This window comes from Protopterus annectens, chromosome 11.part0 (assembly GCF_019279795.1).
Source record: "Protopterus annectens isolate FY-2018-M chromosome 11.part0, PAN1.0, whole genome shotgun sequence".
Lineage (NCBI taxonomy): Eukaryota > Metazoa > Chordata > Ceratodontiformes > Protopteridae > Protopterus > Protopterus annectens.
Window position 1 is genome coordinate 710,805,014 of NC_056745.1, and position 72,089 is coordinate 710,877,102.

Consider the following 72,089-nt stretch of genomic DNA (forward strand, 5'->3'; position numbering starts at 1 on the left):
AGTTCCTTTTTCCTACTCCCAGGGCATATCCTGCAGTAACATCCTTATCAAAATCAGCTTCTACAAAGTGCCTTTCTGATGCCAACCTTACCCCTTATGACAAACTGGGAAAGGTTTTGGTTATGTTTGGTAAAAAAAAAACATTTATTCTTCTTCCACATTAATCATTAGAATTGTGAATTATAAAGTGCACATTTCATAAGTTTTTGCTGGCTTCCTATGATAATTTAAGGAATTTAATGGCTGTTCTGTCTCCTGATTCTAAAACATATATGTTTTCCATAGTATCTCCTATGGCTCAGGTAATTAAACATCCTTTGAAATGTGCTTATGATGCTGTCAGCACTGTTTTGAGAACATCTGCTTGATTATATTCTCAAAATATGCCTGAGGGTATTAAATCATAAGTTTGGAATGCTCTTCTGGATAAAGAGGTGATATTTGGTCCTTCCTCTACGGAAATCCTTTAAGTGTTTGATGCAAGAGGAAAGTTAATTCAGAGGGTTACCAAGATTTTTCAATGTTCCTTTCCAAACAAATGAACAGACATTTTTTTCTTCCAGTTCATTCTTTTCTCTCAGAAAGCAGAAGAAGGGTACTCTGAAACGTCCAGGCAGTTTCAAAAAGAAGTGACACAGAGGGTCAGAAAGTGACACTGAGGATCAGAAAGGAAAAGGGGATCCTTCCAGAACCAGGGCAGCCTAAAAAGTCAGGTTAACTACATGACCCTTCTGGATTCCCTCTCCCCACCATGGCAACCCCATGAATCTATCCCAGTGTTTAGAAGTTCATTATTCCTTGTGGAACCAGATAACCTCAGACATTTGGGTGCTGAGAATAATTCTAAAAGGTTACAAGTTGCAGTGGGACACCCTTCCTCAGTTTCAAGGGATTCCTCCACATACTCCCAAGAAAACTGTCCTGTTCCCTGCTGTTCTAAATCAGATGCTGTCTTAGAGGGTGATATAACTTGTTCCCTTAGATGAAGCAGGGAAAGGATTTTGTTTAAGAATCATTCTGGTGCCAAATAAAGAAAATTCTTTGAGATATATCCTAGACCTTTCCACTGTATACCTTCACCTCATAGTTCAAAGTTCAAAATGCGTTCTCTACACTCCTTGGTACCCCTCATTCCTCTGAGTTTTTTTTTTGTAACTTTGGATTTAAAAGATGCTAACCATCAAATCAACAACAATTTCAGGTGCTTTTTGCACTTCTCTATATCTGGTTTGTATTTTCAGTTTGTTATATTATCCTTTGGGTTTTCTATAGCTCTGAGAGGGTTTACAAGATGCTGGCTCCTGTTATAGTTATTTGCAAGTTGTGGAGCATTTGCATTTTTTACTTTGTTTCAATGATTGCTTGATTTTTGTAGATTCCTTCACAATTTGCCCTTGGATAAACTTTGCATGAGAAAGTTTTTTGTGATTTTCAAGTCAGTTTGGACTCAGTACTGGCACCCTCTATCATTTATTTAATTTAATTTAAAAAGAAGTTGGATCAGGAGTATATTGCTGATAATACAGGTGTTACAGGTCATTAGGGTTTGGTATATGCTGGGTATATGTGGTTCAGACAAAAGAACAGACATAGTACATACAAGTATGGAGGGAAAGTTTTAGTAGTGGAGAGAATAAAACTTGTAGAATACAAAGCGCTAAAATAAAAGAGCTAATAACAGGAGAAGTAGATATTAGATGTGTAGTAGGGAATGGATAGGGCAGATGGGAGAGTAGTGGATATGAGTCTATAAGTTACAAAAGTCAGTAGATTAAGCAAAGTTTCTGGGATGAGTGTAATAGTGAGACCGTGGGAGTTAGGTGGCATTGGCTGTGCTCTGACATTTGCACTTACATTGTTCAGCATGGCATTGTTTGAGTTGATGTCTGAACTGTTTGTAGTTTCTGATTTCAGAAAGATCCAGTGGCAGTAACTTTCACAGTTTAGGGGCAATAACAGAGAAGCTGTGGTCTGTGGAATGAAGTTTAATGGATGGAGTTATGAGTCATTTCAAATTCCAGTGCTGGGGTCTTGTAACACGTTGCTGAATTAGTCGGTTAATCAGCTGTCTCTCAACCCAGGCCTTCCTTTCTCCCTGCCAGCCCCCATTCAGTCTGTAATGGCAGGTACCTCAGACTTTGCTTGGGGAGCTGTGGCAAAGGAAATGAAAGTGCAAGGTCTATGAAACAAACAAATCAAGTCAAAATACATAAACATGAAGGAAATGATGGCTCCTATAACTGTTGTCAAACTTCTGAGCCGTTTTTGAATTCCAGGCCCTCTGCTAGTAAACACAGAAAATACCACAGTAATGTGGTACATAAACAAACAATGGGGAACCAGATCCTACCATCTTTGTATGGATTCATGGCAATAGATCAATGGTAGTTCTGTCAAATGCAAATCCAACAAAAAAAGTTTAGCTATAACCACTTTCAGCTAAAGACTAAAAAAAATGTTTACAGGGGGAAAGTCCCCCCCCCGCACCTTCTGTGGAGGAGACACCGCAACACCCTGACCTTAAATATGCCTACTCTGAGCTTGCACGACAGTTCAGAAAATAGAGTCCTTCGCTATCTTTTTTGGCCAATTTGCGATTGACCAAACTACATTTACCAGAATGACATGTTACCCTTTACAGACTAGCTATGGTAGCTTGGGATGTAGCAATTCAGTTTATCCTTCCAGACTACATACGTTCTGTTAGGACTAAACATTATGGCAAACAAGCTGAACAGTACCAGGACAGACCCCCACAAATGGCAGTTGAACCCAGGGGTCTTCCAGGAATTGCTCTATCGGTGGGAATTCCTCCAGCACATCTGTTTGCATCAAGTCAAAGCAGACAATTACAAGAAATTCTTCTACAGGAACCAATGCAACCAGGCCTGGAATTCAGACACTTTTTAATTCCCATGGACAGGAAGGTTCCTGTATGTGTTTCCACCCTTTCCACAGGTTTATTCTTAAGATTCAATAGGACTCTCGAAAGATAACTGCGACCCCCCCCCTTTGGCCCACAAACAGTGGATTTTCCTTATCTTGAAATTGACGAAGGGAATTACCACAAGTTTCCTCACAGAATGGACTTATTCACACAAGACAGGGGGAGTTTGATGCACCCCCAATGCTCAACTTCTTCAACTGACTACCTGGATGATAGAATTTTACTACCTTTTAGGTACCTATTTTCTGAGGATGTGCAACAAGTATTAAAGGAGCCAAAGAAACCTGCTAATAGAAAAATTATGTATGGGTATCTGGAAAAGATTTTCTATTTGGGCCAATCCAAGAACCAGGATCCTTTTGAGGTTCAGACTCCTGTGATCCTTCAACATTTGTGTGAGTTATTATCCTCTGGCCTCTCTTATTCTTCAATCCAGAGTCATCTATTGGCCTTTTCTGCTTATCTGTCCTGGATCTCCCCCCACTTTCTATCTTGTCTCTGATGAAATTATTTTTGAAAGGAGTGCTACATATCTGCCCACCTAGTAGACAGGTAGCACATGCATGGGGGGATTTAAGTATTGTTTTAGAAAAACACAGAGTACGTAGCTCCTTTTGAACCAGCTCACAAGGCTGATTGAGTTCCTTATCTTCAAAAACAGTATTACTTATTGTTATGATCTTCTGCAAGAAGAGTATCTGATTGACCAGATCTTATTTTTTTTTTGTTACCCCATCTTTTATTTTCTAAAGATTGCATAGCTTTGAGAACAAATCCTTCCTTTAAGCCTAAGGTTGTTTCAGAGTTTACACTAAGTCAAACTATGCATCAACATTTTTTTCCAGAACTTAAAAATGAGGGAGAAAGAATTCTTATTACTGTGAATGAATGGCCATAAGCAGCTCAGATACTATTGACAGCACAAAGTTATTCAGGACTTCTGATCGACTGTTTGTATTTTATGAAAGTAGGAAGAAAGAACAGCCATTGTCTAAACAGACTATTTCTAAATGGTTGTCCCATGCTATTAAGTTTTGTTATTCTCACCATAACACATCACTTTCAGGCAAAGTCAAGGCTCATTCTACTAGAGTCCTGGCTACTTCTGTGGCGTTTTGGAAAGGGGTGAATTCTAGAAGTATTCTAGAGGCAGCGGCCTGGTCATCTTTGTATACCTTTAGCACTATAAACTGGATTCCGTCGCTAGGCCAAGAATAGTCTTTGTTAGGATTATTCTCCAAAGGATTCTGGACTTTGATCCAACTCTGTCCTCCCTTACTGATTAAGCTCTGGTATTCATCCCATATAGCTAAGGCTACTGCAGCAGTGATCAGTAAAATGAACATAGTACAGCTGTGTAAGTAAACTTACCATAATAGTAGATGATCACATAGATCAGTGCTACAGTTGCTACTTGCTACCTAAATTCCCTAATTTTTGCTATTTTTTGATAAGGTGCTCTTGTTTGTATGTTCCTAGCTGGCAGGGCTTTAGCCCCCCCCCATCTACAGAGGCAAAAAAACTCTGAGATATTTGGCGCCCTACCCACTGGTAAGTGCAAGGCTAAGGCTAAGACCAGTGGCTAGGATATCAAATACCTTGGTGTGTGGAAGAAGCCCTAAAGCTTTGGAAACCCTGCCAGCTGGGTCTGATCCCTAGCAGGACACCCCATATAGCTTAAGGGTACTGCAGCAGTGACCTACTTGAACATCTACTGTTATGGTAAGTTTATTTATACAGCTGTACTTTCTCTATTCTTAATTTATACGTATAATGTGCAGAACAGCACATTAACATCACTAAATATATACTGATGATATTCAAGTATGTTTTCCTACATATGATATGTTGTTCTACAGCAAACGCTTGGTAGGACAGAGAACGCATCTGGTGAGAATGTCATTCCCATAAACAAGGAGATAAAGAGAAAACAAAACTAGTTAGGTTTTCTAATACAAAGAATGATTCTGTCTATAAATTAGGTGAAGTTACCACACAGGCGGATTCAGATCTAGGGATATTAATAGATACTGGGCTAACCTTAAATCTGTATGTAGATGAAATCTTCAAAATGCATCCAAAAAGTTAAACTGTTTGCTAACTTTCATAGTCCCAAGATATGGCACCAAGTATATTTCTTTAAAATATCAGTACCTTTATTCACTGTTCAGAATCCCAGTATGTAAATTGTGTGGTCTGGTTTCCTGTACTGTTGCACACTCTAAAAGTAGAGCTAATGGAGCTCATTACCTCATATCCATAGTGTTAATTATTACTATTGCAAACCCAATTACTACAAAGTGTCCAAAGTATTTCATTTATTTGAGACATGACACTGCTACTACCTCCAGGAAATTTCTGGTTTCAGGGCAGTTTGTCCAAGAATTGAATTAATTCCTGAGTGTGAGTACTGTACCCTGGAAGCTTGAGAAAGTATGGTGTCTCACATTCATACATGTCATAGGGTACGAACCTCTTAAAGGGTATTATTATTTATTATTATGTAGGCATTGTTATTTTTTGATGGGGTGAAGACAGAGGCTATTACACTGATGATTTTCAGTTACTCTGAGCTGAGAAAAATATCTGCTATGTATTTTGTATACCAGAAAGTACTGAAGCTTTTGTTACTGAATTAAAGCACTGAGACAAGGATTGTGATCTTGGTGAGTTACATGATTCATTGGTATGAGACGAAATTGTTTGAACTAAACATAATGAACAGGTGTTTTTCTTTAGTGTTTGTTAACTGGTAAGCAGGCTAGTCTGAGGAAACCTTTTCATCCATGACCGGAGCCAGGCAGGCAATAACAAAATACATACAGGCACAACAGATTATAATAAGATAGAAGTACATTAAAATTCAGAAGTCAGAAAGTATAACAAGTAATTAAAAAACACACATTGAGTAGTAAAAAGGTATCTGAAAAAGAGAACAATCAGAAGCTTAGACATGCAGCTGTATTTCAGGGTATATTACATGGTAACGTATGGATTACAGTTCTTGTCTCTGTATTAGGAGAAGAAAAACAAGAAATTGGCATAAAAGAATGAAAATAAGTCATGAAAGGCATGGAAAAGATGCTACTGATACTATATATAGGAGATGTGGTTATATATATGATAAAAGAAAATGTTTTGCAATGGGTCAGTGGTATAGAAGCTATGGAAAAATAATTTTCCTAAAATGTGAAAAATGCAAGAAATTGCAGCCAAAAGAATGCAAGAGGTAGAGTAAAGTAATGAAAATTATGTATTTGTGATTGATGAAAGAGTGAATATTGTGCAATAATCTGATACAAATAATTAAAAATGACAACCAGTAAGAAATATGGGCAGAGGACTTGTTTGGCTCTTGGAGGGAATATCATCCTGTATTCTATCACTAAATGTAATGTTCCTTAGAACCATCACTAAATATAATGTTCCTTTTGGGATGTACAAATCCAAGAATATCAGTCAGCTGAAAATGCCCCAAAGATTTCTAACCAAGAAAATTAAAGGTCTGATATCATTTGAATATCCCAGAACATTAGCATGACTTTTTTATAGTCAGTAGCCACTACTGCTCTAAGGTGACATGTGTCTACCTTTTTGAGCCATGAAAGACCCAGTCCTATGTTTACCTCCTACTTCTTTACAAAACTAGTGTCTCTACAAACACCTACACTAGAGGCCAATATCTACACCAGTGTATACAAAAAAAAAAAAAAAAAACTAGTTGGAGGGATAGGTTCCTAACACAGCTTTCTCCCAACCTAATAAGTTGCCACAAGTCAAACTATTACTTTGGCTGCCCTTACTTAAGGCTACTCTTGATGATTGGATAGGCAGACAGAAATTTACAACAGGCTTATTATGTAAGACCCTACTCAATTTGGGAAGTAAGCAGTACTAAGTGATTGACAAGGATGGCAAGAACTCTTCATTTTGTCTTCTTAAAGGTATACAAGGGTAGGTATCGTATGGTCCCTGTGATTGTTTGCCTACTATTATTCCTTTGTTCTTATGATAAGCTCAAAATAGATAACATGTTTAAACTAGACACGGGCAGAGTGAAAGTCATCATCTGCTCAAATGTACAAGGCAATATGACTAGAATACAGTAAATTTAAGCCTTCCTCATGGCAAGCCACTCACTTCCCTTCCTCAGATCATCAGATGTCACAAGTAAGTCAGAAATTGTCTACTTATGAATATACCAATAAGAAATATGAGACTCAGCCTCAGGTAGTTGGAATAGAAGCACCTTCTATACTGAGGTGCTGGATTACCTGGAAGCTCAGTATGATGAAAATAATTTGTAATATATATGTAAAGAATTATGATTTCCTTTGCAGCCATGAAGATTAATTTTCTGGTCTAGGCCGTTTGTCTGGACTTCATCATATTAATAAAGATCCCTCCATTTTTCAGTTGTACATGCAGTCCAATGAAAACTCCAGTAACTCTGACAGGTAGAATTGAAAGGACATTGCACAGAATGGTGAGCGTAGATGCAATTATAGAACAGAACAAGCCTGGTTATTGGGCGAATGACATAGCTAATGTGGTCAAGCTTGACATGATTCATATATGCATGGATATGCAAGACTTTAATGAGGCCATAAACAGGGAACATTTTCCACATTCTACTACAGAAGGTATGATGACTACCATGCTAAATGCAAATTATTTCTCTGTAGTTCTTGCTATGCAGGGATTTTGTCAATTATTATGCTTACTTAATTGCTTGTTGTTACTAGTAAAGTTTTGAATAAATGCTCCTGCACTTTTTTCAATTAGTTTAATACAGAGGATGATATTCGGGTCTCTGATCATAACCAGATTATTATATGTTCAAGATATGGATGTCAAGAAATTCACCTTGAGAATGAAGTTCGAGAGGCGAGTCTTGACATCCTTGTTGAGAACACATAATATAAGGTTACAATCAGTGACTCAATCATAATCCTTTGTAGTGCATGGAGCTTTATCTGCTCCATGTACTAGCTGTAGAAATAAAAGGTGCTAAGTCTTTTGCTAGCTTTCAAAGCTATAAAGTACTTGGTCAGCTCTGTCTGAAAGACAGTGCAGGGCCTTAGCAAATGGTGTGAGAAAGCAGCATAACACATTGTCTTGTGTTAAGGAAAGTCAGGGACAGATTACTGACACAGACAGCAGGCAGAAAGAAATTTGTTTTAATTTCTGTCATTGTTATTTGCTGGCCAGTACTGGCAGATTAAACTAACTGCCTAGCACAACACCCCATTTAAAAACTGAAGCAGAAGGTGCTTAACAATTGTTAAGATCAGGTCTCATGCTATAGAAGAGCTTAACTTTTTTTTGTGATATTGGAGCATAATCACATCACTCCATGCACTGCAAGATTGCTAGCAACTATCAAAGCTATTGTCATATTGACAATTCAGGCAGATGGCCTATCTGATGCTGCACTGCAGCATTCTGAGAGTACATAACTATCATTATGTGCCAGCCATTTGACAAAAGGTATTGATTAAGTAGCTGAGGTGGTGGTGCTGCGGTAGCGTTGTCGCCTCACAGTTAGACGTTGCCTGTTTGATTCTCAGTTAGAGCGTCTTCTGTGTGGCGACATGCGTGAATGGGCGTTCCTTCGTTGAAGGTTGTGCGTTAGGCCCAGCAAGCCAGCACGTAAAAATCTACTGCCAATCATTAGTGGACCGGAGTTCCGCTGTGGCGACCCCTAATCGGGAAAAGCCGAAAGACACAAACAAACTTCAGAGAATGTCCAGTATATACTATTACCATAACAGCATATTAGTGGCAGATAAAAGTGATGAAAAGCACTTTTTGTCTGGCAGCTTAGCTCAAGGGATTGAGTTATGAGCTGCTTATGGGGTTGATTCCAACAGTCTGCATTCGCCCGTTCAAAGATGCGTTTGTCTTGTTAACAAAAAAATAAATAAAGCAGATGGACAGTACCGTGCTCTAAGGAGAGAAAACTTCAATGCAGGTGATTAACAGCTCCAGGATAAGCGCTATATTAAGAAGAATTCACATTGAAGCTATTAAACTACAATTGCATAACATTAATAGATAACATAACCCTTTAATAATTGGTTTGGAATAAAAGAAAAAAATCAGCAAACCTTATGTAGTTATAAAAAATGTGTTTCAGCTGCATTTTGAAGTGATGATGCAGTACCAGAAAAGAAATAATTTAAATATTAGAATGCAGAGAGAAAGAAAGATAAAATTAGGACTTTAGTGGACTGTTTATAAAAGAAAATCAGTGAGATACATTATGAAAGAAACAAACATAGATTTAATTTAGATGTAATCAACAGGTAAATTACCATTTGGTCAAAACTGAGTCTTTATTTCAATTTTTAACTTGTGCTTTTTTTAATACATATATATCAGACAAAATGGGCATTTGTTGCAGCATTTTCTGACAGAAACTGGGAACACAAAAACGCGCATTTGTTTTTTGTACTAGGAATGTGAGCTATTCTCACATTGGATTGTGGGGAACTTGATGAGTTTGCCTCCAATTCATGACATTAGCAGGGGAAGAGATCTTTTTAAGTGCAACACCTGTGTCCAAAGCATAATTATATAGACGTAATGAGATTTTCAAACTGAAGCCAGTTTAACTGATGTAACAGCAAACAATGATGGTTCCTGAATAGCAAACGGTGTAGTCGTGTTACAGGTCTGTTCCATGATCTGTAGAAGGGATGCATGGTGACAAGCCAGTTAGAAGCAGATAGAATGAATACAGACGAGGTGGAAAAAGAAAGGGATTATTAGTAGTTAATTTGGCAGGCTGTTAAGAATGTTGTAGCTCACCTGCGTTGGTGTGGCCACCTAGAGGGATGCAAGTCTAACTACAGCCCAGGTGACCCAAGATCAACTAACAGCTTGAGTGCATGACTGCAAAAGGCAGGGAAGATGGTGTACTCAGCTTGAGGGGGGGATGTGGTTCCCCCCATCTCATTTCATTGCTGTGAGGACAGGTACTCAGATGAACAGTGGTGACCCTACATACTATGGGCGATGGTGATGAGAAGACTTAAATGTTGCTACCCAAGCCATTGACAGCAGTGCTTCTTGGCAAATGTGGGGGGTCTGCACATATATGGAATAGGAGACATACTCAACCCTTGTGGTGATGCAAGTGCTCACATTACCAGCAGATGTGTGGTTAGTCCTGAGAAAATTCAGAAGCTCTCAGTGTTAGGATACCAGCAGGAACACAAAACACCTTCATGGCTGCCTGGATGACACTCCTATTGGACAGGGTATGCCTGAAAGAGTGGAATCTTGATGGTTAAGAGGCACAGGGGCAAAAGTCATTCCAAAAAATACAAAAATAAAATAATGCTGCTGCTATATAAAGGCTTTAAAGGCAAACTAATGTTTGATTTGTATAAGTAGTGCATTGGATATATGTCAGCAAAATTTAGGTTGACAATGATGCAACAAAGAAGTTTAGTGCAGCTAGCTTCTTTTTTAGAAGGTGTACTAACTAGTGAATGAATGTTGAGTGACCTTGTAATGTGAGGAGTCCTACAAGTGATGCAGTTGTCATGATGGTGAAGGGACTTTGGTAAGAGCAGCATCAATTTCATCATTATATCAATGAGATGCACTCTTGCTTGGACTGCTGAGACATTTTTTGAGTGTAATAATTGGCTTCCAATTTACCTTCAATAGCTGAACAGGGATAGTTAGACTTAGCCATGATAAAATCAATTCTATATTAGAAAAGTTTGGTATTACCACACTGATTCACCATGTCATCCATGAAGACTGTCAACAGCAATGGGCCAAGGACACAATTTTTGTGACACAGCTACATTAAGCACCTTGAACAAAGAAATACAGTGATTTAATTTGATGGCTTTCAGTCTACTTGTAAAGTAATCAAAACCATCTAGTTGCGTTAAAGCTAAGATTTAAAACAGTTCACAAAATGTAAATGCTTTGAGTGACTGACCAAATCAAATGTCTTGAAAAGTTGGAGCTGTATTGCACCTACTGAATTGAGATTGACCATATCCAGGAGTACTTTGACTATACTACAGTTTTGCCGGATACTATGTTGTATGCTACAGAACATATTAGAATTAAAAAAAAGTTCCCAGAACTGTTGATGAGCACATTTCTGAAAGATATTAGAGAGAGTTGATAATAAGAGTACGAGTCAGAAGTTATTTAGTTTCACGAAAAGACTAACAGTCTGCAGAGGCACAATAACTGCATGGTTCCATATTCAGGGACCTATACCATCATTTATAGCCCAGTATATTAGTGTAGTGCTTAGACAGCAGATGATCTTAGCAGCTATATTTTAGACATTCTGGTGACAGGTTGCCATGTAAAGGTGACCCTAGCTTTTATATGCTAAGGTATCATGATAAAAATTGAGGCAAGAGTTTCAATGGATGGAGGTATAAAAGTTTCAGTATGCCTGCCTGTGACAAGGTTTTTAATGGAATCATAAAAATGTATAGAAAATTAACAATGTCAGAATCATCAAAGAGGAGGAAAGGAGAAAAGGCAGTGTCATTGCCAGGGTAGATAATATGGCTGATGATAGTTCAGACGTTTTGGGGACTGCTAGCATGAAGATGCTTTTAAATATATTGCTAACCCCTTCTACTTCCTTATGACCTTCTCTGTATTCAGTCTGGACCTGGCTCCCCTTTGATTCTTAGAAAACAGATAAAAGATGGCCTCTTGTTTTCATCACGCTCACTCAAAGTGACCTGAGACAAGGAGAAAGTAGCCTGTTGATAGTAGATATATAATATAGTTAAAACCGGAAATTTAAAACCAGAAATTGTATCATCCAGAAACAAGATAAAACCAGGCAACCTTTGAATTACTGAAAGGATATTGTTAAAGGGGTCATCTGTGAAATGTTCCTATTTCTTGACAAGCAGTATTAAGCCAGCCTGTGAATCTTGGAGTTTTTCGCATCACACATATTTGTAGGTCATCAGTAATACCACCCTCCATGATCCCACACAAAGAAATAGTGCAGTGTGGACTAGGGACCAGTCTAACATACTTTCATGGCCAGTAATCTCGTTGGTTCAGGAGGTAAGATAAGCTGGCTAAGGCTGTGGATCTGAATTTGAAGGTGAGAATGCCTGTTAGTTTACAGTTTTACAGTTAATATTATAATTAACCATTATATGTAATTTAATCATCATTTTATTTGTCTTCCTGTCTATAGATCTCAAACATGAAGAAGGGTAGCATATCAGCCATTACTGTGCCAGTGCGTCTGAATGTACATATCACTGTGGGCATGCATCTGTAATATTTACGAAACAATCACAATTCTGTGTTGGTGTATGATTTAATGTTTATATAGTATAATATTACACTGAGAATAATATAAATAGAGCTGGAGACCTCATCTCCACAAGGAGACAGGCAGCACGGATCAGTCAGGAGAAATGGTGAACCAGCACCTTCTCTAGAAATCATACAAAGACACGGTGATATTAGAAGTCCCTAATTTGTATAGTGAAATAAAAGGAGAGAAAGGTGGACATGAGAGATGTATTCATAGATTCATAGGTTCATAGGTTCATACTAGGCTATCTGCCCTAGGGCATTTATAAGCCTAGCCAGAGTGTGTTTGGCTTTCGCCACCCATTTTAAATTAATTTTGCTATGCCCTTTTTCGAGGTTAGTATACTGTGCCTCTGTCTAACAGTGACACAGAAGTGATACCTGGGGTAAACCTACGATCTCCCATCCACTCATCAAGATTCCTCTTGAAGATAGTCAATGAGGGACTCTGCCTAACCTGGACTGGGATTTTATTCCAGAGTGAAGGGAGCCTCTGGGTTATGAATCTGTCCCTCCAGCATGTCCTATTTATTTCAGTGCTGAGGTTCAAGTCTCTTGAGCGCGTAGCTCGAAGGGATTTGGATTTTCTGAGGTGCAGCATGTCCATTAATTCCGGGTTGGACATGGCTTTATACATCAGGCACAGATCGCCTCTGAGCAGGCAGTATGCCACTGAGAAGAGCTGGAGTTTCTTTAACCGAGCAGCATATGGCATCTGTTTGAGCCCATTGATCCTCTTGGTGAGGTACTTTTGGGGTCTTTCCAGTTGCTGCAGGTGTCTGGTAAGGTACATCCCAAAAGGGGCATTGTACTCAATTATGGGCCTGATGAGGGATGAGTAAAGAGGCACGATGACCTCCCCTGATCTAGATGTGAATCCCTTCATGATTAGGTGGGCTATATAAAATGTTTTTCTAACCACTTTGGCCATGTGGTTGTCAAATGAGAGATTGCTATCAACCTGGGTCCCCAGGTCCCTAATTATTTCTTCTGTACTTAATGGATTACCACCTATGTGGTAATTTGTGGGCACTTTATTTTTGCCAAAGGGGATGACTATACACTTTTTGGCGTTTAGCTTGAGGCCATGGCTCTGGCACCAGTTTTCTGTTTCTTTGAGGCCCTTTTGGAGGATGCTTGTGTCAGCTGGAGAGTCGATTATGGTGCCCAGTTTGCAGTCATCTGCAAACTTGGTCAGCCACAGTCGTTCCGTGTTTGCCTGTACCTCCGAGAAATATATACCGAACAAGAGAGGTCCCAGGACTGAGCCTTGTGGGATGCCACTTGTAACTGGTTTGGAGTCTGACATGGCTCCAGCAATTCTAACCATGTGGGTTCTGTCCTTGAGCCAGTTTGCAACCCATCTAGTGACATGGGGTTTATATTTAAGCTGGTGAGCTTATCTATAATGCCCAAGTGGGGTATTGTATCGAAGGCTTTTGCGAGGTCCAGGTAGGCTGTGTGGACCACCTTCCCCTCGTCAATGGCCTTGGTGACTGTTTCAAAGAAATCAACCAGGTTTAAGAGGCAGGATCTGCCCTTAACAAAGCCGAACTGGGTAGGATCCAGTGTCTGTAGGTCCCCAATATCTTTATTTATGAGGTCCATGATGATCCTTTCCATAGCTTTGCAGATCAAGCTAGTCAGGCTTATGGGGCGATAGTTTCCAGGATCCGCTGCAGCACCACCTTTGTGGAGAGGGACCATTGTTGCTGTACGCCATTCTTTGGGTACATATCCTGTAGTAAGGCTGAGATTGAACAGTAGTTTTATGTTTGGGTTTATCTCTTCTTGGAGTTCATGTAGCACGCAGCCTGGGACACCGTCTGGTCCCATTGATGCTGTGTTTTTTGCTTTGGAGAAGGCAGCTCTTACCTGAGCATCTGAGATTTCAGGGGGGCAGCACTCTGCTGGGTTAGATATTTGCCCTTTTGGTGGGGAGGGGGGGAGAAGTTTGCACTGAACCTGTCAGCTAGGATGTTGGCAATGTCTGTGGGTTCGGTGTATTTTTTGTCATTTTGGACTAATTCTGAGCATTTCTGGTAATTCCCACCCAGGTTCCTAACATAACTAAAGAATGCCTTGTGATTATCCTAAGTGTCCTGTGCAATTTTTCTCTTGAAGCTGGCCTTAGACGATTTTATGATTGCCCATAGTTTTTTGCTAATACTGATCAGAGATGCCTTCCCTTTTTGGGATTTTGCTCTATCATGTAGTAGCTTCCTCCTTCTATTGTATAGTTTGTTTATGGCTGGGGTCCACCAGACAGGACGTCTGCCTTTGGAGGATTGGGTCTTGGTTTTATTTGGGATTGCATGATCCATGCATTCCTGAAGGTGTTCATAGAATGTGTTTATAAAGGATTCTGCAGTCTGGGCCGTATTTTCCACAGGCTCGGGCTTTGAAGGATTCCACCTCGGTTTTGAGGAGTGTGAAATTTGCTTTAGAGAAGTTTTTCACTGTGGTTTTCAGGGCAGGGGGTGGAGTCGGGATGTGAATATCCAGTGAGATTAGTTTATGGTCTAATCTTACCAGTGAGGGATACACTTCTGGTCTGGAGCATAGAGTCCCCATGTTGGTGATGATCAGGTCCAGTATGTTTTCCCCTCTTGTGGGAGTGGTAACAAGTTGTTCCATAGCATTTGAGTTTATAAATTCTAGGAACCTTTGGGCTAGGGTGTTGGAGCTAGAGTAATGCTCCCAGTCTATGTTTGGGTAGTTGAAGTCGCCCAGTATAATTGTGTTTGGAGAGACCTTCATATTTTCCAGTGTTCTTAGGAAGGCCGAGTAGGGTTCCTGGGTTTGAGAGGGTGGTCTGTAGCAGGCTATAAACTGGAAGGCAGTTTTACCCACTGTTAGTTGCACATGGATAGTCTCTGATGCTTCGTGTTTTGCCACCAACCTGGAAGTGTGGGTATCTTTGACGAATATTGATACTCCCCCTCCTTTTGTGGTTCGTCCAAGTTTTGGGGCCGAAAAGCATGGTATGAGGTATAACCTGGTAGTGCTGGGGTGCTCTCGGGAGCCTTGAACCAGGTTTCTGTTACTGCACAGATATCGATGTTCTCCATGCTAAGAAGAGTTTTGAGTGCATGCATCTTGAGGTTTAGTCTTCTGGCATTGAGTAGCATTACTCTTAGTTTCTTATCCCTTGTGATACCTATGGAGGTGGGTTTGTCTTTTGAGCCTTGCCTAAAAAAGGCACTAATGGGGGTAGCAAGAGCCTTTGCCAATATCCAAAATCCCAGGGGTGACAGGTGCAAGCCATCCCTAGCGAAGCATCGTGTCTTGTCGAGCATGTCATCCCAGGCTGACAGGCATTGGATCCCCTTTGAATGACACCAATACTTAAGCCAATTGTTGAAATTGATCATCTTGTCTTCATATTGTGGCATCATTCTTGGTGAGGGTAAGATGCTACTCAAGGTCAGGGTCATACCGGCCTGGGCTACATGCTCAGAGAGCTCCTCTATGTCTCTTTTCATGTAGTCCAGGGAGGTACGTCTCAGGTCATTCACACCAGCATGGACAATGACTGAGTCATATTTGTACTTGCCTTGGAGTGATCTGAGTGCTTGTGTTATGTGGCGGATCCTAGAGCCCGACAGGCAGCTCACCGTGACCTTCTCCTTGTTCAGCCTGGTGAGCGGAACGTCAGTGTGCCTGACGATAGAGTCACCTATTACAAGTGTATCAGGTGTGTTGTTTAGCCTTAAGGGCTGTGACTGTTCAACACACTGGCTTTGTGAGCTATGTGTTGCACGTGTTTTGTTTTGGGGTAGCGGTTGCTTGGGTGTCTGCTTTGGAGGTCTCTGCTGCTTAGGCAGATTTTTATTTAGAGCCTCCGAGTATGTTTTTGTGTGTTTATGTGTTTGGTTTGCTGTCGTGGTAGGTCTATGTGAGACTGGAATTGTAGTGAGTGTGGTTTCCTTCTCCTCCTGACTGGTTTCGCCAGTACTGAGTTGAGCGAGCTTAGCCTCCAGTATGGCTGTATGGTTGCATCTCTCACATGTGTTGGAATTTGTTGGAAGGAGGAGAGGGTTGTCTGTGTACATGAGGCAGTTGTAACATTGCCTCAAGATTCCCAGGTTCACCAGCTGGACCAGAGAGGAGATTGACAACTGACCTTTGGACATGCTAGAATAGTATTGGGAATTCCTTTATAACTGAAAAAAAGGGTCAATGGGGAACAAGGTACTCAAGGGGAGTTTGTGAGGGTGTAGTGCTTTTAATTTTTTAGTGCTGACTTATATAATTGCTTTAGTGAGCAAGTGCCAGGTAACTTAAATGCAATGTGTTACAGGTAACTTAAATGAAAAAGCGACAAACAGTAACTTTCTTTCAAGTGAAACAAGGAAATAAGTAGAGTAAGCAATGCAGATATCACTAGGGATCCACAGAAGCGCTGAAAAGCCGCGTTTTAGGTGGAATTAGCGTTTCAGGGAAATAACCAAATAAGATGAGTGCAAGAAGACACACTAAACTTGAAAACTTTCTCAATTATGAATGCATCTTGCAGATGACAGATATGCTTCTGAATTTAATTATGTTAATTTTTTTAAGAAAGGGTGACATTTAAACTTTAATATTGGCATTCAAGATTCAAGACACATGGATACTGTAAAAATAACTTCATTGCTTTTGTAAGAGGTGACAAAATTTCAATTAACTCAAGGAAGTCAATGAAGTCCAAGATGGTAGTGGGACATTTGATAAAAAGAGTTGTACATAAGCATATGTGTAGAACTTAAAAATGTGTCTGCTGGAGGGGGGCAAACCCAATATGTATTTACTTTACAGGGATAACCATGGGATACATATAAGACAGGCTAGATTAGTGGCTGGGGGATCCTGGCTTTTAGTTTATTAGGTCTGCCTAACTGCTTATATACCATGTACGAAATGAGAAGACAAGAGTGAAGTAAGTGCTGTTTATTTGATGTAATTTTTTATGATTAACCACAGTTAACTTTTAAACTCACAGAAAAGTTTGAATCTTACACTACACCTGCTGTATCAGTCAGATTTAATTGCTAAATCCTCAATTAATTTCAAATTACTGCTGTTTAATTTCACATCTTTAAATTAATTTTTGCTCATAATTCCAGTCAACAGTGCTCTCATCTGTAAAGCAAGGATGTTTGCCAGTAAAGGTTATCTTGTGCTGCCATCTAGTGGTAACTTGGCAGTATTGCATCTGATTGTCTAAACTAGAAAGGAGGAAAATTAAAATGTTAAACTAATGGCACAGTATGATTAAAAATCAGGGTATACCAGAAAAGTGCTTCAACAGGTGTGTTACAAATGTACAGTACATTTTCTACCATTCAGAAATTACATTATGAGCCACTCATATTTTTTTAACTAAGCAAGTTATTTTTAAACTGTAGTAACCAGAATGTCAGACAAGAAAACAGAATTTGTGGACTGTGTGGTCAACCTTAATGTGTCCATCAACACAGTAACCACGGTGCACAACAGATCTGGTCCTCTCACAAAAGTCATTTAATAACCTTTCTAACCCTGAATAGAAGTTTTTTTAATACTGTTGCTTGGATCCAAATTTAGTAACTACTATTACCGGGAAAATAGCTCTCTGTTGCCTGTTTTATACTCCAGATGCCTGGTCATTCAAAATGGTATATAGCTAGGTTTAAACTCAAGAACTTTAAAGCAGTTATTATGCTAAGGAATGCAAGGTAAAAATCTTCTCAAGTCACATACACACATTTAAAGAATAAAGCAGATGCTGAAATAATCTGTTTACTTTAAAGCACCTTCAAAAATACAGGAAAGAAGGGCTTTGATCATGAAATAGGGTTTATTGAGATTAATTTGGGGCATATGATTAGAAGCAGCAGTGACAGAAGGTGGCAATAAAAAATACAAAGGAAAATGACATGAAAGAAAAAATAGTTTCAACACTATATTCAGGCATTGATTGTTTCATCATTCCATTCAATGTTAGAGGTATTGCTTGTCATACTCAGTAAACCCATCTTGCTATTCAGATAAACGGAAATTGCAGACCATGATTACTTGACAGCCTACAATTCCTTCCTGCAGACTGTCTTATACAATTTCTCCTTCACTTATGCTCTATAGACCCTTACTGTGGAGGATGTGACTTACATCCAACATTCCAAATGTAAAACAACTTTAAACATTACTGTCAACTTCCCAAATTTATATAACTTAGTTCAGATGGTATCTCCATATTTTATCAACTTGTTTTTTAAAGCCTGCTGCAAAATACTACTGGCATGTTTTCTGTTTATGCACCAGCAGAAATTCACTGTGTATGTATTTTCTCTACTGGCATGTTTTCAGTTTGTGCACCAGCAATGATTTCCTGTGTGACGCCTTTCCTCTTTTCACCATGGTTGTGTGACTGTGGCATTAGTAAGGAGTGTGGGAGGAGGAAAGCCTTCAACATTAGAGTGAAGAAATGCTTGCCACCTTCAAAAACACTTTTAGAGTACTTTCCTCTATATGCATTGTTTCCTAATTGTAATTCGAATAAGTGGGGTTTCAATTCGTTTTTAACCAACTGGGATCAGTGTTTTATGATTTAAAGAAATTTACATATTTTCAAACAAATACACCAAATATAGCAAACATATTCGATAAAGTGCAGTTAAATGGCATGAGAGCTAGCACATGGTGTGGCGATTGGGGAGAGATGGGCGAAGGCTGCCAGCCTAGTCAAATAGAATTTGATATATAATTCTGGTATTTGTAAATAAATGTAAAATACAGGCATGTTTTCTTGACTGTAAAAGAATACTGTGAAATGTGGAACTGCAAAATATGTGACAACATTGCACTCTACTTGCCCAGTGAAGCATGTTTTGACCCTTTCATATTAGAATTCAGCTCCAGTGTGTCTGGATGAAGGTTTCATGCCCATTGTTTTAAGGCTAAAGTTTATGACCAGAATTTACATGTGGAAGGTGCTCTATTGCTCTGGTTTCTGCTAGAGTGTATGTGTGAAATGCCTTGTATTGTTGTAAGTTTCTGAGCAGGTGTTAGATTGCTAAATAATGCAGTTTGCGGCCTGAGAACTCAGACCAGGTGTTAAGATGATGCAATATGAATACTGGGAAAACCTAAGTGTCAAAAATGATGTAATTTGGGAGGGCCTTAGAGACATGTTTGTTAGTAATGTTTAAATACTATTTCTCACAAGAGACTGGAAGCATTTTGATCTTGGGTATCTAACTCATCACTCTGCCTAAGCTCACATATAAGTTTCTAGCACTGCGACTTCTTGTAGGAATAGTTAAAGCTGGTCAAGATTAATTAGGTATTTTTCTTTGAAATCAGACCTGTCCTACTGTATTATTTTAAATTTCTGTGTGATCTCTGAACTCTTAAGATATCTCTGTGGTGTAGTAGTTTTGTCCTGTGTTTTAATTATTTATTATTAAATATTTTTAAAACCTTCTACCTGTGGCTGGTTTATGCAGAGATAAATTATGCTGTAGAGTACATTATATACTTAGAGTTTACTGTCTAAGCCCTTCCAATAAGCCTAGACTGAATAGTCACATTACCATTGGATAATAATATTGCACAGTAATAATTGGACACCCTTTTAAGGGCTTTTTAGTGGCTGATATTAGGGTCTATATTATATCCTCAAATGCTTAAAAAAGCGAACGCTGATTGATCAAACTTATTTTCATGAAACTGCAAAATATCGAAGCAGCAGAAACTCAAATTTTTTCCTAGGGAAAGAATTTGGTTGTCCGTTTCTGTTGCTTTGGTATTTTCAGTGTTATGGTGGAAAGTTACCGGTCGGATTCGGGTAAGTGTGCGATTGTGTGGATGTGAGTGTTAGGGTGATTTAGGTGAGTTAGGGTTAGGGCTTGGGTTAGGTGTGTGTGCAATTGAGTGGACATGAGGGTTAGGGCGGATTTAAGTGAGTTAGAGTTAGGGAGTGAGTGAGGTGAGTGTGCGATAGTGATGGACTTTAGGGTTAGGGTTTGGGTTAAGGTAAGTGGGTAGTTAGTGGTGTGTGCATAGTTTAGTGTAAGGTTAGGTATCAGATTTTAGGTGTATGTGTGTGGATTTCTGTTTGTTTGGTGTGCTTGTGTTGTGTGTATGTGTTTTGGATCAGCAATTTTTTTCCCTGGGAAAAAAAAAATCGCTGATCTGACAGTTCGAGATTGTAAGCTTTCGCTTAAATTAGGTCGATCAATCAGAGTTCGCTTTTTTAAGTGTTTGATGATATAATATAGATCCTGATATTATTAGCTGTGTGGTGGCATAGATTACTACCGTATGGTCTGGGTAAAGGGGCACAGCTGGAGAATCTGTGTCAGCCTTTCCCAGGAGTGTCTGTGAAGTTGTATAAATACTTATCTCAAAGTGGGTGTGTGTGTGTGGTGTGTCAGCTACTTGGCAGGGACACGAAGCACTGGTTGGACAGAAAGGGTACTGGAGGTTTTAGCTTGCCCAGCTAGGCTGAGACCTGGACCCTATATCTGTGCCAGTGGGGAGTCTTATTGGGGACCTGATGAGCAAGGGAGCAACCAGCCCCAGACTGACTGTGATCTCTGTGTGCACTTAAGGTAAATTGTACTTTACTGTGTGTATTAGTTACCCTTTCCTGTCTTCTAGAAGACAACCTCCCTGGTGCTAGTGTTGAGGATTGAGGCTCCTTGATTGGTGGGCCAGGGCACAGTCGTCACATATGGTATATTCTAGGGTTTACCTACAAGTGATTGAATCACCATCTAATGAATCATTGGTTTCCAAAAGTAAATATTGAAACTGGTGATTCAAAACCATTTAAAAAACAAACAAAAAAATTGTTTGCAGGGGGCAAATATCCTTGCACATGCCCTTGGAGGGGCAGAGTCCCCCACATCCCCTGAATTATATATAACAACTCCATCACAGTGGCGAAAAGGGGAAAATCCCCAAAAATACACCATTGGCTTACACAGTATAACACAGTGTGGTACAAGCAACTATGGCATGAAGTTTTCAATCTACAACCTCTGGTTCAGCAATACTTCAGCCACCTGTAACTATGCCATATTCCAGTGTTACTCTAGGAGAATTAAAGGTTTTAGGAAGTTTTATGCTTAACTAACACATCTGTAGTAGAAAGGAGTGGAATTAACAGGTGTAAACCTCAATCTATTATACTGTTTGGATAGATTAAAGCTTTGCAGATGGCTAGTTGAAAATGTGTTTGAGTGAAAATTTCTTAAATACAGTACAATCTGTTCAGAGCAAAGCTAGAGGAACTTCCATAAGCATGCTAAGATGTATGTGACTCTTCTAACATGAGAATGAGTCTTAATTCTGAGAAAAGGAAGGGTATCAAAAGCCCCACGAGGAATATCAGAACAAAAAGCAGGAAGTCAGTCTGTATAATGAATTTGATGAGCACATGACTGGCAGTATGCCAGGTGGAAGTGGTGATAAGTGGTGGGGTAAACAGTACTAAGTTCCTTCTTATAGTTACTGTACAGCTTGTGTAGAAGAAAACCAGTGTTTTTTTTTTTTTTGGGAGGGTGCAATACAAATAAAGATGCAAAATACTTTAGTAAGATTTTTAATGTTTTTGTATTTTTTTCTACTGTTGTTTTCTTCTCCCTGACCATCTAGCTATGTGTTGCATGTGACCTACTGGCATGCCTCTCCCCTGCGTGAGAGGAGTTCCTAGAGGCCATTCAGTCCTACAGTGTTGTGGGTCAAGTGATGAGGGTAGTGCAGTCATCGGCTGAGAATGAGGGCTTTGTAACTTAGCCCTACTCTTGCCTGCTGGAACCCTGAGGGATGTCACATAGTGGGTATTGGTAAGGTTATCATTCCACTTATGTGAGCAATATCACCTCAGTCATCTTGCCCCTTGAAAGCAGGCATTTCCATTGATCCCCAGTGACCATCAGGGATTCACAACACAATTTTCACTTTAGGATGTGTCCCGCAACCCTGCACTCTGACACTAAAACTATAGTATTTGGGTCACAGTCAGAACTGGTTGATTTTGGAGTTAGATGTTGAAGTCACAGGCTAGGAGAAGACACACCCTCCCCCTTTAGCAGTTTCTGCCTTTATCTCAGGACCAGAGATTCTAAAGATCTTGAGTCAGGCTTGAAATTGTGTTATTGTGTTTTACATTTTGTCAAAATGTTCTCTGAAGTTCATGTGGGAAGCAAACTCTATGCCCACAACAAGCAGGGTAAAGTACACCATCACCACCAAAAACTTAAGTGATCTAAGATAAATGTATTTGTCTCACTTCTTAAAAAAAAACAAAGAACACATTTTAAGCCCAAGCTGCAGTTTGTGAATTCCAAATCAATGGCTTATTTTGATAAAGTAATCTGTGAGCATGAAAGTGTTACCCTTGCTGTTGATGTCCAAGAGCTGTGGATAACCAAGGAATCCTCACAAACTACAGTGTGGCTGCTTCTGTTATGCCAAGTCATGTTACTGATGAAACAACTGAACAGAAATACAGAAATAAACCCAGAATAAAATGTCGGGGGGGGGGGGTTACTCTGCAAATGTATTTTACCCTTGGGATGAATTGACCCTTGAATCTGTATCTATAACATCTCTTAAATGGTGGTTGTGCAACCATCTAAATATATCATTAGCAAAATCAGTGCCAGTTAACATCATTACAAGGGAAGACACAGTCAAAGTGCTCATTATATATTCGAAGGGCTCCCTGTCACATTGTCTAAAGTTCAAATCTCTGAAGACAATATGGCCCAGACCATATCGCTGAAGATTCGAATTGCTGACAATTGTGTATTGGGATCACTGTACAGTGCAGAACCCGGGATTTACCATTTTCCTCACTGTAGTGCGATTGAGGAGTTGGTATATTTAAGTTGTGGGGGGTGCAGGGGTCTTGCCCCCCCAGCAAAAATGTTCAGGTAAGTTGTTCTGTGTTTTTATCACTTTTTCAGCAATTCAAATCTTCGGAGATATGGTCACGGCCATATCGTTTCGTAGATTTGAACTGTCTGCGAAGTGATAGTGATCCATTCAAAGACATGCCCAGTGAATTGACATTCATTCTGTCATTTAAAAATGTCCCCTGCTAAAAGACAGATAGCAGCTATGTCACTACAGCTTTTAAGCCATGTTGATTTGTTGACAGAATTACATAAGAAGAAAGCTATTCCATAAGCTGTCCAGATATTTTTTTTACATATTTTGTCCAAATGTGAAAGAAAACATTTACATAGATCTGGGCTGCCAGGTGTAGGCAAGGAAGTGACAGTAGCTTTCTTCAGACAGTCAAACAGAATGTGAACATTGAGAAAAATGAAGGTAGATTTCTAGTGTAAGGTGGTCTGTAAAAAGTATGAGGCATTTAATTATCAGTTTCAATGTATATGGAAAAATTACACAAGGAATGGAGGAAGTAGAGCAGGTATAGCATTGTGAGGAATTTCTCCAGGTGGTAATGAGAAGATACTGAACTGTATCTCAGTGCGTGGAAGTTGAATGTTGAACAACTAAAACTGTTAAAGCTGCATTAAGTTGTTCGCTCATTTTAAAGTCTGGCATTATAGAACCAGTGTGCATTTGTAGGAAGTAAATGGGAATATTTATTCTCTGGCTACTGCTTGTGTGATACTGTTTTTGATTTCACAGAATGTCCTTCACTTTGTCTCATATTTTTGATCTGGCAAATTATTTGGGACTGCAGTCAGTAAATAAGTGGGGTAACTGGAAGAAAACATCTTACTGTCTCAATGCAAAGTTTGGCTTTAAAGGACTAGTGTGTATGTGTATGAATATTTGTTCTCTAACTACTGCTTCTGTGAAAGAAAGCCCAAACTGTCCCAGATTTTGCAGAATGTCCCTACTGCTGCCTCATATTTTTTGTCTTTTTTGTGTTTTTTCTGTCAAATCATTGAGGACTGCTGTGACTAAATAATGACAGATATTTTACTTTTCAGACTTCATATCATTCCGAAAATGCATGCCAATGTAAAAGCTTTTATTCTAGCAATTTTCTAATCATATAAGAACAATATTTAAAGTCTATCCCTGATTTCAGGCCTTTATTGTTGATTATTTTTTGTTGTTATCCCTAAGTCTTGTGCTAAGAGGTATTCTTTACTACACAGTCAGATGAGAGCCCAGATTCATGAAGGCCTACACTTAGCACTAAGAGTGCATAGCGTGTGCACCTGTAAGTGTGCTGTTTAGTTCTACAATGCTGCTCAGGGCTGCAAAACAAAGGTAAGTAGCAGAGTATGATAATGAAGGTGTAATTCTATAGCTATGTCAAGAATCTCAATGGCAACACCCAGATCTGCTCTGAGTTACAGCACAATGACACGAAAATTACAGAACCAACTGATATTGACAACATCTTGGCAGATAGGTTCAATGCTAACTTTACCCCCCTCTCACCCCCTAAAGGGCCCATATATATGCAGGAAGAATTCAGAGTCCCTGTAATCACAACTTCACAGGTAAAAGCAGCACTCTCTAAAGCCAAAAACACAGCATTCATGGGACCAGACAACATCTCAGGCGGCGTTTTACATGAACTTCAGAACGAACTGGCTCCCCACCTAAGCACCATATTCAATCATAGCCTCATGTCAGGCTTTGTGCCAACTGAATGGCACACAGCAACAGTTATCCCACTCCATAAAGGGAGAGCCACCACTGATCGTGGAAACTATCGCTCTATTAGCCTGACGAGCCTGGTCTGCAAGGCCATGGAATGTATCATCATGGAATTCATAAACAAAGACATTGGTAACCTCCAAACTCTGGACCCCACCCAGTTTGGGTTTGTGAAAGGCAGATCTTGCTTCCTGAACCTGGTTGACTTCTTTGAGGCAGTCACCAAAGCCGTAGATGAGGGTAAGGTGGTTCACACAGCCTATCTTAACCTCGCCAAGGCTTTCAACACCATCCCCCATTCTGGAATTATAGCTAAACTCACTAAACTAGGTATAAATCCCTATGTCACAAGATGGGTTGCCAACTGGCTCACTGACAGAACCCACACTGTAAAAGTTGCAGACTCAAAATCTGACTTCAAATCAGTGACAAGTGGAGTACCACAGGGTTCAGTCCTGGGACCTCTCCTGTTTGGTATCTACTTCTCAGAAGTACAGGCTAACACAGAAGGCCTCTGGCTAACTAAGTTCGCAGATGACTGCAAACTAGGAGCTATAGTCGAGTCCCCAAATGATGTGGACATCCTACAGAAGAGCCTCACTGAGACAGATGCCTGGTGTCAGAGCCATGGCCTCAAGCTCTATGCCAAAAAGTGCGTTGTTATCCCCTTTGGTAAAAACTCTGTACCCATGAACTACCACATAGGTGGCAGTCTTCTTAACACCGAATGTGTGATAAGAGACCTTGGGACCCAGGTGGACAGTAGTCTCTCCTTTGATAATCACATTGCCACAGTAGTCAGGAAATCCTTCTGCGTGGCACACCTCATCACAAAAGGGTTCTCATCCAGGAAAAAAGAGGTAATTGTTCCCCTCTACTTGACACTCATTAGACCCATTATAGAGTACAACGCCCGTTTTGGAATGTACCTCACAAGACATCTGCAGCAGCTGGAAAGGCCACAGAAGTACCTCACAAAGAGAATTACTGGCCTCAAACAGATGCCCTACATTGACCATCTCAAAAAACTTCAGCTTTACTCCATAGCATATTGCCTATTCCAAGGTGATCTCTGCCTAACATATAAAGCTGTGTCAAACCCAAAGCTGTTGGACATGCTACACCTAAAGAAATCCCAATCCCTCTGAGCTACACACTCTAGGGACCTACACCTTGTCACCACAATAAACAGGACTTGCTGGAGGGATAGATTCCTGTCCCAGAGACTTTCCATACTCTGGAACAAGCTACCCATCTATGTCAAGCAAAGTTCCTCATTAGCACTCTTCAAGAAAAATCTTTGAGTGGATGGGAAATAGGAAATATACCCTGGGAATCACTTCTGTGGCTTTGCTCGACAGTGGCACAGGAAAATAACTTTCTTGGGTTGGCATAAGCCAGGGAACTTTGTTGGCTAGGCTTACTTAGGCCCTTGGGCCGATAGCCTAGTACCTGTCTATGAACCTATGAACCTAAGTGACTGAATTACATGCTAATGAAGCATTTCAACAAGGCAGAGTGATTCAGGAACTTATAAAACATGTGCCTACACACCACAGTCCCTTTAGCTCTGAATTCTAATACTCATTGGAATGCAGACATGGAGACATTTAGAAAAAATGTTAGGGGCTGCCGCTGCTATCATTGATTTGTATGTGCAACACTCTTCAATACAAGGTGCTGCTGCTGCCAGACCTCGGCATAGAAAGAGAAGAGTGTTCAGACCATGTTTGATATAACATGGACTTCATGATAGTGAAATATCAGACTTTACAGGGTGGACAAGGATACCTTAGAGGAAATATGCAACCTCTGCTATCCTTACCTGAGGCTCCATAGGAAATCTTGGAAAACACATCTCAGTGAAGACAAAGGGGTGTGTAGCATTACATATACTAGCTGGAGTCACCTTTCAGTGACCTACAGGAGATATATTAAGGGTGACAGGAATGTCAGCAGTAATTCATGTGTGATGTATGCAACATAAATATGAATCTGCCCCTTACTGTACATCATGCATAAAAGTTGCCCAATGTAGACACCCCAACAGTGACCAGGGAAATCTTAGCATGATTTGTACACTAATTACCAGCTAGCAGACTGTATTACTAAGAATATTACTACAGATACTATGAGAATCTCAAATTATGTAACAATCATTCGAACTTGAAAAACATAAAATAAATCAATACAATAATTTGTATTAAAGCAAACATCTGAGTAAACAAGCATTAACTATCCACTCTGTACATCAGACATAGGCAACCCTAAGTCCCAAAGAAATGTACAAAAAGCCAAAAAGCAGGGAACAGTCATCATCACTTTTGCAGGCTGGTGGTGGGGTTACAGGTGGCAAGCCTGACACAAAAGAAGTGTGTGTGCATATGTGTGTGTGAGAAAAATCAGGTTAACAGCAACTATCCATTGTCAGACTAGAAGCAACAGATGTAAATCATTCAATAATAATGTTTATATAAGTATGTGTGTGTGTGTGTGTGTGTGTGTGTGTGTGTGTGTGTGTGTGTGTGTGTGTGTGTGTGTGTGTGCGTGCATGCATTTGAGTGTTTGTGTGTTAGTGAGAAATCAGGTTAACAGCAAGTATCTGTTGTCAGAACTAATGTAAATCATTCACTAGTAATGTTTTATATATATATATATATATATATATATATATATATATATATATATATATATATATGGGATCCGTACAGATGCTCGATGCATCTTTCCCCGAATCTCAATTTGGTGTGCATACTTGCGCGAAGGTGCTGTTCACCGAAGCAGCACATTCGCGTAAGTATGCTTGTTGTTCCGGTCGTACTACAGTGCGGTAAGGGAAAATTCCCTTTTCCCTACTGTAGTACGACCTCGGAGTGAGAATATTAAAGTAGAGGGGGTGTGGGGGGTGCAGGAGGGCTTACCCCCCTGCATTCAAGTAGATTTTGCGTTTTTTTTTTTAACATACTTTAACGAAAGCACTTTTTCGATGAAAGCGCTTTTGTTAAAGTGTGTTCGGTAGTAATGGATTCGGGCTTTTGATCTTTCGATCAAAAGTCCTAGAGCTATATATATATATATATATATATATATATATATATATATATATATATATATATATATGTGTGTGTGTGTGTGTGTATATGTATATATGTGTGTGTGTGTGTGTGTGTGTGTGTGTGTGAGAGGGGTGGCATGGCACCTGCAGGAACACAGTCAAAGTACTTGTGCCAGCACTACACCCTGGCATCCTGGACAAGTGTGAGCAGTGCATGGTTGGGGATTCAGTTCAGAGTCTCAGCCCCAATCATAAGAACTAGATCTGCCAGGAGTTACACTGCTGGCTCTATGACCCTGGCTAGAAGCTGGGGGTGCTACCTGAATGTGAACCATGTCTACTGGATGAGCTCTAATCACAACTACGTATATGTTGGCCATGTGTTCTATCACATCTGGGTGTGGACACCTCAATCTCTGATGGAGAAGTGGAGGTAGTGCCACTGCAACAGAAGTATCTGGCATGGCCACTTCAGCTAACACCTAAAAATGTGGCAGCTCTCCGGCCACATGGATGCTGATCCTCCCCAGTAGATGTTCCAGTGTGTCATTCATCCAGCCCTAGGAGTCACCCACATCATTCATCCAGCCCTAGGAGTCACCCACATGATTCAGGCAGTCTTCCATGTCAGAATGCACAACTTTCAGTACTCTGACTACATCTTCAGAGGCCCTGGTGGAATATGCCTTTGCCTCCATGATGGCCCTACACATATGAAGTTTGGCACCTACTGATACACCAATATCAGGGGGTTGCCAGAAAGCATGCCATCTTAGAGCACCACTGCCAACACCCCTGTGTGGTACTTCATCCTCATGATGGCTAGGGGGAAACTCTGCCAGCTCTCCAACTAGTGTAACCATGCTACCCTGATCAACTGTTTCACCCTCAGCCTGTTCTATCTCCGATGGCTCAGTGTCATAGGTATGCATAGGCATACTGACTGTGTCCAAACTATGAGCAGGGTCTTTGGGAGCCAAAGCCTCAGTGTCAGACTAACCCTCTGCAACCCAGCACTGTACCACTTCATCACTGCCATCATCATCAGGCGCTACCAATACTCCAACATCAGGTGGTAGGAGCGCCACAGTGCTAGTGGCAGGCTCACCTGTGATTAGGGCAATAAAACACAACAAAAAGAGAAATAAAAGAACAACTGATCAGACTTGCACTAAATAACCCTGCATTATGCAATAAGATGCAAGTGCAATTAAACAAGTAATAACATAATGAATGTGGAAATATTTATAATATTTTGGATTAATCTATATCCCCTAAGAAGTTATCATGACAGTAAGATATTTCCTTTAAAAAATGTAATTCTTACTTGTATATGGTATGTACCAAATTAGATTGTCTAATCTCATGTGTGGCTTTTTCCTCAAGAAGTGTCATTACATGGAGGCATGACGATGTGTAACAAACATGCAAGTTATCATGAAGAAAACACTGTTAAAAAACTGAATTTGTCTGAGTAATGCCATAGTTGCTGGATTCATTGCTAGATACTTTCTGTGTTTTTGATTATTATTTTTTTTAATGTTTTTAGCATCTGCATTTGTGTGACACTTGGCATTGCGAGTTTGTAACTGTCAGTGGTCACTATCAGTCAGAGGTAGTTCATGTCTGAATGCAAAAATTCTAAATTTTAATTTGGCTGTCATCAGTAGTGCAAATGAGACCTGCATTGTTGCGCTTCTGTCAATACACTGGACAATACAGAGTGAAGAAAATATACCTGTTAGGTAACTTTTTCTGTGGCTCAAGGTGTTAATGCTGTTAAGTGTGGAAAAACAGCATAGGTAATGCAAGGTTCAAATTCAGTTTACAAATAATTTTACTCAGGGGTCAGAATAAGTACTGTCACAGAATGCTTACTAGGAACTGAACATGAGGTACAACTGACAATTACAAAATTTAAATTTGCAAAACTACTCCATGTAATGATTGCTAAATAAGTCAACTATAATCTGTGTTCAGTATGTTAAGAATAACAGTGATGTGATCATAGTTAATTTAAGCTACACTTACATATGTATAACCTGTATAATAGTTACTGGAAAAAATACGACTCGGCACATATAAGTATTAAGTATATAGGACACTCTGTCGTGTAAAGTATGTACTCCAGCATATTTTACTCAACTCATGTAACTCAATGCAAATTAAACTGATTTACAGAAATAAATACTTGCTTTTACATATAACTCCAGTAACATAACAAGTAAAAGTTAAGCACATAGTAGTTTGTCATAATTAGATCTTCACTCATGTTGAGATTGTTTAGCCTCATCTGACAAGCTCAAAATATTAGCTGTCCCGTGGCATTTAAAGTTAATAAATAACCCTTAGTATTTTAGCCTTCTTTTTAGTCATGTGTTCTATTTAGGGTAGTGCTTGATTTAAAGCCCAAACGTGGTGTCAGGTGGAATCCAGGATCTTTCTGGTACTCCTTGTAAAGTGCTACAGCTGTAGAATTCTGCAGGAGGACTTTATTAGTACATGTCTGAGGCTTGGAATGGCTAGGCCAAGGCTTCTCCAGTGCAACTGGCATTGCACACACTGGGGAACAATGTCATCACCACTACAGTGACATGAAGAGGCACAAGCAGGAACTCTTGAGCTGATAGGAGGAAGAGTATAGAACTGCTGACACCCCTAAGTCATGTAAATATAGCAAACCATCATCAGTCAATAATATACCATGGATTGGCTAGGCAATACACATATTCATTATGCTTCGTTTTGTCTGTTTTCTGTTCTTTTGTACAGCTGCTTAAGACATAGCTAAAAATAGGGAAACACATCAGGAAAGGTTGGTTTGCCTTAGAGAGGCACAGGATAAATATGGCTCAGATATGAATGCAATCAGTCTCATAATACATCTGAAATGCATTTAATTTTACCTAATATTAGGGTAGCAGTGAGCCTGACACACACACACACACACACACACACACACACACACACACACACACACACACACTACTGAGTGGGCATAACTTACCTATATATAGCAAGCATACATACCTGCTCCAATAGCTCTTGATCATTGTGTTAAGCAATGTGTAAATCAACTTAGCTGCATGGGAGGTTCAATTCCCAGCAGCAGCAATTAGCTTTTAGTACAGAATAGTATATAAACATATTTTCCATAGTATTAAATAATATTAAACATTCCATTTTTGTAAATGGATGTCTTTACTTGGAATGCATATGTCAGATATGTCATCGTCACCTATCTGCCTAAGTTATAGTATAGCAGTGAGATTAATGTATTTTACAACACATGTATATCTTCACATCACATCTGGATGTGGCAAAGGTTATCATAGTTATGGTGTCTAGTTATTTATATGTTGAAGTATTACTCCAATATAGCATTGATGTTATTTTATATATATATATATATATATATATATATATATATATATATATACATGGGTCTACTACCATAGATCGAAATTGCAATATTTTGAAATACGATAGTAGTGTCCCACTAACGCAAAAGTGCACTTCAATGAAAGTGCACTTTCGCAAAAGTCACTAAGTCGAACGGGACATTTCCTGCACTGTGGTGTGGTAGTGACGGACCTTAGGGTTAGGGCTTGGGTTAAGGATAGTGGATAGCTAGTAGGGCTATCCACTATCATTAACCCAAGCCCTAACCCTAAGGTTCCGTGACTACTGCACCACAGTACAGGAAATAGTCCATAACTACTGCTCAGTGGAGGAAATACAATTTCCTGCACTGTGGTGCGGTAGTCACGGAACTTAGTGTTAGGGCTTGGGTTAAGGATAGTGGATAGCCCTACTAGCTATCCACTATCCATAACCCAAGCCCTAACCCTTCGTTCTAGCGACTTTCGTAGCATGACACAACTGACTTTTTGCAAGGATTACGCACTATTATTGCAATGATTTTACAGTTGTGTATGATTCTTCTCCATATGTCTCCAGTGTTATATATGTGTACATTGCCATTACAACTTTATACTATTGTTTCAGTTATACATGTAAGGCACATAAAGGGTTAAATGCTGTGAGCTCTCCATGTTTTTAGACATCAGTGTATTAATTAATTAAATGATTTCCCTTGGATGACTTTCACAATATTATTCCCAATCTGTGCAACAGCATTATAATATGCCATGTATTGTACTGCATGTGCTTTACTAAGCATCTACCATCTCACCTGTGAAAGTTAAATTACACATATGTAGGAAAGTCAATCAGTGTGGGAAACTGTAGGGGTTCCCTCTCATCTGCTTTTGCTCCTGTCTACACATGCCTATTAGTATTATAACTCATAATTAATTAAAAGTACTGTTATCTGTACACTAATCTCTTGTTATAGCAATAACCTCCGCCTGCCCCTTAATTATGTTTTTAAAGTTCCCCATGCCTTTGTGCTGTTTATACATGCTCACTTACTGAAGTTAAGTTTATTTACAAAGGAAACCACCGCACGGCACAATCCACCTTCAATATAGCAGCGTTGTATACACCAAAGACACTCCTTGGATATAAAAACAGTATGAATTTATTGAAACTTGTTGTTTTAAAACAGAAAAAACGACTAAGCGCTTTCGCCAGCAATCTGGCTTCTTCAGAGTCGTTTGTTACATCCTTACCCACACATATATATCTCACACAAACTAATTTCATTGGTCGAGAACTCATTGCTACTCAACAGTTAAAAAACCTTAATTATTGCCTCATTGTTTACCTACTACAACATAAATTGAATATTGTATTGACAATGTGCAAATACATCCATGTCAACCTCAATATATTGACCTAATATATGTTAATATAAATATTGCTAAATTTCTAATAAAACCAATAATCTAAGATTACAAAATTTTCTATTAAAAACATGAAACATAATATATAATAAGCTTACTAAATGTGGTTGACAAACTAATAAAAATATAAATCAAACTTCAAATCTGCTGGGACCTAAGCTTTAAAATGGGTTTGAGAGAAATACAGTCATTCAGACCAGGTGGTCTACAGGCATCCAGCCTTAACTGCCATCCTGCCTCTAATGCTCCTACTCTATTGGATACATCACCTCCTTCGCCATAGTCCCATACCCGCCCTATGACAAAAAATATAAACTTTTTAAAATCTATACATCTCTTGCTGTGCAGAAACAGAGCATTGTGCAAATCCTTCTTCTTGATGGACCTGTTTCCTTGTGTAAAAGAACAAATTTTTCAATATGAAAAACTGTGCACCAAGTATCGAGCTATCCAGTTGGATAGCGCTTTTCTTAGGCAGTCGAAGGAACTAAACCAAGTACCCATGGGCCTTCGCATTTGGAAGAGGCCGATGGGGATTGAGGAAGATACAGTGGCATTTCGTGAGTTAACGGCCCTATTTAATAGAACTGGATTGGAGATGCTGGACATTATTTTACGCAATAATGAGTCAAAGTTGGCTGAGCTCAAAGATCAAATCAGCAGTTTGCATGTGAGTATTACGAAAGATTTATTATTTTCGCAATACCGTGCCATTTTTGATAGGGCAATTAACAATGTAGACTCCATAGTTGCCAAAACACTTGCTACCAAAAAGAAGAAACTTGAAAGAGACACGGCAGATTATAAAAACAATTGTGCGTATCCCCCAGGTGTGAAACAGCGTGTCCGTAGGATGGGAGTCAACAGTACTGATAATACTGACAATGGTGGGGTTAATGTTGATTTTCATGCAGAGTTTTTGGACAGTGATGATTTTTTGGACACCGAGCACGGTCCTCGGAGATTGGAGAGACTGAAAAATCGAGACAGGACTGTGGGGGAATTACAGCAGTACAACCGGGGGGGGGGAGGATAAACAGGAGGGGGAGATATTAAAAGATTTTTTGAATGTTAATGTTGGGACAGTTCAAAATTCCTTATGTGAGATCAGTCATGACCCTATTGACATTGACAGTGATTTTTCCTATGTTTTTGAGCATTCGGATTATAATGAATGTTTTAAATTTGAAAATGGAAACACTGGGGATAGGATATTTGATGTTGAACATGATGAGAATCATATGAGTAGAAATAATGTGGAAACTGTAGTCACCCCTGTTGAAAATGTCAATGACATAGTGACAATTGAAGGTAAGAACCATCAGCTGATTAAGAAAAAAGGTTTCTGTATTTATAACTACACAGAACTGGTTATAGGTGGAACACATTTTGATTTGTTTTGCAAAGGTGTTAGTTTTGTACCTAGGTTCAAGCTGGATATAGCTCATGTACTGTTGGATGTGAAAATGTTTACAAGGCAAATGCACCTGAAGATGTTTTTTGCAAACAAGGAAAGGTTAGTTTGGGAAGTAAACACAGACCCTGGCAACAACACAAGCATTTTTAAAAGAAAGAGTACATTCATTCCCCCTTTTAACTCTGAGATAGTGAGTTTTGAAAAGTTAGCGGAAACACAAATACGGAAAACTCTCAGTAATGTTCATTATGTAAATGATAATTTAACACGACAAGAGAGGGAACTGTTGGATGGTCTTAAAAAATCTGGACTATATAGATTCATGAAGCCAGATAAAGGGGGAGGGATGGTAGTGATGACTAACACTGATTACATCTCGCAAATTTCTGCCATCTTGAATAGTGATGACACTTATGCTACTGTTTCAAGGGGGGAGATTAATAGGGCTTATTATAAAATTGACCTACATCTACATGATGCACTGTTTCAGGGATACATTAATGAGATTGAATATAATTATCTACATGTAGAGTTTCCGAGACTGCCCAACCTGTTTGGTATTCCAAAGGTTCACAAGGGGGCAGTTAAATTACAGTTTAGACCTATTGTTTCGGCACGGGGATCGAAAACGGAAACCCTGGCAGCATTTATAGATGTAGCTGTTAAGGATGTGGTCAGTGCAGCTCAGCACATTATAAGGGATTCATGGCATTGTCTTGACAGACTGAGGAAAGTGGAGACAGGGAATTCGGCTTTTGGATTTCTTACAATTGATGTTGTGAACTTATTTTCTGTCATTCCGCATGAGCAAGGATTGGAAATGTTTTATGAGGCCATGATTGAGAGTGGTTTGATAGAAGGGACAAAAGCTAATTTTTTGCGTGATTTGATGGAGCTTGTGTTGAAAAACAATTTTATTTCGTTTGAGGGTGAGGTATTTCAGCAAGTGTCAGGAGTAGCCATGGGTGCGAGATGTGCCCCAGTGTTTGCAAATGCAGTTTTGTTGACATGGGAGAGAACACATATTTTTTCATCCAAATATTATACAGATAATGTAATCATGTATAACAGATTTTTGGATGATGTTCTGATTTTATGGAAGGGGGATGAGCAATCAGTAATTGAGTTTGTTAATTTTTTAAACAAAACAACTGGATTTTTGAAATTTACTTTTCAATGGCATGAGGAAAGGAAAAATTTTTTAGATTTAATGATTGTTAAGATTAATGGAGGATTCGAGAGTAACATCTACAGAAAGGAGAATTACTCCAACTCATTATTACATTATACCAGTTGTCACCCCTTTCACCAGCGCAAAGGAGTAATCAGGGGACAAATGATAAGGACTTCAAGGTTGGTGAGCAATGATAGTACATTCAAGGAAGAATTATTTAAACTAATAGGGATGTTCTTGGACAGAGGGTATCCCTTGAAATTACTCCTTAGCGTTAGGAAGGATGTGTTAAGGGAAAGAAATGGTAGGTATGCACCTATTTTGTGTAGTGGTGTAGACTTGATTAATGAACAACAGAAGGAGAAAAGTGTTGATTTAAGATGTGTAATGCAGTACAATCATAGGTCATCTGAACTGTCCAACATTTTGAAAGCTGCATGGGATACGGTATTGAGTGAGGAGAGTAAGAATATACTAGGAGTTGGGCCTGTAATTGTATATAGTAGAGGCCAAAATTTGAAAGGTATTTTGAAAAGGAAAAATAGGAAGATATATAAATCTGTCATGAAAAAGTGTGGGTTGTGTAGATGGTACAGGTATATTAATGAGGGTACATATGTTTGTGTAGAAGGGCACAAATACACAATTGGATGTCCAGGGCAGTATAATTGTTTGACAAAGAATATAGTTTATTTGGCAACCTGCACATCGTGTGAGGCGTACTATGTAGGTAAAACTGTCAGGAGACTACGTGACAGGATTGCTGAACATACAAGGTCCATCAAGAAGAAGGATTTGCACAATGCTCTGTTTCTGCACAGCAAGAGATGTATAGATTTTAAAAAGTTTATATTTTTTGTCATAGGGCGGGTATGGGACTATGGCGAAGGAGGTGATGTATCCAATAGAGTAGGAGCATTAGAGGCAGAATGGCAGTTAAGGCTGGATGCCTGTAGACCACCTGGCCTGAATGACTGTATTTCTCTCAAACCCATTTTAAAGCTTAGGTCCCAGCAGATTTGAAGTTTGATTTATATTTTTATTAGTTTGTCAACCACATTTAGTAAGCTTATTATATATTATGTTTCATGTTTTTAATCGAAAATTTTGTAATCTTAGATTATTGGTTTTATTAGAAATTTAGCAATATTTATATTAACATATATTAGGTCAATATATTGAGGTTGACATGGATGTATTTGCACATTGTCAATACAATATTCAATTTATGTTGTAGTAGGTAAACAATGAGGCAATAATTAAGGTTTTTTAACTGTTGAGTAGCAATGAGTTCTCGACCAATGAAATTAGTTTGTGTGAGATATATATGTGTGGGTAAGGATGTAACAAACGACTCTGAAGAAGCCAGATTGCTGGCGAAAGTGCTTAGTCATTTTTTCTGTTTTAAAACAACAAGTTTCAATAAATTCATACTGTTTTTATATCCAAGGAGTGTCTTTGGTGTATACAACGCTGCTATATTGAAGGTGGATTGTGCCGTGCGGTGGTTTCCTTTATTACTGGTATCTGCCCTTGTGGGTGTTTTTCTACCTTCTAAGTTTATTTACAACCTGTAGTGTATCAGTTGTGGTTAAGCCTATGTGTACCTCATTTTGAAAGCTAACAACAGTTCCGGCCATGAGCAGGTGCAGCTTGGTGTGTAGGGTTACTTAGCTGCTTGCATATTCTCAGAGCACTGTTGCTCATCATGCAAACATGAATGAAAAATGTAGGCTTAGCCCAAAGTGTACACACTTGTTAATAAATCCATGGAGAGGTGTATACTGAAAAGAGGCTGCAACTGATGGATAGGGGTGGGTCTGTTTGGGGATGAAATATAACTTGTTGTTTGTTCAGTTAACCATCTGGCTTTGCAGGAGTAATGTGCATCTCTGTGAAATAAGTTAAATACTTGTGGCTACTGTTTATGTGAAAAAAGTTGAAATTATATAGCTCTCAGTTGTCCCTGATTTTGCCTCATGTTTTTGGTTTGCTTCTTATAATATTTATTGTTTCTGGCAGATCACTGAAGATTGCAGTCACTAAATAATGACAGACATTTGAGGTTCAGGTTTAATATCTTCAGAATATGCATGATAGTGCAAAAACTCATGCTCTAACAACTTTCATACTCTAGCAACTTTCTAAGTACATTAGATAAATATTAAAAAAAAATCTCTCTAATTCTGGGTCTTTATCCCTTATTATATTTTGGCTGTGTCACTGGTTTGTACATTAAGAGGTTAAAATGTATTTTTAATCACAATCATATGAGGTAAGAGTGAAGCTGTCTGTGAATTAAAGTAACTTACTCCCCTGTTTGCTCAGGTTAAACAGTCTGACTTTGTAGGACTAGGGTGCATTTGTGTAAAATAAATTGGAATACTTGAGCTGCTGTGTGTTTGTGTGAAACAAACATAAAATGCATGATTGTGCCCATAGTTATTTATTTATTTTCACCACATACATCTGAGGTATACACAGTCAACAGTGGATTATAATCGCTGGGTATGGGAGGCTGCCTGTGGATGAGAATGTCTGACTCTGGCTGTCATACTCAAGTGAAATAATCATTACTCTAGATTTACAAGAAAACTGTGCATTTGTATAAAGCAAGTTGGAATACTTTACTGTGGCTTTTTAAAATTAAAATCAGACATTTGAGGTGTACATAGTCAAGTGGCTATAATTGAAGGGTACAAACATTGGTGAATTATAATGCCAGCAGTTTGAATAATCTTGAATCAGCAAGAAAAATAAAAAAAAGATTGTTTATGTGCAGTCCAAAAAATGTGCAGGGTGGTGGTAGGCTCATGGTTTAACAACTTCCAAGGCCCAAAGTATATTTAATGCTCAGTTGTAGTGACCTTTAGCATACTGTAGAAATGAAGAGATACTTCACAGTTTGTAAGTACATTTTAAGGATAAATATGACACTAAGGAACAACTCTGGAGGGAGAAAACAAATAGAAGCAATGTTTGTTATTATATTCTCAAGTCTATTATTAACCCTGCAAGACCTATAAAGTTTGGTCCATTATTTTGGCTAATAAAAATACAATGACTGTGTTGTTAATATAGTTTTTAACCAGATAAATGCAATAGGCATGGTTTATGTCCAGATGGTTGACGTTCTCCATGAAAATGCTATTACTTTCTCTTTTTAATTATTATAGATTGCAATATATTGAATATCAAGGCTTGAACACACTAGTTATCCCCAAGTTAACAAAATGAATATAGGCTAGCTCTCACAACTCATCACACAGCTGTGCAAGGCTTAAGAGATGGTCTACTAATGCACAGCTCAGAAAGAATCTACTTTCTTCGTCCAGAATCTGTGATTGGTTGATGGTTGTAATTTCCTCTCCTGTATTGTGGCTTAGGTTTTTCCAAGGATGTTGAGGAGAGTAAAGAATCCATAGTTTGAACATGCCTTCTTGTCCCTTTTTTGAAGATATGGATCATTACCTATCTTTGTCATTTCAGAGTTACTGTCCCAGCCTCCAGTGCTACATTGGACATAACATTACCCACCCAAGTCTGACCCTGTCAAACACCTTCAGTATCTACATCCAGATCTAATCTACACTTCCAGTCTTAGTATTATGAAGAACAATGGCCACTGCATCAGCTTCAGATACACTGATAACCCAAAATTCAACAAATATTTCAGGCAGCACCTTCTATGAATAGGACATATCCATTGGGTCAAAGGGCTCCTCATTTTTTTTTCACATCCAAATAACTTCCTCAGTAGTGGCCAGTACTTCAACACTTGCTTAGCATATCCTGAACGAGTTCCCACCTTTTTCTCCTTTTGAGTTATCAAAACTTTTCAAGAGGACCTTTGAGGTACTCACATATCTTTCTCCATGACCTCCTCAAACTCATCCAATGCTATACATTTTGGTTTGGCAGCTGTCACTATTGCAGCTTTCTTAGCCTACCTATACCTTTCAGCTTAATCAAGAAAGCTGTACATGTTCAATGTCCACTCATAATGCTTCCTGCTTCAGCCTGACATCTTCCCCCACTGCAGATATCCATCAGCTGGTTTTGGGATTAGCACAATGATAGTTACTGACCACTTTCTGGCCACAGGTTTTATTTCTATTTCAGTGAATGAGATATTGGACATGATCCATTTAGGTTCCATGTACCCTAGCCTTAGTGAAAATATAGAAGACATTCTAGAGGAAGAAGCTGAACTCATTTTACAGAAGCATTTCCATCAGATGTTTCCAACAGACATGTACTCTCATTTGAGTTCCCAGTTCTCTCTGGCTGTCCCACCCCACCTCATCTGATGGATCTAAATCACCTTCAATTGGTTATTGGTTGACATGTCTATTCCTCTCTTCACAAAATATTTAGAACATATGTTCCCAGAACTGATGAAATGGACATAGAGTCATTCAACAATCTTGGACGGTGCAGTGGTGCAGCGGTAGCATTGTTCCCTCACAGCAAGAGGATTTCCGGTTCGATTCTCAGCTGGAGTGCCTTCTGTGTGGAGTCTTCATGTCCTCACTGTGTTCGTGTGGGTTTCCTTCAGGTGCTCTGGTTTCCTCCTGTGTTTTAAAGACATGCATCTGGAGTGTTTCTCCCCAGGCCTCCACTGAAAATTGTTTTTGTTCCAAGTCGGACTTTCCCAGTAAACAAATGTTAAATAAATAAATAATAAATAGATGGCCTGATTCCAAGTACACGTATAACCCTAGGTGTTTGGTGAAGATGCTTGTTATGGACAATCCAGAACTTCCACAGAAGCCCAGTAATGTCTCACCAATTCAGATATGGGTGGGTGCTTTTTTTCAGTCAAGTCTTTTTGGTATCTATGTCATTCCTTATGTGAGCACTAATGTTTCCCAATAAGACAACAGAGACTGGGTAACTTACCAGATTCTCCATGAAGGGTGGATATTTCATACAGCTGTTTTGCATTTAGGCAAAACCAAGAGTCAGAATTTTCAACTCTGTGACTCATAGTCAGTTTGTAGCAATTTTCTCATGTGCTGGAAAAAACTCAACTGCACAACCCTCAGAGATTGATTAGTAAATAGCCCTACACTCTCCCAGGGTCTGTCATGTGAAGCAACTCCAGAACAGGAGAGAGACCATACCTGACCAAGAAATCATATTCTAGACCCCATGCTCTGTGTGTGTGTGTGTGAGTGTGTGTGTGTGTGTGTGTGTGTGTGTGTGTGTGTGTGTGTGTGTGTGTGTGTGTGTGTGTGTGTAGAGGTGAGTTTAAACATGGTAAAATGATTCTTTTTCTGCCTCTTGCACCAACTTAAACTCCTGCCAACCAGTGATGTAATGTTTTATACCCCCAAAGTCAGTTCCCATTGCAAAGGGTTTGCCTGAACCTGTCTTGCATATGCCTTCCACCTGGTCAGCACAACACCAACACTGTTCTTTTCCTTACAGTAGTGAGCCCATACAATGGCTGCATATTGCCATTTCAGATTAAATCTAGCTGGATTACAGAAAGGCTGGGCAAAAGCATGTTTAAGTTAATATGCTGTTATCTTGCATTGGGGATGGGGATGGGGTGTAAAAGTGCACAGATTATAACATATGTAGAACTGATATGTTTGCGTAGGTGAATGTCTGGATTAAGGCCTTTGACTTAATTTAATAACTTTTTTGTGTAAGCAAATAAACAAGACATTGAATGTAATGAAAGGTTTTGGCTAATGAATGTTCAGTGTAAGTTGAGAGGTCTGCAGAGCTGTACATTTGGTACTTGTGCTTCCACAGAGACATGCTGACTATAGAAGGAAGCAATAAAAAACAAAACACTTTTTTAAGGCTAATGGTTAGTGTTTTCTGAAAGCATTTAAGCTGTTTTTCATATCTGGGATGGGAATGAAAATAAGACAGGAACAGACAGCAATTAGTATAAATAGAAGTGCATGATGCAAAATGCATCTCAGCATGGATAACCTTAATGCAAGGTTATGTTTAGCTTGTGTGTGCAGCTGTCATTTTTTGGGACAATTGTTCATATCAGGAGAGTTAAACTTCTGTATTTGAAGACATACATAGTTGTGTGGGTGTGTGTGTGTGTGTGTGTGTGTGTGTGTGTGTGTGTGTGTGTGTGTGTGTGTGTGTGTGTGTGTGTGTGTGTTTTTGTTTGAGGATTTTCATTAAAACAAAAAGTCTTGTAAAATGTGACATAGGTTCAAATGGAAATGACAAGAAACAACTATATAAGAGATCAACCTGCCAAGCATTAGTGGGTGCATGTAATGCAAAAGCTTGAAACAAACATTTTAAAAAGCTGTCAGATATAGTAAGTGGAAATATTAATTTCTTATCATAATGGCTACACTGAACATAACAGTTTGGAACATGAATGGCCTCACAGGTATAGACAAAATGTAAGTGTACTGAATTATATTAAGAAATTCAGAGTACAAATAGCAGTCCTACAGGATAAACATTTGGAAATAAGTGAACATGTGAATTTGATAAAGAAAGGATTTTGGGGTGGATATTCAGCAGAACATCAGAGATAAAGGAAAAGAGGAGCACTTAAATGAATTGCTAGAGGAACTCTGATAGTGATAAAAGAGGAAAAGGTTAGTAATGGTAGATTTATGGTAGTAAGGGGCTACTGGCAAAAGAGGAGGATTATACTGACATGCATTTATATTCTACCTAAAACTGGTATTTTGGAGCTTAATAACATTTTGGGAGAAATAATCAACTTTCAGCAGAGAATATTACTTATATGTGGGAAATGGAACTTAATTTGTAACAGTGAGGATGTATCTGGGGACCTAGAAGGGAAAATACAATAAAAGAGGGTAGATTGCTGAAGAAATTTATGAACATATTTGGTATGGAAGATGTGAATTCAAGTAGTAGGAACAGAGAGACTTTACATATTATTCAGCAAGGTACAATTACTGGGCTAAACTAGACAGAAATTGTATTTCATAAGAACATGTGCATTTAATTGATAGCTTCGACACACATCCAGTAACTATTTCAGATCATGTGCTAATAACTAAGATAACAATACAGGGCAATGAAGTAAAAATGAGACACTGGCACTTCCCCACTTACCTGTTACAAAGAGAGGAATTTAAGGAATGGGTTGTAGAAATTATTCAAGAAATAGGATGGAAAATAGAAATTTCTTCAGAAGTTATAGCTAGTGAGCAGGATAAAATAAATGTAGAGTTCAAAATAGGGTAGAAATAAAAATATATATGGTTAAAAGGCAACAATAATTATTTAGAGGGGTTGATAAAGGTTAAAGTACTGCAGAGTAAGGGGAATCTCGCAGAACAAGAACATGCACAACTCAAAAGTCAAAGTCAAAGTAAACTTTATTGTTGATCAGATGTAGACAGCAGTGCAAGCTAAATGAAATTACTTTGCTTTGGTCCCCGTGCAAGACTTAACAATGAACAAACAGTTTGAATGACAGTAAGACTAATGCACATACGGTAAAAATTAAAATATTAACAACACAATAAATTACCACAATTGGACAGGAAGACATTAAGCAGTATTATACTAGTAGGTATTGCAAGACAATGACTTCACATTGTGATTGCTTAGAATATTGCACTTCATCAGAATCTCACTAAACTAAGGAAACCTTGTACTCTGATACTAAAGCCACTGTCTCTCTCCCTTATCTCACCTTAGACAGCCCCCTATGCTAGATGCTCACCGCGTGGCACCCAGGCTATCGTCGCTGACTTGAATGGACTCCCTCCCAGTGCGAATGCACAGACCAGCCTCCACATAATACCTCAAAATTAAGTGTAAAACACCCAAAGTGACTCAAGGTAAAATACTCTTCCTAACTAAAAGTGTATTGTCTGTTAGCGTTCTGTTGGCAGGAATCAGACAGTACCAGCTCTAAAAAATCAGGCTAGATATCTTACTGGTAATTCTATGTCCAGCAAAAACGGCAAGCTGACAATAAAAACGGTTACCTTTAAGACCCAGGAAAACTCCTTGTGGTGTAGTCCCCGCTCCGCTTCGCCCTCGCTACGCTCGGGCTCGCTCCGCGCCCCACCCTGCCCCCTTATCTCACCCGCCCCCACTACCTCTACATTTATTAGGTCATCCAGCCTATCCCCCTTACCACCAACCAATCACAACTGTCCCTCACTCTGACACTTCTCCCTCCCATTTTTCTGTCTGTCTATATCACTAAGGTTACTCTCCTTGTCCGCCCACCCACTAACCTCTCTCTATTAACACTCTATACTCCCCCTCCCGCTTTCTACCCACCCATTCTACCAAGGAAATTCCCCTAGTCCTTTACACCCACCAACCTCTCTTCACACCATGGATAGAAACTCTTTTGCTACCCTCCCCTTCATAGCACTACTCCTTCTTATACCTTATCTTCTAACAAGATATGAAACTCTAGCCCTACCAGGAGCCTACCTCCCCAGGGATCACACCTCCCTACATTCCTACAACCCCTCCAATCTCATCCCTCCCTCTCACTACCCTGCAAATAACCCGATCTCCAAGAGAACACATCCTACCCTCTGCCACCCTAAAGCAACCATAACAAAGGCCAATCTTAAATTACTTATTAAACTCCAAAAACTACTAGATCACTTGAAAAAATCCATCACAAAAGATGGCGACATCCACCCCAACCCAGGTCCTAACACTGACCCAGGCCCTAACTCCCTGAAAGCAGCCAGAAGCCCTGCGGGCTCCCTCCTTATGCTCCACCTCAATCTAAGAAGTATCAATAATAAGGTTCACAACCTGCATGTTATGCTTGCAACCCATTCCCCTGACATCATGTGTCTATCGGAAACATGGCTCAAACCTAGTACTAAGGATGAAGAAATTATCCCACCTGGGTATAACATCCTTAGGGCCGATCGGACAACTAGAAAGGGTGGGGGAATAGCTGTCATGTTCAAGAACTCATTGAACATCATAATGAATCCACTCCAACCTCCCAAAGTCTCTAACCTAGAACTGATTGCCCTAAAGCTATGCCTAAACAGCCAAAAAAGTATCAATCTCATAGTAATTTATTTACCACCAGGCAAAAATGTAGAAAACCTAGAACAAACTCTTAGCTGGTTTGCCACCAACTATCCCCAAGAAACCATAGTACTAGGGGACGTTAACATTGACTGGTCCCTCTACTCCGTACACTCAAATCCTCTCCCCATCAACCTACATGGTTTCTCCCAAAATATTCTATCTCCCACTAGAATTGGAAATGCTCAACAAAAGGAGAGCATCATTGACTGGATTCTTACTAACAAGGATACAAATAACTATACCACAGGGACCCTTCCCAACGACCTTAGTGACCACCTTATTACCTTTATTATAAAACATAAATGTCCGCCTACAAACCCCCCCCTAACCAGACTAGTTAGAAATAGTAAGAAATTTGTCCCAGACCAATTTCTTGCAGACCTTAAAGCATGTAATTAGTCCATCCTAAAAACTCTACCCTTAGATGAGAGTGTGTCATACTTTAATGACACATTCCTCAAGATACTTGACTCTCACTCCCCTAAGCAACTTACTAGAACTAAGGAATGAATCGCACCTTGGCTAACAAAAGACACTAAAACCAAAATTAAACTCCGAGACCAGGCCTGGAACAAATGGAGAGCTACTAAAACCCCCCTAGATCGCATCAAGTTTCTACAGCTTAGAAACTCAACCAAAGCAGCCGTTACGTCAGATAAAAAGCAATATTTCTGTCACCTCCAAGATAAACACCAGCATAACCCTAAAAAATTCTGGGCTGGATTCAATAACCTTCTTCATCCAGGTAAATCTACCACCCCCACCCCTGAGAAACTCATGGGTAAAGATCCAGGAGAAATAGCCAACACTTTTAACTCTTTTTTTACCGAGACCATCCAGTCCCTCGCCAGTCAGCTTACTTCTTCTCCCTCGCCTGTAACCTTAACTAAAGACCCAACACAACCCTCCTTTAACCTACAACTAACATCCACCTCCTATATACGTACTCTCTTGAAAAAACTCAAACCAACCACCCTAGCGGCTGACCTACTCCCAGCCAAATACTTACAAATAGCATCTGATGCCATAGCCTATCCCGTTTCAGTCTTGATCAACCAAACCATTACTGAAGCTTCCATTCCCTCAATCTGGAAAATCTCTTATATCATCCCTCTCCATAAAGGAGGGTCCTCCACGGACACATCTAACTATAGACCCATAGCTATACTGTCTCCACTAGCCAAAATCATGGAACGCTGTGTTCACAAACAACTCATTAGCCATCTTACCCGTAACAGCCTCCTGTCTAACACCCAGCACGGTTTTCGCCCCCATCATAGCACAACCACAGCTCTCCTCTCCTTTGTTGACTCAGTCAACTACAACCACAATAATAAATTAATATCCTCCGCGCTCTTTCTCGACCTATTGAAAGCCTTCGACATGGCCAATCACCAGCAGTTGCTCCACACACTGGAAACCTTTCATCTTAGCAAATCAACCATAAGTTGGTTTAACGCCTACCTCTCTTGTAGAAAACAGGCTGTTCAGTGGCAAAACAGGCTATCAGACCTACTCCCCAATAATATCGGTGTTCCCCAAGGCTCTATTCTCGGTCCCCTTCTCTTTTCTGTCTTTATAAATGGTCTTCACTCTATCATTCCCAAAGCCACCTGTATTCAATATGCAGATGACTCCACCCTGATCTGCTCTGATGTCTCTCTCGCCAAACTCCAAGTTACAACCCAAAACTGCTTTACCATAGTCGAAAAATGGTTCTCGGAACTAAAACTCTTACTTAACCCAACCAAAACCAAATTACTTCTATTTTTTCCCACTCCAACTACCTCCCAAGGAAAAGAATCTCCTAATACCAACAACCGAACCTTCCATGTGTCCTCCACCAATGGGACCATAATCGAACCTGTCTCCCACACCAAACTACTAGGAGTGACCATACACCTCAAGCTTAAATTTGATACGCACGTTAGCCTGACCATTAAGTCGGTAAACAAGAAACTCGGGTCCATGTATAGAATAAATAACTTCTTAACCCCGCACACCAAGCTAACTATCGCCCGCACCCACCTCCTCTTCACACTCCTTTATGCCTCCCCGATATTTTCCTTCCTTAACAAGAGAGAGCTCAATAAACTCTCTACAACCTATAACCATATAGCCAGATTTATAACAGGAATGCCCTATCGTACCCATCACTGCCTAAACCTAAGGACACTGGAATGGTTAGAATTGCCCAACATTCTCAAACTCAACCAACTCACTGAGGCATTTAAAATAATCAACCATCCAGACAAAACCCCCTCACTGAGCAAAATACTTACCCCCTACTCCAACCTTACGTCCCTCAGGTCATCCAAAAGTCTACAAGTGCAGACCATCAAATCTAACAACTCGGGAGGTGAAGCTCTCTATGCCAATTCCATTGGAAAATCCTGGAATTCCCTCCCAAACAACCTAAGACTCATGACCTCTCTCCATCAATTCAAAAAACACCTCAAAGAATTCCTAAAGTCCCAATGGCTATGCCCTTGCTCTAATCCAGACTAACAGCAAACGTCCAGGCCCACCTAAGCCTCTACCCAACCCAAATCCTTAAGGGTTCACAATGTAGCCATGTCAGACCATCTACATAAGTTTGTACCTGTTTTAAACAATATGTAAAACCAATTTGTTTTCTTTATATGCCTATGTTTATAATAATATTTACTTGTTCTGCTTTTTGTATATGTACCTCTGTTCTTTGGAGCTTTTCTCCCCGGGCCTCTACTGAAAATGGACATGTATCCAGCTAGACTAGCCCGGTCAACAAATGTAAAATAAAATAAATAAATAAATAAATCAGTTGTATAATGACAAATTTTGATGTTCATATTGCACATGTATGGAGTGGTGACTCATGACTATTGCACATTCAGGGAGTAATAGCATAAGAAATCAGGCTAACTGTACCAGTTATTGAAGCAAATTGCCAGAGTGATTACTATAGCTGGTACTTTGTAGCAAGTGGCATATTGATCTAATTATTTGTTGTCATGACAGGCATTCAAGTTCAGCAGCCATATGGATAGGGGAAAGAAGCTTCTGTTCTCAAGGAAAGGCAGAATTAAGTGCCATGGGCCAGGTGAGTGGGATTGTTGATTATCTTCCTAGCCCTTCCCACACATCAAGTCTTGTACAGATCTTCCATGGATGGGAGTGAAGAACCAGTGACTTTTTCTGCTGTCCTCACTACCCTCAGGAGAGCCTTGCTGTCAGATGCTTTGCAGTTACCATACCAAATTAGGATATTTGAGAAGGTGATCTCAATGGTCCCCCGTAGAAGGCTTTGAGAATGGACTGAGACAAGTTTACCTTCCTCAGTTTCCATAGGAAGTGCAGACGTTGTTGTGCCTTCTTCACAGTGTGACTAATATGAATCAACCAGGATAGGTCATCTGAGATATGCATCCCCAGGAACTTGGTGTTTTTGATTCTTTCCACTGCCACCCCCTTAATTTCCAGAGTTGATGTATTTCCTGAGTCCTCCTGAAGTCCACTATTAATTATTTGGTCTTCCTTACATTTAAGGCCAGATTGTTGCTGTTGCTGTGGCACCAGCCTATCAGATGCTCCACTTCATCCCTGTAGGCTGTTTCCTTACCATTTCTGACAAGACCTATGACAGTGGTATCATCCGTGAACTTGATGATTTTGTTGGATTCATGCTTGGCGATGCAGTCGTGCATCAACAAGGTGAACGGCAGAGGACTCAAGACGCAGCCCGAGGGACACCTGTGCTCAACATAATACTGATTGAACTGTTTTTTCCCCACACATACTTTTTGGGATCTGTTGATGAGAAAGTCCATTATCCAGTTACATGGGGGCATGTTGATGCCCAGCTGGATCAACTTTGATATCAGATTCTGGGGGATGACAGTGTTAAAGGCAGAACTAAAATTGACGAACAGCATTCTGACATAGCAATTCTTATTCTCTAGATGTGCCAAGGATTCATGAAGTACTATAGCTATTGCATCAGTCATGCAGCAGTTAGATCTATCCAGTGTTGCAAGTAGGCTTGAAGAGATATGGTTCTTGATCTACCGCTCAAAACACTTAATTACTGTTGATGTAAGAGCAACTGGCCAGTAATCATTTAGGCTTGTTGGTTGGGATTTTTGGGGTAAGGGAATGATTGTTGTATTTTTGAAGCAACTGGGTACAATAGCTAGTTGCAGGGATGTGTTGACTATATCTGTTAGTACAGTGGACAGTTGGGTAGCACAGTCTCTTAGAACCCTTCCCATAATATTAACAGGACCAGCTGCTTATCTTGGGTTTACTCGCCTTAGAGTCTTCAGAACATCAGATGTTCTTAGACATAGCACCTCCTCACCCTGTTCAACAGGGAGCTTATTTGGCACAGTGTTGTTGTCCGTATCAAATCTGCTGAAGTAGGTGTTTAGTTTGTTCAGAAATTCTGTGCTGTCATCACATGGGGAGGATGTGGGCCTGTAGCTGGTTATGGCTTGAATGCCTTGCCAGAGACATCTGGAGTCCCATTGCAGAGTGCTAAAGAGAAAAATAAGGGAATATCTGGATAATATGCATGAGTTTAGAAAGATTATTGTTAAGCAACTGTTTTTGATATTAACTTCAAAGCACAAAAACTCTTAACCACAAAGACTTAGGCAACAGGCAGTAGAAAGGGTTGTTGCCATACTTAGGGAGCCTATAACAACAAAAATAACCAGAGATCCTGTAGAGGTATTAGAGATATTTCAGAACTGTTTTCCTTTTTTTTCTTTTTCTTTTACACATTATGAAAATATGTATAAAGCAGGGAAATATGGAAATAAAAACTACAAATGGAAATATTTATAGAAGACTTAAGTATTACAATGCTAGAGGTAAATGAGGATCAACAATTAACAGTTACATTAGGAGGAGATGAGATAAAAATGGTGATGTAATCAATCTGCAGGAAAGCCTCCAAGAATAGATAGCATTCCTGTGGAAGTTTGGAAGCAAGGAGTGTAGAAAGTAATAAAAAAAAGCTGTAGTGGCTATAATACCTAAAGACGGTAAAGATCTGTCAGACTCAACTTCATATAGGTACATTTCAATTTTAAACCACAATTATAAAGTATCACAAGAAGAAACAAAGCAGAATATATGGACAAAGGCTCAATATCAGTAAAAATCCAAATGTCAAAATAAAACAAAATAGCAAGCCATACAGTACAGGGCACAAATTTTATTAATGCAGAGAGTAAATGCTTTCACGATATTACACCGTTTCTTCAAACTACAGAAATGCTTAACACACCCATATTTAAGCTACTACAGATATTTTTGTATTTTTATTTCATTTTGACATTTGGATCTTTACTGATATTGAGCCTTTGTCCACATATTCTGCTTTGTTTCTTCTTGTGATACTTGGTTGTGGAGTATGGCAGACGAACAGAATGTAGAGCTGGATTACAATCCATTTAACAGGTCTACAACATCACAACTTGATTGAACAGGATTTTAAGTAATGCTTCTAATCCTCTCTTTGCTTCAGTAATGGGGCAAGGAGATGTTAATGGCTCCGTAAATGAAGATGTGCAGAATTCCTTCAATAGACGAGTGAGGGAACTGGAGAACAAATTGTACAACTTTAAATGACTTCAATGGCAGAGGTTTCACCTTGAAGCTGCACTGCATCACAAAGTAGTTCCCAGGGGGCTGAGAGTTTTGAATATGCCCACCTATGGGAACACCTACCCAGAACTTTTACAACAGCGGCAGGCACTTAATTTGAAGTTATGTATGGACTATGTGAAATTATTAATAGATTTTTTTCTGCCACAAGAAAAAGAGTTGCTGACTTTAATCAAGGACCTGCAAGTGACTATTTGTACCAGTTTTCCAACAGAGATGATTGGCGATTGGTTGGATATTTCACATGATGCTATTGTAAACTACAAAAGGAGGCTATGTGCAACAAAAACTAAAAAACCTTTAAGAGATCTGAATGATTTTAAAACTGGTGCCATTTTTTGCTGGCCCAGAGAGCGAGGGGATCATATAGCAACTAATGAAGTAAAAGCAGTTCCTGTGTTGGCAACAGAAGTATCTACTGTCTTAGAAACGGCACTAGCATCATCAATACCTGTAGCAATTCCTGATGGGGCTGCAGGAGTGTCAGGAATGAACATGGTGCCTGGTTTGACTTCTTCAACATCAGAAGCAGTAAATATAGGTGTAAATACAGCCTCCTTAGTAAATCCAGCCCCTTTTTCCTTCAAGGGGACATTTCCAATAAAAAATCAAAGAACAATCGAGGAGCAGAACCAGGAAAGAGCATGTTCGGCAACTTCAAAGCACATTGGAGACACGTATGAGTACGTTAGCCATGTACTAGATGTAAATAGTCTTGTTTTGAACTTATCTTCTTTTGCTTTAACATCTGCACAGATTTCTTTGCTGAACAAAGGATTATTCTTTGTTCCAGTGAGGAGATCAGATAAGGCTGATGTTTTAACTGATTTAAGATTATTTTGTAGGAATTTAACATTAAAGATGATTTTTCCGATGTCCATTATCTCTGTAAGAGAATTTAGGAAACCCAGGTTATGTGTGCCTAAAAACCACCCTACTGTTGATATGTTTTTGCTGGTCTGTGATAAACAGATACAAGATGCATATGATGGAGGCTGTAGTGCATCTTTTTATAATTTGAGTAAATCTGAGTTTGAGGCCTTAAATTAACTTAAGACAATGACTTGTATAGCAATTCACCCTGCAGATGAAGGTGGTGGAATTGTAGTCATGGACAAAGACTTTTATTATCAACAAATGTCTGAACATTTGAGTGTATATTTAAGCATTTCTCGTAGCTTCTTACAGGGTGTGATGGAAATAGTATCGTTTGTAGTTTTTGATATGTGTAAGACAGGGCTAATCACAGAAGACTTATTTAAATATTTTAATGTGGAATTTCCTACAGTCCTGATATTATACCGGCTACCTAAAGTATATAAAAGCATGGTTAGTCCACCCATTTGACCAATCCTCTCAAGTATTGGTTGGGCAACAGAACCCTTATCTATATATGTGGAAAAAACTTTACACCCTGTTTTAGATATGGTTAGTAATGTGCTCAAAGATACAAAAACTTTTCTGAATCATTTGTATGCTGTTGTTCCCAATATTGATAGAGACTACATCTTTGTAACAATGGACATTGAATCACTGTTTACAGTGATTCCTAATGTATGGGGTATTGACAGCATTAGAGAAATTTTGGTCACTAAACAGACTTTTTCTACTCAAAAAGTTGAGTCAGTATGTACACTGTTAGAGTAAACAATGTTTTTGTTTTTAGGGATGAGTTCTATCTTCAGAGGGTTGGCATGGCTATGGGCACAGCATATGCCAATAGCCACGCCAACTTGGCTTTGGCACATTGGGAAGAAGGGAATGTTTTAAATAACAATGATTACTTGGGACAGATCATTTGGTATACCCATTTTGTGGATGATATTTTTCTTCCATGGGGCAGTTCTAGTGAACTTTTGAATGATTTTGTTAGATACTTGCATACTACAACTTCTTTTTTAAAGTTTACATGTCAGCATTCCAAGGATGAGATAAGCTATCTAGATGTGAGTATTAGTAGGTCTGACTTAGGATCATTTAAAATTGGCCTGCTTAGGAAACCTAGTATGAAGAATAATCTCATATACAAAAATAGTATGTACCTGTGACATGTGCCCAGAAATATTATTAGAGGACAGACCTTGAGGATGATGAGATTGTATAATGATGATAAACTCTTAATGTCAGCCTTAGGAACTTTAAAAGATGATTTTTTGGCCAGAGGTTATTCTAAGATGGAGATAGATGCTTGTGTTTGACGGTGTCTGTCAGAGAGAAACACTAAAGGTAAACCTTATTTTTCAGGGAACACCTGTGCTGCTACTAGTGATGTTCCTGCCCATTTGGATAACAGGATCAGGGTTCCACTAACATTTTCTAGTGATGTTAATACTAACTGTCAGATTATTAAGAACAATTGGCATATATTATAGGCCTCTGATGAACGTAAGGGAACAGTAGGTGATGAACTCTATTTTTCTTTTAAGAACAATATGTCTCTTAAAAGACAGCTGTGCTACAAATTTTCAGGCCATAAGCCTATAGTTGACTCACAGAGGCACAGTACCTATCCATGCAGAAGTTGTGCGGTATGCAAATACTTTCACACAGGGTGTAATTATACTCATACAGGTATAGGAGTGTCTATTGAATGTGACTTTTATGCCAACTGTAGAACAAGAAATGTAATGTATTTAAGTTAATGTAGTTACTGCCCGTTTTCTATATTGGGAAGACTAATCATTCACTACGAGAGAGTATTATGGAACATTTAAGGGACATAAGAAATTCCAAACAGAATAATGCTATAGCGAAACATGTGATGGCTGAGGGTTCACGACATACATTTAAATTTTTCATTTTAGAGATTTTATTAGAGAGCATCAGGGGTGGTGACTTTAAAAATAAAACTGAGGCAGCAGTACAGAAATGGATTATTCATTTTAAAGTGTATAGACCGCCTGGTATTAATGTTGCTGTGACTTTGAAGCCTTTTTTATGTGCACGCAAATTACCACATTGAAACTTCCTGCTGATAGTTATATTTTTTTAATTTTATGTTTATGTATTTTTTTAGTACTTTTGTATGAGTGTTATGACACTGTGAGAAGGTGTATACATGTGTCTTTAAGAATGTTAATTGTTAATTGGAGTAAGCTGCTGACTTGATGGGTTATAGTAGCTTAAATATGAGTGTGTTAGGCATTTCTGTAGTCTGAAAAAGCAGTGTAATATCGCAAAAGCGCTTACTCTTCTTCTTCTTTCAGCTTGTTCCCGGTTAGGGGTCGCCACAGCAGGTCACCTGTCCTTTCATGATTGGCAGTAGAGTTTTACGGTGTCAAGTTGCCAGCCTGGTGCCCAACCTTCCACAGAAGGCACACACATGCACGCACTCACACCTAGGGCCAATTTAGAGTGTCCAATCCACCTACAGTGTGTCTTTGGGATGTGGGAGGAAACCGGAGCACCCGGAGGAAACCCACACGACCACAGGGAGGACATGCAGACTCCACACAGAAGGCACCCCAGCCGAGGATCGAACCGGAGAGCCTCTTGCTGTGAGGCGACAACGCTAACCGCTGCACCACCGTGGCCACCCTGCGAAAGCGCTTACTGTCTGTATTAATAAAATTTGTATCCTGTGCTGTACGGCTCAATGTTTTGCTTTATTTTGACATAATTATAAAGTGTTTATATCTATAATAGCTAAAGAATGACAAAGGTGTTGCCAAAACTGATCAATGGATTTAGGGACAACTACCTCTGGGAATGTTTGGGGTTATCAAAAAGTACTACGGCATCATCAGATAACCTATGTAGAAGATTCTACAGGAATGAGAAGTGTACTAATTGGTTCTCTGACAGAGTAGCTGATGCTTGGAACAGACTACCAAATTACATTAAAGCAAGTACTAGTTTAGATATTTTTAAGAACAGCCTGGATATTTATTATGGGAACAAGTGTTTTGGTATATTGGCAAGTTATAAGGGCATTAATACCTGTGCTTGAAACATTTGTGTGTTTGTATGTATGTATGTATGGCTGGATCAATGTGGCTTTGTGGATGGGAGACAAACATTTGACAACATTAATAGTGCAATGATGATCCAGAGAAAACAGAATGTAAGAAAATACCTCTGTTGCTGGTGGATCTTGAAGCAGAATAAGCATTCAAAGGAGTAAGCTAAGAATTTATGAGAAGGGCAATCAAAAGCACTTGCATTCTCTGTTACAATAAGTAAATAAGTTGGAAGGATACATGAAGGATCAGAGGCAAGAATTAAAGTGGGATGGTTCCTTTTTGATAAGTTATGTCTTAACAGAAGTACCAGGCAGGGGTGTCCTCTTACCCCTTTGTTATTTGCATTATATTTAGAGCCATTGACAAAGAAAATAAGAGACTCAAGAAATTCAAGGATATAACTGGTATGGTAATTAAGAAAAGTTGGCTTTATTTGCAAATGATATTATTTTGTACCTGATAAAACCAGAAAATGACATATCAGTGTTATGGAAGATTTTGAGACTGTTTGAAGTTATTTGGGGGATATAAAATTGATGCAGCCAAAACAAAAGCTACTGTATAGCTGTAAACTATGCATCCATGCATGAATTGGTTCAGCAATGCTCATATTTATGAGAACATGATAAATTGAAGTATTTAGGAGTATGGGTTATGGCAGCTAAGGATATGTCGGAAAAAAATAAAAGATAATACAAAAGCTGAGAAAATGGAAGCTCTTGTTTATAGATATGACTAGAAAGATACAAGCAGTGAAAATGTTTTAGTCCCTCTAGATTTACATACTGGTCAGGCATATTTTTATCAACCAAAGGAAAAGTTGTGGAGATAGTTAATAAAGAGTTGAAGGATTTTATTGAGGAGAAGAAATAATGAGATTGTGGGATGTTTGGATGCAGATCCTTAAGGAGAATAACAGCAACCATACAGAATATTAAATTGTTAAAGTAGCAGAACGCATTCTAAGAACTAAGCCAATGTGAAAATGGAGAAAGTAGATTCTGCCAATAGGGATGACTGCAATTAGGGGTACACAGAGTAGGCAAGAGAGGTCTGGAATTTACTGGTGAAAACTGGCAAACAAACCAAGGTATCAGAAGCAAATAACTAGACAGTGAAATTTAATAGAATGGAAAGAGGCCAAGAAGACCTTTGAACTGCAAGCTAGGGACTGCCTTCTTTATCAGGGACTGATATCAGTGTATAGGCAAAGAGAAAGGGATAGGGGAATCCCAACTGAAAGGCATCCTCTGGTAGGGTTGTTCAGTTGAATCTGGAACAAAAGTTGCTGTTAAAAAATAAATAATTAGTAGGGTATATAAAATATTGCACAATAACTATAAGAATCAATCACAGGAGGTTAGAAAAGACTGGGAACAGAGACTGAATAAGCAATTCACAAGGAAACAATGGAAGGACATATGTATGGCTCCCAATATGCAACAAAGTCTAGAAGATATAGGATTTTTGCTTGGAAGTGTTTGCATAGGTATTTTTATACCCCAAGCAGACTCCAAAGAATCTGTCTCCCTCCAGCTCCCCAGTAAGACTCTCCACTGGCACAGCTATAGAACTGAGACCTCAGCCGAGTGTCTAAGTTCTCCAGCACCATCTCAATTAAACCAGTGCTTCATGTCCCTTCCCCAAACAGCTGACACACATACTCTTTCAGATTTGATTGTCACACACACACACACACACACACACACACACACACACACACACACACACACACACACACACACACACACACACACACACACCTACCTGGAAAACACTGGCAAAGAGAGCTACTCTAAGGGTCTTGCAAGGGTACCCAATTATACTGGGTGAAATTAATATTAATACAAATATAATGCTGACCAAACAGCAAGGCTTTCAGGAGTGGCCACAGTGTCACTATAATATATAAGTACTCTCAGAGATTAAAATATTTTCTAAAAGACCAGCCACAATGCAAAGTTTAGTACATGAAAATACTAAATATCTATTTAAAGTAAACACCAGAGTTTCTGTCACAGGAAATATTAAAATAACACAGACAAATAGATTCACACAGATACAGAAAAACAGTACTTAACTAATTTCACTATATTTTCCTGACCGATCTAAAGAATTGCTATTACCTGGTCACTTACTAGAGCAAGACAAGATGAAGTAGGTGAGGGGTCCTTCATTGTCAGGTTCCAAGAAGAGAGTGGTCTGAGACTTCAAGCTAACCTAGTATTAAAAATTGTTTTTATGATGGATTACAGAAGGACACCACATACATCTGGTCATCTGATTATTGGTTTCCATGCAACCCCCCCCCCCCCCCCGTGGCTAGAAACTGTCAGGATTTAGTACATGTGTGTCAATAACAGGCACACAGAGAGCATTGCTAAGATCTGCTGCAGCTCCTAGAAGTCATAAAACAATTTCAAACCTCCACCCTTTCAGAGTAGCAATTAGTTCACCCCAAAGACAATGCAGAAAGCTTCCTAGTATAGACTTTTTGTCTCTGGCTGCACTTAGAACTGTAAGATACAATCTTTATGGCCAGGTACTTTAATTTCAAGCTATTTTCAGACTTGGAGATTAACCTGTTCTCTTCTAGTATCCTCTGTTAAGACATATAGATTTAAACAGTTACAATGATGCATGTACATTTCTTTTTCTGTCCAGCAGGGCATACTGTTGGTACATTTTTAACACAAGCAGCTTTACAAATACATTTTTCAAGACAAGCATCTGTACAAATCAGTTTGATATACAAATGACAAATAATTCTTTACAAAATTCCAGCTCCAGCTATCTGTGCTGGCCTATGTTACACATCCACTACCTACTTGTCTTGGCATAGCTGGCAAAACCCCACATCGTTACATCTCTCTCCCCTCCTTTGAAGACTCAAGCTAATTTTTCAAGTAACCATTTAGAAACATTGCTTGTGAGGAATGGGCCTGTCTGGGAATATCTTAACCCGTGCCCTGTCTTGAAAACTCACCTGCAATGGGATTGCTGACCCCACTACAGTGCCATACTATCATATCATATGCTTGCAACCCTAGGCTCCACCTTAGTAACTTGGCATTTTGCTGGCTGGCTCAATGTAGCCATAGATACCATTCAGACTCCTCCTGCTTCCTACTGCAAATACTTAGCACAAGGGCCTCCCCATCATGGTAAGGTTTCATCATATTAACAGAGTACAGTTTGTGCCGCTGCCTCCTGCCTAGTAGTTCTACCATGTAGTTAACATCACAGATGTTCCTTACCACTTTGGAGGGTCCTTACCAAGCTGCCTGCAGCTTATTGTGTCTGACAGGAATGAGAACCATAACCTGCTGTCCCACAACATACTCTCAGACTCGAGCATTCCTGTCATACCTGACCTTTTTCTGTTGCTGGGCTCCTGCCAGGTTCTCCTGGGTCAAGCCCATGAGCTCCCTAAGCCTTGTCCTGAGGTTTAGGACATATGCCACAACAGACTTCTTGTGAGATTCACACTCACTCTTCCACTCATCACAAATAAGATCTAAAGGACCCCTCACCCTATGCCCATAGAGCAACTCAAATGGTGAAAAACCTGTGGATTCCTGGGGTACATCTCTGTATGCAAACAGCACCCGGGGCAAATATTTGTCCCACTGTCACTTAACCTGGTCTGCAAATGCCTGTAGCATGGTGTTTAGTGTAGAGTTTAACCTCTCCACAAGACCATTAGTCTAGGGATGGTAGGCAGTGATTTTTAGGTGCCTCACCTCACAGCATTTCTACAGACAAGCCAGCAGGTTCATAGGTTCATAGGTAGATACTAGGCTATCTGCCCTAGGGCATTTATAAGCCTAGCCAGAGTGTATTTTACTTCCGCCTCCCTATTAGATTAGCCTACTGTGCCTCTGTAAAGTAGGTCACAGAAGGTACCCTTTTAAGATTAGTTTACTGTGCCTCTGTCTAGCAGGGACACAGGAGAGATTCCAGGGGTGAATTTGCGATTTCCCATCCACGCGTCCAAATTTCGCTTGAAGAGGGTCAGCAAGGGGCAATGTCTAACATGAATTGGGATTCTATTCCAGAGTGAGGGGAGCCTCTGGGAAATGAATCTGTCCCTCCAGCATGTCCTATTTATTTTTCTGCTGAGGTTTAGGTCCCTGGAGTGTGTAGCTCTAAGGGACTTGGATTTTTTGAGGTGGAGCATGTCCATTAATTCTGAGTTTGACATGGCTTTGTATGTCAGGCATAGATCACCTCTGAGTAGGTTGTAAGCAACTGAGTAGAGCTGGAGTTTCTTTAGTCGAGCTGCATAGGACATCTGTTTGTAGCCCATGAGCCTCTTGGTGAGGTACTTTTGGGGTCTCTCCAGTTGCTGCAGGTGTCGGGTAGGGTACATCCCAAAAGGGGAATTGTATTCAATTATGGGCCTGATGAGAGACGAGTAGAGGGGCATAATGACCTCTCTTGAGCTAGATGCGAACCCTTTCGTGATAAGGTGGGCTATATAGAAGGTCTTTCTAACCACTTTGGCAATGTGATTATCAAAGGAGAGATTACTATCTACGTTGGTCCCCAAATCTCTAATTACTACTTCCGTACTTAATGGATTACCACCTATGTGGTAATTTGTGGGTACCTTTTTTTTCCCAAAGGGGATGACTATGCACTTTTTAGCATTTAGCTTGAGGCCGTGGTTCTGGCACCAAGCATCCATCTCTGTGAGACCCTTTTGGAGGATGCTTGTGTCAGCTAGAGATTTGATTATGGCCCCCAGTTTGCAGTAATCTGCGAACTTTGTCAGCCGTAATCCCCCCGTGTTAGCCTGAACCTCAGAAAAGTATATACCGAACAAGAGAGGTCTCAGAACTGAGCTCTGTGGGACGCCACTTGTAACTGGTTTGGATTCGGACATGGCACCTACGATTCTGACCATGTGGGTTCTATCTCTGAGCCAGTTTGCAACCCATCTTGTGATATAGGGGTTGATATTTAAGCTGGTGAGCTTATTTATGATGCCTGAGTGGGGTATTGTGTCGAAGGCTTTTGCGAGGTCCAGGTAGGCTGTGTGGACTACCTTGCCCTCATCTATGGCTTTGGTAACTGTTTCAAAGAAATCAACTAGGTTTAAGAGGCAAGATCTGCCCTTAACAAAGCTGAATTGGGTAGGGTCCACTGTCTGGAGGCTCCCAATGTCTTTGTTTATGAGTTCCATGATAATACGCTCTGTAGCTTTACAGACCAGATTAGTCAGGCTTATGGGGTGATAGTTTCCAGGGTCCATTGTGGCACCACCTTTGTGGAGTGGGACCACTGTAGCTGTACGCCATTCTTTGGGTACATATCCTGTAGTAAGGCTAAGTTTGAACAGTGACTTAATGTGAGGGTTCAGTTCTTCTTGGAGCTCGTGTAAGACACAGCCTGGGACACCGTCCAGTCCCATAGATGCTGTGTTTTTTGCTTTGGAGAGGGCAGCTTTCACCTGTACATCTGTGATGTCAGAGAGGTTACATTCAGTTGCGATAGGCGTTTGCTCCTTTGGGGGGGAAGGGGGGGAGAAGTTTGTGCTGAATCTGTCTGCCAGGATGTTGGCTATGTCTGTAGGTTTGGTATATTTTTTACCGTTATGCAACAATTCAGAGCATGTCTGGGAGATTCCTCCCATGTTTTTGACATAACTAAAGAAGGCCTTGTGATTATCATTAGTGTCTAGGGCAATTTTTCTTTCGAAACTGGCCTTTGATGATTTTATGAGGGATCAAAGTTTCTTGCTAATACTGATCAGAGATACCTTCCCTTTTTGGGATTTTGCTCTGTCATGTAGTAGCTTCCTCCTTCTGTTGTATAGCTTATTTATGGCTGGGGTCCACCAGACCGGTCTTCTGTTTTTGGAGGAGTGAGTCTTGGTTTTATTTGGGATAGCACGATCCATGCATTCCTGCAGGTGCTCATAGAATGCACTTGTAAAGGATTCTGCGGATTGGGCTGTATTATCCTCTGGCCCAGGGACTTTGAAGGATTCCACCTCAGTCTTGAGAAGTGCAAAGTTGGCTTTGGAGAAATTCTTTACAGTGATTTCCTAGGCTGGGGGTGGGGACGGGATATGGATGTCCGGGGAAATTTGTTTATGGTCTGATCTTACCAATGAGGGGGTTTACCTCTGGTGTGAAACATAGCGTCCCCATGTTGGTGATGACCAGGTCCAATATGTTGTTCCCTCTTGTGGGAGTGGTGACCAGTTGTTCCATTGCATTAGAGTTTATAAATTCAAGGAACTGTTGGGCGAAGTTGTTTGGGCTTGAGTAGTTTTCCCAGTCAATGTTTGGGTAGTTGAAGTCACCCAATAACATAGTGTTTGGAGAGACCTTCATATTCTCCAGTGTTCTCAGGAATGCCAAGTGGGGTTCCTGTAATAGGGAGGGTGTTCTGTAGCAGGCTACAAACTGAAAGGCAGTTTTGCCTGCTGTTAGTTGCACATGGATGGTTTCCGATGCTTTGTGCAGTGCCACTAACCTGGAGGTGTAGGTATCTTTGATGAATATAGATACTCCCCCTCTTTTTGTGCTTCGGTCTGAGTTTTGGGGCCGAAACGCATGGTATGAGTTATAACCTGGTAGTGCTGGGGTGCTCTCAGGAGCCTTGAACCAGGTTTCTGTTACTGCACAGACATCGATTTTCTCCATACTGAGGAGAGTCTCGAGTGCATGCATCTTGAGGTTTAGACTTCTGGCATTGAGTAGCATTACCTTTAGTTTTTTTATATTTGGGTTGTCTATGGAGGTGGGTTTGTCCTTTGAGCCTTGCCTAAAAAAGGCACTATGGGGGTGGCAAGAGCCTTAGCCAGTATACGTAAGCCTAAGGGTGACAGGTGCAAGCCGTCCCTAGTGAAGCAACGTGGCTTGTCGAGCATGTCATCCCAGGCTGCCAGACACTGGATCCCCTTTGAATGACACCAATATTTTAGCCAATTGTTGAAACTGATCATTTTGTCTTTATACTGTGGCATCATTCTTGGTGAGGGCAAGATGCTACTCAAGGTCAGGGACATACCAGCCTGGGCTACATGGTCAGAGAGCTCCTCTATGTCTCTTTTCATGTAGTCCGGGGAGGTATGTCTCAGGTCATTCACACCAGCATGGACAATGACGGAGTCATACTTCTACTTGCTTTGGAGTGACCTGAGTGCTTGCGTTTTGTGGCAGATCCTGGCACCCAACAGGCAGCTTACAGTGACTTTCTCCTTGTTCAGTCTGGTGAGTGGGACGTCAGTGTGCCGGACAATAGAGTCCCCTATAACAAGTGTATTTGGTGTGTTGTTTGGCCTTATGGGCTGTGACTGTGAGGCACACTGATTTTGTGAGATATGTGATTTGTGGGTATTGTTGAGGGGTGGCTGTTGCTTGGATATCTGCTTAGGAGGTCTTTGCTGTTTAGGCAGATTTTTATTTAGAGCCTCCGAGTATGTTTTTGTGTGTTTATGTGTTGGGTATGCAGATGCAATAGGTCTGTGTGAGACTGGATTTGTGGTGTGGGTGGTTACCTTTTCCTCCTGACTGACTGTGCCAGTCTTGGGTTGAGAGAGCTCTGCCTCCAGTTTGGCTGAGTAACTGCATCTCTCACATGTATTAGAGTTTGTTGTACATAAGGCAATTGTAACATTGCCTCAAAATTCCCAGATTCACCAGCTGGACTGGAGAGTAACCTTGAAACTGACCCTTGGACATACCAGATTAGTATAGGGAATTATTTTTTTTACTGATCAGATTAGGGAAGGGGACTGATTTTTTACTTGATCAGGAAGGACCAATCGGGAGTCTAATACTTATGAGAAGTCAAGGAGGGTGTAGTGCTTTAGTTAGTTAGTGTTTCCTTATAAGAGCTGAGCAAGTGCAGGGCTTTAGAAAGAGAATAGAGTGATTACTTTGAGAGTTTGAACAGTTCTAAGGGAAAAAGTGAAGAGCAGACTTTGTGGAGCCTGGAATAGTTTAAACCTGTTTAGGTGGTGCTGCCCGACGCTGCTCAGTGCGCAAAACTGCACAAAAAGAGACTTGTAGGGTTTTAAGAGAGAGAGATGAAGGAGTTTAGAATTGACCCAAAATGGCCATGACATGAAATTGGCACCTCTGTCAGTCAGTATTTCTCTTGGGAAACCTACCCTGCTGAAAATCTCTACCAAAGCATTTGCCACCTTCTCTGCCTTAATGGAGGACAGAGCCACTGCCTCAGGGTATCTAGTAGCATAATCTACTACCACAAGGATATACTTCTTCCCTATGGAACTTGGGGTACTCAGAGGCCCCTCAATATCCACACCTACCCTCTGAAATGGCTCCTCAATCACAGTCAAAATCATCAAAGGAGCCATGACCTTGTCTCCTGCCTTGCCTACTTTTTGGCACTGCTCACAGCTCCTGCAGTACCCTGTTGCATCCCTTGCAATCCTAGGCCAGTAATAGTTCTGCATAATATGTTTCTTGGTATGCTTTATGCCCACCTGCAAAAATAATGTCATGGTAGGGTCTAGGCACTACCAACTGCTGTATTCTCTCACCCTATAGCCCTCCCTCAGGGATCATCTCTCTGTACAGTAACTCTCTGTCCCAGTATACAGACTTCCCCTTTTCCTTGAGAATCAGGTGCCACCCTAGCTACCTCCCTCAAGCTTCTCAGTGTAGGTCTGAGAGCTGAGTCTGTCTCAGATCTATCTTTATAACTCTTCCCAGCTCCCCTTTCACAAGAAGTCAGGTATCCTCTGACAGCAGTGCCTCACTTTCAGCCTGGGTACTACCACTCACCTCTGCCCTTGCAGTCACCCTATCCGAGGGAATATCAGTACCTACCAGCAGCTGTGGCTCACCTTCAGGCTCACTGCTCCAGGGTAGCTCCCTCCCTGAAATAGCCACATCATCAGCCCAGACTTCAGGTGTGAGGTCTGTCTGGGTCTCCCCCAGGTTACCAGACCTATGTGCCTGTCTCCAAGCCTGACTGCATGTAACTGCATGCACACAAGGTACTGCATTATTAAAATCATTCCCTATCAAGACATCTGAAGGGATATCCTTAAACACACCTACTTAATTGCTTAATTTTCCACCCTCCCAGTTAAGGTAAACCCCCACCAAAAGCATTTGGAATGGGTTCCCTTCTAAAGCTCTAACAGTAGCGGACTGCCCAAGCAAGTACTGCTCCTCTTTAACCATTGCAGGCTTCACAATAGTTATGTCAGAGGCTGTGTCTTTTTAGCAGTGGACTGTTTTCCATCCACTAAGATAGAATGATAGAATATAGCCTCTGGTGATAGTTTGGTACCCCTGTTGCCTCCAGACAACTTACCACTCACATACTGTTATTTGCACTTCCTGACTCTCCCAACTTTGGTTCCCCACCTTGCCTTCATGGACATCTATATGATACATGGCCACACTGGTTACATTTAAAACATTTAACCCTTGATCCTGGCTGTATACCTGAACTAGTGGCTTCCCCTGTTACTGGTAGACTCTGTTGGGGTGGTTTAGGCTGCCCACCATGGGTTCCCTTATATCCGTGTGCAGTGCTGGGTATCCCTTTCTTGTGCTGTGATGCCCTGCCTGCTAAGCAGAGATCACTTTTTTTCCAGCTCATCTGCAGAATTACATTCTTGGTCTGCCAACCAGATTCTCATGTCCTCAGGCAAAGCGATAAGGGCTTGTTTCCTCACCAAAAGGTCTGCCAGCCCTTCAAAAGAAGTGACCTGACAATCACTCACCCACCTATGAAAATAAGTGCTTAATTCAGCAATATAGTCACACACACTTTCATCCGCCTTACGTCTATGCTCACAAAACTTTTTTTCTGTAAGCTTCAGGTGTTAACTTAAAACATTCAAGTAAACATTTCTTTACTTTATCATAGTTTAAACAATCAATATCAGACAATTTAGAAACAGTAGTTACAGCTTTACCATGGAGAAAGGGGGCCAGGAACCATACCCAAAGCCCTTGGTCAATATTATATTGTTTACATACTCTTTCAAATATATGAATAAAACTATCAAAATTATCACCCTCTGTAAATTGTGGAAGTCATTTACTGACCTTTAGTGCTTCTGGGGTTCAGTTATTCCATTCCCCATTACCTCCATGACCCTGGTAAAGAGTCAGCATCTCCCTCTCATGTTGACACTACTTCTTATTTTCTTCAGCCTCCAAATGCTGCAGTGTCTCTGCTGATTCTAATTCCATCTGTTTCTCCTTTTCTTCGGCCTTCAAATGGTGCAGTCACTTTACTGATTCTAATTCCAAATGTTTGGCCTCCAGTTCAAGTCTCTATAACTCCAGATGGGTTTTAAGTCCTTTGAAGAAAAGGAAAACTGTCCTGTTTCTGAGGGCTGCAAATTCCTTTCACCAGTCTGGTTATCCTCCTGGTTGCCAGACTAAGTTGTGACTAAGGCTGAAATAATTTCCTCTTTAGTCAGGTTGACATGCACCAGTCCTTTGGCTTCATACAACTTGGCCAACTGGTTGTTTGTCAGCTTGCCATAATCCTCTGTGACATCTTTGCCTGATTTGCCTGATTTCCCTGACTAACTAAGCTAACAATAAATAAATAAAACTGCTGTGATAATGATGTCCACACTCTAGGCTAGCAATCAAGGAGCCTGAATCCTCACACTGGTACTGGAGAGGAACGTTCACCTGGAACAAAAAATGGATACACCCCAGTATTCCCAGATACAGCTCTCTGCATCAAGCACAATTTCCCTTAAGAGCACACAGGGAACACAGTCAGTCTGGGGTCCATATTTCTCTATGTGTCTCCCTTTAGGTCCCCAGTAAGACATCCCACTGGGACAGCTATAGAGTTGAGACCTCAACCTAGTATCCATCAGCCTCTCTGTGAAATCAGTGCTTTGTGTCCCTGCCCCAAACAGGGACACACACACACTCTCTGAGATTTGATTTTCACACACACACACACACACACACACACACACACACACACACACACACACACTTACACACTACACACATACAGACACACACATTTGGTAAAGGCTAGCACAGATTCACTAGCTATGCCCCATTTTGCCCAAACTATAAGGTAGTTACACCACCACCAGACACCAGAAAACCAGCTGCTTTAAGGTTCTTGTGAGGGTACCCAATTATACTGAGTGAAATTAATAATAGAAATGGTAATGTTGACCAAACAGCAAGGTTTTCAGGAGTGCCCGCAGTGTCACCAAGTATATATGAGTACTCTCAGAGACTAAAATATTCTCTAAAAGACCAGCCACAATGAAAAGTTTAAATATATTTAAGAATAAATAGGAAAAGAACATGAAAATACTAAATATCTATTTACAGTAAACACCAGAGTTTCAGTCACAGAAAATATTAAAATAACACAGATGAATAGATTCATACAGATACAGAAAAACAGCACTTAACTAATTTCACTATATTTTCCTGACTGATCTAAAGAATTACTGTTCCCTTGTCACTTACTAGAGCAAGGCAAGATGAAGTGGAGTGAGGAGTCCTTCCTTGTCAGGTTCCAAGAACAGAGTGCCCTGAGACTTCAGACTCACCTAGTATTAAACATTATTATTGTGATGGATTACAGAAGGACATCCTATACATCTGGTCATCTGACTTCTGGTTCCCCATGCTACGCCCCCCCCCCTTGGCTTGAAGCTGTCAGGATTTAATAATACACACAAAGAGCCTTGCTAAGATCTGCTGCAGCTCCTGACAGTCATAAAACAATTTCAAACCTCCACCTTTCCAGAGTAGCAATTAGTTCACCCCAAAGACAATGGAGAAAACTTCCTAGTACAGATTTTTTGTCTCTGGCTGCATTGAGATCTGTAAGATACAATCTTTATGGGCTAAGCCAGGTCATTTTAATTTCAAACTATTTTCAGAGTTAGAGATTAACTTCTTCTCTTCCAGTATTCTCTGTTAAAACATATAGATTTAAATAGTTATAATCATGCATGTATATTTCTTTTTCTGTCCAGCAGGTCACACTGTTAGTACATTTTTAATACAAGCAGCTTTTCAAATACAGTTTTCAAGACAAGCATCTATACAAATCAGTTTGATATCATAACTAAATGATAACATATAATTATTTACAAAATTACAGCTAGCTGTGCTGGCATATGTTACACATCCATTGCCCTACTTCTCGTGGCATAGCTGGCAATACCCCACATCATCACAAGAGGTAACTTGAAAATATGACTTGGGAGTGTAATGAGTTGACAGACTTTACAAATTCCATACAAAGTACTCTGTCAGAAATATTGGGTGAGCAAATGGGTCCAATTAAGAATTTTTTTGAGCTGGGGTACCAGAATCTGAATTGCCTAGATATAGTAAGGTCTTATTAAGTTTAATTCTGTTGGTTGCCAAAAAAACACAGTTACTGTAAATGGAACTCAAAGTCTAAACCAACTGAACTTGAAGTAGTGAATATTGTAACAGAGATAAAAGGGCCAAAAGTTGGATGTTTATAAAAGGGTAGGAGCAAACTATATAAAAAATGGAAATTGCGGGAACAAAACATGCAGAATAATGTATTGGAGGAGGAGTGAGATTTAAGGGCAGACAGGAATTGAGCAACTTATGTAATGTTGGAGTGATGATAATTGTAGAAAAGTAATTATGTGATGTATAATGTTTGTAACTGTGAACATGTTCATATAAATGCACATTTGCCTATGTCTTATGTGATAATTCAATAAAGATGTTACAAAATCCTAGCTGGATTACATGGGAGGGCCAGATAGCTGGTGATCATCAGTGGACACAGCCCTCAAGCCTGCTGCCAAGGATAGATCCCAGTAACCGTAGTCTGCCAGTGTCCTTCCAGCTTTCTTTTAGACTGTCATGGGGGTTCTTTTTCTGGGCCATAAATGTTGCTGTAGATGGATAAAGATCAGCATCAGTGACAGCACTCTATGTGTGTGGTGTTGTGTGATTAGCAAACTTGTGTGCTTTGATCTTACTGAAATTCTTACTGAAACTGAAAAGTGTTATCAAACTGCTAAACACACTGGTTATCTGTTAGACAAAGGTTTAAGGTGCAGAGAACTCTGTGATTTAATCTAGTCCTGACTTTTAACTTTTTAAAGAATACGCTAATATCAATAGCAATACATTTCTTATTCATTCTAAGGAAAGCAATATGCTCTTTTCCTTCCTTCATTATTTCATTCATTTATTCTCAGTGACCCACTTTATTAATTTCAGTGCCTCAGAGGAGACAGAGCTTATCTTGTCACTCAGTACGTGCAACAGTAAATTAATCCTGGACAGGACACTAATGCATTACAGGATGCACATGCACATGTATACACACACACACACACACACACACGCACACAGACACACACACACAAACGCGCGATACTTGCCTACTGTAATATGAAGGCTCACCAATTCACTTCTGGCACGTTTTCTCAGAATATCAGAAGAAACTAGAGCATCCAGCAAAAAATATTCAGATACAAAACAGAAAGGACATATATTATCCATGAGGAAGACATACCAGCCAAGAACAAACTGGAGAATTAAGATCTGTGAGGCAGCAGTCCTAACCACAACTATAATGATGTGATGTGATGGTTTATAAAGTACAGGTTGCGAGTCACTAATAATGTTAATCCAGTACTATGCATTGGTGTGTTTGGGTCTATTTCTAAGATCAAAACACATATGAGGCTATTTAATTCCAGAAAGAATACAGGTTGCCAATGAAACATTTATTGTATTACTTCAACTTATACATGAATAAGGGACACCAGCCAGCATTTTTTATTTTTGGAAATCACAAAAGTATTTGCTTAAATAAGAAAGGAATAATGTGGAGACTTTGATGAGTGAATGGAGGGCATCCTGGGTAAAGACCAGGATGATGAATGTAATAACTGAATTATGCTAATTAGAGAATAGCTAAAATAAATTATGGGACTGAATATCAATGTTATGTTAGGCAAGCTATGAATTGGACAAATCTTGCTAATAAATTACAAGCCTGTCAACTCTTGGCTACTGGGCTGCTCTTAGAATGCTAGCCTGAGTATAAATCAGCATCTAAATTTCCTCCTCCTTCCTTTGGGAGATTATAGTTTGCAAATCCTTACCTGTGGGAGAGCACCTGGATTATGGGGCTAAGGCTTTCAATGTAGATGTAGCTCTGATATGAAATCTTATTACTGCTGAGCTATAAAGTCATTTAATGTTCACTGCATTCGCATATAGGCTGAAGACTCTTAATGCACAAAATCTGGTGCGGTTGTTTCAGGACTATTAAACAATTATCACATTACTTCCTCCTTTGAATAATACATGGTACATAAACTAATGCTCTTTAATTAGAGTACTATAATACAGGTGTCTGGACAAAATACCTCTGTCCCCTCTTTCTTTCTCCTTAGTCATTCCATATAAATCATTTGAATTCATTTATTTATGTGTGAACTAAATAAGTGAAGTGGTCATCAAGAACCTTTTTCAGCAATGACCCAGGCCGCAAGGATAAGGGTAAATACAGTATGTATGTTCATTTTAAAGTATGCAGCTGACCTGATAAAACAAGCTCCTACAGATGTGGGGACACTGGGTCTATGTTATGTGATCGAAACAAATGTTCATTGAACACGTCTTCATCGACACATAAGCAGCGAACACACTAGATTTAGTTAGCAGGGTGTGGGGGCAAAGCCCCCCACTTTGTAGGGTTTGTAAGTTTGTTTTGTTTTTCTTTGGCCAAGCAATTTTTTCCCCTGGGAAAAAAAAAATTGCTGATGTGGCCATTCGCAGATTAGTGTGTTCACTGTTTATTTGTCGATGAAGACGTGATCGATGAACACATCTTTCGATCACATAATAGAGACCTGGGAAGAACACACAAACTCTGTATAAATGGTGTAACTGGAGCCTTGTCTCTGGAGCTGTTTCCTTTTTGGAAATATGATATGATATGATATGCATGTAAATGGCCCACACTGTAAAGTTGCTGATTGAGTCAAATTAGCTCTGATTAAACTGTCTCATTTTTTTCCCTCTCACTCTGCTTCACTTACCTCTTACTACTCCCCTTCTTGAATTCCAATGTACATTTTAGTGTCACATTTTTATTTCCAGGTTCAGTATATAATTATGCAAAGGCTAAGTGTTTTCTTCAAAATTCATAGTGCATACTTTATGAGCATTATACCCAAGTTTATTCTGTATGTACAGTTTATTGACAGATCCATGTTCTCTTATTAAAACTGAAAAGCAGGAGCAGTATTCATCAGCGGATTCAAGGCAGATGTTAACCATTTAACAATTAAATATGTATAAAAATGTTTTTAAGCATAATGTGAGCTGGATGTTTTTATACAAAAAGAAATACATTGAGCAAAGTCTGGAATACAACACTGGAAAGTGTAGTGCCTCCAAAATGTTATCTTCCTTGCTAATATAGACCTTAAAATACAAAGTACAGCCAAAAGTTTTATCTTACATGCTGAAGATCTGACCTTGCAATGTTTAGGAAACTTTGTTCAGGCTGAGTACTAAGTAAAACAACAAAGAGAGAAAGTGAGACAGGCTTTTATTTTAAAACAACACATTCTTTTATATATATATGACATTTACCAAAAAAAAATATTAAGTATAGCATTAAGACATCAATGGAAATGAATACAACATCACCTAAACATTAGCATAAGTAACCAACCTGGTGTAAAACAAACTTAAATAAACAAAACACATAAAAGAAAGTGACTAACATATGCTTTTAAAACTATCCTGCTCATTAAGAAGTAGCTAAATTGCATTCTGAGGCTGAAAATTACTATGTTATGAATTCTATGAAATGGACTTATGTGACTAACAAACTGCAGGCACATCAATGTGTAGCTGATGGGATGTTTATATATATATATATATATATATATATATATATATATATATATATATATATATGTGTGTGTGTGTGTGTGTGTGTGTGTATAAACATCTGAATAGAATTAGGTTCATAGGTTGGTACTAGGCTATCGGCCCTAGGGCCTATACAAGCCTAGCCATAACAATTCCCTGGCTATTTCTTCCCGCACTATTTACTTCCCTGGATCCCTGTCTAGCAGGGCGACTGACGTGATCCCCGGGGTGAATTTCCTTTCTCCCATCCAATCATCAACGTTCCTTTTGAAGAGGGCCAAAAAGGTGCTCTGCTTGACATGTATGGGCAGTCTATTCCAAAGTCTGGGGAGTCTCTGGGTCAGGAACCTATCCCTCCAGCATGTTTTGCTTGTTGTGATGACAAGATTTAGATCCCTGGAGCGTGTGTCTCTGAGGGATTGGTATTTCTTTAAGAGTAGCATGTCCAACAGCTCTGGGTTTGACATGGTCTTGTATGTTCAGAGTATGAGCAGAGGTCGCCTCGGAGTAGACGATATGCGACAGAGTATAGCTGGATTTTTTAAGGCGGTCAGCATAGGGCATCTGCTTTAGGCCTGTGATTCTTTTAGTGAGGCATTTCTGCGGCCTTTCCAGTTGTTGCAGATGTCTTGAGAGGTACATACCAAATGGGGTGTTGTATGCTATAATGGGTCTAATGAGGAATGAGTACAGTGGGACAATGACCTCCTTTTTAATGGATGAAAAGCCCTTAGTGATGAGGTGTGCCACATAGAAGGATTTCCTGACTGTTGTGGCGATGTGGTTATTGAAGGTGAGACCACTGTCCACCTGTGTCCCTAAGTCTCTTATCACACTTTCGGTGTTTAGTGTACTGCCATCTATGTGATAATTCATGGGTACATGTTTTTCCCAAAGGTGATAACTATACATTTCTTGGCAATGAGCTTGAGCCCATGGCTCTGGCACCAATCATCTGTTTCTGTAAGGCCCTTTTGTAGAGTATTCACATAATTTGGGGATTCAATAATGGCTCCCAGTTTGCAGTCATCTGCGAACTTTGTTAGCCAGAGTCCCTTAGTGTTGGCCTGTATTTCAGAGAAGTAGATGCCAAACAAGAGAGGTCCCAGGACTGAACCCTGAGGTACTCCACTTGTCACATGTCTGGAGCTGGATGTGGAGTCAGCTACTTTTACGGTGTGGGTTCATTATTTTTTTTTTTTTTTTAATTATTGGTACTTTTCCGTTAACAGGGCAGCAGTCGTCGCCAAACATAAATGTTGCTGCGAAATGTACACACAGAAGGAACGCAAATGTTGTCCTGATGACATGTTCCCATTTTCAACACAGGTTCCTATCTTTACAAAAAGGAGTGTCCCCATTTTCACTTCACATTCTCACCACATGTCCCTATTTTTCAAAGGTCTTGGTTCCCATTTGCGTTAACAGCAAAGTACCAAAGTTTTCAGTCCAAAATCAAGTAAAGCAAAAATGTTTATCTGTGTGAGACTTTTCAGTGGAGTTCCTTTACATAAAACACCTATGTGATGAACTTAATTCTGTAATCCTGAAAATTGATTTCAGGGGATAGTGCGGTAACGTGAGGGTACATTCTTTACATCTGATTTTAATTTTATATGAATGAAATATATAAACAGCCATATACATATGCGATGTGTAAAGATAACAATTAAACCATTACAAATAGTACAGCAATATGTTTGAAAAGAAATCAGGATCCCTAAAAGAGCTCCAGTTAATTGACTGTAGTAAGTGTCTGTCAGGGTGGGACTTTTTTTTTTCCAGCATTTGAAATACTAACAAAGCACTCCCTGACAAGCAGTCGAGCTTGCATTCATTCTACTAACAGAAAAGAACTGAAGGCTTCATATTCAGTTTTCTACAGAACTCCGCTAAAAGACAGAGAAATAAACAAAAAGAGTAAGACGCACAAAAAGACGTTTTACATTTCTTTTAATGTTCAGCCATGTCCTGGCAAGTGTTGCATCCATTTATGAGTTTCATCGGTTCTTTTCCATAAGCAGCACATGGTCAGAGAAGAAAGGCAAAAGAAAAACCCCACAGCAGGACTGTGAAATAAGCATTACTGACATGTCAGATACTGAATAGCTGTCCGACAAGGAAGAGAACATTAAAACCAGCCCCAAAAAAGCTGTTGCCCCGTTAACAGAAC